The following is a 70,963-nucleotide window of genomic DNA, read 5'->3' on the forward strand; positions in this document are numbered from 1 at the left end:
CTATTCTCTACCATTTAAAGTCATTGACACGTATATAGACGTAAGGTCTTCAAGTAAAAGTAACCAATAGGTATTGGAATTATTCTTAGGGTGATGATTAGAATCTGGTACAGAAAAAGGACTTCCAATCTAAATTTCCTTTGTTGGTTATCATGACTATCACTGAAAGAGCTGGAAGAACATACGCCAAAACACACAACCACATGTTTTTTTGTCCAGTCATACATAAGAATCCAGCATAATTATTCTTGAATTAAAATAAAAAGCAAGTTTATAAGAAGAGATCTATATCCTTTTGAATACTGAGATTTCATCTAGTATTCAGTTGATAACAATCATTGTATTTACTTCACTTTTGTTTATAGTGAAATTAAAAGTTGAAAGACAAAAAACGTCCTACCCATCTCTATAAATTATGTGAAAGAAAACACTGCAAAGCACTGTATACCTTTATAAGCCTTTGGCATTTCTATTCTGAGCAAATATAGTGTTCTAATGTAGTATAACTTTTTAATTTTCCTTGTCTTATACTGTTTTATAAAATTGGAGTGACCTTTTAAAAACAAACAAAAAACAAAAGAAGCTTTACTGCTCCTAGAAGACAGAACCAAAAAAACATTGGGCAAATTTAAACACACACACACACATTAGCTTTGCTTCTCTACAATTTAGTCATTATAGTAGAATATAAGTTTCAAACACACAAAACCTCGAGTCTCCTGGTGCATCTTGTGTTACCATCTCTTATTCCACTGGCATTCCTATGTTAGAGCAGAGTGTTCTTAGGATAATTTAGCTTAAAAAAAAAAAAAAAAAGCTACAGTTCTTCCTTGTTGTCTATTCAAATATCCAGAGATGCCAAAGAGAGTTCTTGCCCCCTTTTTTTTCCCTTGAATGTTCTAGAAGAGAACAAACCATTTCAGTAATTTTTTTTTAACTTTGATGAGTGATGTTTCACTTAAATGTTCATTCTGTTTTCTGATAAGAGAATGCAGCATCTTATAAAAGTGATAATTTTGTCAGTATGGGATTATACTTTTTTTGTTTTGTTTTTACTTTATAGTCAATTATTCTTCCCAGAGTTCCGTAAGTCACTCATGTCATATAAGAAAAGTTTACCAGATGATCAAATGGTAAACCTGAAGAATAATCAACTTACATGGTTGTTTTGAGACTCACTTGAAAGAATGTGCATGTAAGGTGAAAATATGAAGCAAAATGAGGCATTTTTATTGATTGTTGGTGAAACCTCATTTGAGACTTACAGATCTTAGGCCCCAAGTCCCATGACAAGGGAGTTCTTACTAGATAACCAAGAATGTTTTATAATCATGTCATCTCTTAAAACATAAGGCATACTGGTTGTGTAGAGCTCTGGACGATTTCGGAATCAATGAGACCATCCACACTCCACCCGATATTTTCTAGGGCTAGTTACACTAACTTGTCAGCAGAAATTTAATTTTTTAAATAAAATTGGTATATAAAGTTCTAATACTTGTCACAGCTTCTTAAGTTTCGTTCCTATCATGTAGTCTTTACACTGATACCTGCACATACGGCAGCAATGTACTGACCTTTGAATATACCGAGATAAAACTTCTGATCTACCATTACGGGATTCATGCTTTATGCTTTGTTTGTCTTGTTTTTAAAGGCTGTAATGGTTTTAGGCTGATCTATCTGCACCCTTTTCAGGTCTCCTCACATCCAATGGCATGTACTTAGGAAACAGCTGGCAAGGGTTCAAGGTGCAGTCTGTGGCTAAGAATGGAGAAACATCAACTGGCTTAGGGACAGATGGACCAACAGCTCTGGCCTGATTAGCTAACTGAACAAAGACACAAAGCTAATCACGTGCTTCCTCTCTATGCAGACCATTTGTCTTTAAAATCAAGTGAAAATTTGCATACTCCCTAAGGACAGCAACCAGAGAGACTCACAGCAATGCCCCCTCTACTAGCCTGCTGTTTATATTTCCCAAACATTACCTGTGTACCCAGATGAATGAATGGTTAGTGAAGGAGTAAATCTCTACAATATCTATTATCATGCCTACCGTTTGGGGAGTAAAAAGATGAACATATAGCATCACTGCTGTGCTTAAAGGGCAATAGAGAAGGCAAGAAAAAATGGCCACAAATAAATGTAATCCAATAGCATTCTATTCTCCTAGGAGAGCTGCCAGGTTTGAAGCCCTGATTAAATAGGACTGTCTTTCTGTGATCCAATTTTTTCTCCGTGCCACTCGGAATAAGCTATGCCTCTGGCCTCCAACAGCTGGGTTCTAGTGCTGATCAACATGGAATCTTAGATGTATACCTTTAAGCAATCAGACTCACATGTATACACACACTTAGCTTATTCACCTGGAGTTGTGCCTAAGTGCCCATGCTGTTTCCCAGTTCAAAAGAGCAACTTCTCCTTACCCCTCAATTGTCCTCACAACACTTAAAAACAAATGAATCAATCTGGCATTGCTCTCCCAATCCCATCAGACTAAATGGAAGTCAGCACAAAAGTCAGAGTTTCAGAACCAAAATAGGAGATGCCTTAGATTAATGTTATTTCTTGCAGATTTTAAGAGTCAAACAGTTTATTAAATACATGAGATGAAAAATTAACAAAGCATAACAGTGTTTGTGCTACCTCTCCAGAAAGTTAACACTTTTCCAGACGATGGCTTGATTTCTAAGAGAATTTAAAAAGCATGGGAGTAAATTATGCATGGAAACATACAAAACAGTTTAAAAGCAGGCTATTTTCTAAGAATCTAATTAAAGCCTCATTGAAAATTTTAAACATTTCACTCTAGCAGATATTTTGGCCCTGGCCTCAATTACTTTTCTTACTGATGGTCTTTACTGCTCAGTATTTTACTTCTGACCTTTTTACTGTGGAGGTGAATCTGATTTGGGTTTTCAATTGCTCCTGTGTTAGCGGCGGCACTAGAACCAGAAGGATTTACTTTCCAAGTGACCTCTTTGGGATACTTGAGGGTATTTGAAGATACCTGTATCCTTTGTCCACACATCCACCAGCTGGAAAAGAGAACAGTGGTCATATGTGAGGATCAACAGTAGGCTGGCAAACCTGAGTTCACAATATTGTAAATTTGAAAGGCAACAGTTCTGTATGCTCTCCAGCTGTTTTCCGGACCACGGGGAAGTAGAGAGGAAGGAAAACATCTGAGATCATTAGTATATCTGTCTCTCTTTTTACTTCCATCATTACCAAGAAAGGGCCAAGACCAAGGGAAAGATGAGTTTTGAAACATTTCATAAATTGTAGCTAATGATGATTTTTGCAAGTCTTCAATTGACCTTATAGCAATACTTCATAAATCTCAGTGTTCTCACATACAACAGCACTTACCGTATAGTATTGTTTGTGTGTCTGTCTCAGACTATCAACTGTATATTCATGAAAAAAGGGGATGCGGCAGTCTTTTTGTTTCTTATCTCCAATAACCAGGCATACAAAGCAGCTAATATTGCCATTAGGTTAGGAAATCAGAGAATAAGAAATGCATGATTTTGTTCAAGACCACCTGATAATAACAGAATGAAATTAGGGTTTTGGGATAGGTACATTTATATATTTTTCTTCAAGTCAACTTTTTTTCCTGTTATACCATTCCGAACAGGATTCATTCATTCATTCGTTCCATTTATTCAATAATTCATCAAGGGCCTAATATGAGCCAGGCATTAGGGATTCAGTAATGAATAAGTTATCATCCATAAACAAATGAAAATGACAGTCTATTAATCAACGAATTATAAAATTAATAAGGTAATAAGTGCAATTACACGTGGAGTAAATAAAACAAGACTATATCTAGACTAGTCTAGGGGTAAGAAAAACTTTCCTACAGAGAGGAAATGTCAACTTTTCCTTGATATTTGAGTTATGTTCTGGAGGATAAATAAAATACAAACTAGAAGTACATGTGTGCATGGGAAGTAGGGGTTGGAGGGAGAGAATGTTCATTTCTGGGCAGAGGGAACAACACTGCAAAAATCAAGGCATAGGAAGGATTGCTGCTCTTTAGAGCAGTATTTTTCAAATGTGGATACCAACTGGGGGATTATGAAATCAATTTATGGGACATAATAACTATTACATAGAATAATAAAAAAATTAGATATCACATTTACTAAGGGTAGGTATTGTTTTATAAAACTTCCATCAGTCAAATATATGTATCTTTTTAGCATTGGGTCATGATGTAAAATATTTTTCTTACTCTGTAGCAGTCAAAATAGTTTGAAGCTACTGTTTTAAGGGACTGAGAAAAGGCCAGTGGGGCTCGAGGGTGACATAAAATGAGGCTGATACAGCAAGAAGATAGCAGATAATGAGAGCCATATTAAGGATTCAGTCTTTAGGCTAGAAACAATAGGGAGCCACTGAAGGATTTTTTTTAATCAGGGGAGAAAAGTGATCAGATTTAAACTTGAAAAGATTATTCTAACTCTATAATATGGAAAACAGGTGGGAATAGGGGGCCAGGGATAGTTATAGGGAGAGTAAGTCAGAAAATATTGTATTCTGGGGTGCCTGGGTGGCTCAGTTGTTAAGCATCTGCCTTCTGCTCAGGTCATGATCCCGGGGTCCTGGGATTGAGCCCCGCATCAGGCTCCCTGCTCGGCGGGAAGCCTGCTTCTCCCTCTCCCACTCCCCCTGCTTGTGTTCCCTCTCTTGCTGTGTCTCTCTCTGTCAAATAAATAAATAAAATCTTAAAAAAAAAAAAAAAGAAAATATTGTATTCATTAAGGGATGGATGCTAGCCTGGGTAAGAATGGTGGCACAGAAGTAGATGGATTCAAAACACAGAATATAAGATAAATTCAAAGAATATAAGTTGGCATTGAAAAATAGTAAAAGAATAAGAAACTTCCAAAGATGAAATAAACCACTGAAATAAGAAATTCCATGGAAGCTTAAGAGCAAATTAGATACAGTTGACGAGATCATTAACAAACTAGAAGAAAGAACTGAAGAAATTATGCAAAATGTAATGCAGCACAGGTGACAGAGATACAAAGTATGAAAGAGAGGGAGGTTTTGGGGGGGGGGGGGACTCAAAAACAAACAAAAACCTGATGAACCAGGAAGAATTATCCAAAGAGATAACTTTCCAGAACTAATGCAAGACAAAAGCCATTTTCAGAATCAGAAGACCAATGAATCCCAATCAGTATAAGTAAAATTCACACTTAGACACATCATAGTGAAACTTCAGAACACTAATGAAAAGGAGATCCTAAAAACAACCTGAGGAAAGTCTCATTACAAGAGGAATGAATAAGAAAAAAGGCATTATTGTATAAAATAATGTCTAACTTATGAAGTTACAATTAAAAGAAGAGAATGGACACAAATAACTGGGGAGCAAGATCACTGCAGTAAAAGTTTTCCTTATATTGTTAGAGAGGGGCAGAGATATTAATTTTAGGACATTAAGTTAAAAAAACACGTTAAGATTTCTAGGATGATCACTAAATAGAAATAGAACATTTAGTTGCTCAACCAGAAGAGAGTAAAATCAAACCATAAGAAGGCAAGAAATAGGGAGGGGGTGGGGTAAAAAAAAGCCAAAGTGGGACAAACAGAAAGCTTGTAATGAGATGGTAGAAATAAACCCATATAGGTTAGTAATCATAATAAAAGGAAATGGATTTAACTCACCAGTTAATAAACACAATTGTGAGACTGGTTCCAAAAACTCTAGATAAACGAGAACGTGGAAACACCATGTGTTCACCAATATTTGGTTGAATTACATATGGTATATTCAGACAACAAAATACCACAAAGCAGTGAAAAAGAATCTACAGCTGAATACACCAACAGGAATATATCAACGTCGATGAATCTCAGTGCTGGGAAAAGCAAGCAATAGATTACTAAGTATGATTTCAATTAAATACACGTCAAAAACATGTTAAGTATACATGTGTCCGTAAAACTAGACAGAAAAGCAAAGGAATTATTAACACAAAAGTCATGGTAGTGGTTGCTTCTCAAGGGCAAAGAGGAAAATGCAGTATGAAGGCCCACAAGCTTGTTAAAGTTACTAGGACCGTTCTATTTCTTAAGGTGAGTAGCAACTAGGAATATTGGGTAAATGATCATTGGTTTTTCTTTCAACTTTTTTGTATTTTTTTATATTTTGTATTTTAAAAAGCATAAAGACATGCCTGTGAATGCATAGAAACTTTTTTAAAAATACACAAGAAACTATTTACTTACTGTAAGCCTTGTGAACTCTTGTACTTCACTGTGTTCCCAGTGCCTGTAAATGCTGCTGACACATAGGGGGGTCTATTTATTGAATGGAAACAAAAGAGCACAAAAAAGAAAATTAATCACTACATAATTTGTGCTCAACATCTTACTGGGACAGTTTACCTGTTATCAAAAGTTATGATTAAATCCAGAACCAGGTAATTTGTTTTTATGCAAATTTCAAAAATGCACTTTAACAACGACCAAGTGTAGATAATGTGTAAAAATAGCCATTATAGTTTTTTTTTTTTCTGATTGATACTAGTAATCTATAGTGGCATCATCTTTCAAAGTTCAAAGGGCAGCAATATGTGAAAAGTAAAAAGTGGTAGGAAAAGTGAACATTAATTATTCATATAATGGATAACCTTGAAGGAGCAAACCGTAAATAGAAAAAAATCAAAGAGATGTTCATCAAAGTTTTGTCTGTTCCAAATAGATTTTTTTTTTGGTGGGGTCACTAGTATCCAATGATTATACTCGTAGAAAAAAATAGAGAATCTTTTACTCTAATTTGAAGATAATGGTGCCAAGAGACTTGAATAGTTTTGTGGATCAAGATCCTCCTTTACAACCTACTAACCATATACCACTTAACCCTTTGTAAATTTAAGGCAATAATGTTGTAAGAAGGAGCAGTGTGATGTAATTGAAAAAGCCTGTTTTCAATTCATTGCTTTAACGTTTAGCAGGTAGGACCTAGAGTAACCATCTGTTTCTTCATCAATAATATGCAAATATTAACACCCAAATTTCAGTGTTTCCAGGCAAAATGAGGCACTCAAATGTTAGCTTTCCTTCTTAAAATTCTCTAGATACATAAATGTGAAAATGCCTGACACATAGTAAATGCATAATATTAGCTTCCTATCTTTCCTCCTTGGGTTTTTTTTACTGGTCCACTAAAGCACATTAAATAACTGTTAGACTTGCTTTTAACTGCCATGTAATCACCTAGAAATCCTTGCCATTAATGTGGTTTGGTTGAACAATAGTCTTAAGATAAAAAGTCATTAATGATGCCTCTAAGAACTTTTTGCCTTTGGATCACTGGTGGGGAGGGAAACAGGCAGCTTAACATCCCATTTCTGTATAGCTTGAGTAACAGGTAATTTTATCTAGTTTTGTGTAACTATTTCTTATAGATCTGTACTTCTGATTCATGGAATTAGCTCTTGCACTCAAGGTAAGATGGACCTGTTCTGATCTAGTTACTGATATGCCCCTTTTTGGTACTTCCTCTATGAACCTTGACCCTTTTGTACTACAGATGAGCCTTTAAAGTTGGCATTTTCACAACACTGGCTAGAGAGGAATAAAAAATTAGCATTTGGCTTACCCTAAACCAGCAACCCTCCCTTTACTTCAGCACCTCTGGGCTAGTTTAGAAGAACCAATACCATAATCCAGGGATCTGAAACCACAGTACATGGACCAAATCTGGCTTATATTCTCTAAACTTAACTGCAGGTTGAAGGTGACCTGATCAGATGCCAAATAAAAACCCAATATGCATGTATCTCCTATCCTTGCACCAGTCTTTGAGTGCAGAAACAGAAATGTCTGTTGTCTGACTAGGTTTTAGTTCAACAACCAAAGCGAAAATCAAACCACTTCTGTGTAAAGGAGACCCAACCAGAGCTTTATATATTTAAAGATCTTGGGTATCCAGTAAACCGTGTGCGTGTGTGCATGCGTGTGTGCAATATTCAAGAAGTCATTTATAAAATTCAGCTTATACTCCTTTTTAGTCTCTGTACCTGCCCAGTGAGTGACAAGGAGCCACTTTAATAGTTAAGAAACAGCAGCTTTATTTGTAATAGCCCCAAACTGGAAACAACCATAATTCCTTAAAGGTACATGGTTAAACAGTGTGGTACATCAATACCATGGAATAAGACTTAGCAATAAATGGGAAAAAACTACTGATATATATAAGAACTTGGATAGATCTCAAGGGCTTTATAATGAGTAGAAAAAGTTAAACTCAAAAAGTCATGTTGTAGAATTCCATTTCTAGAATACTCTACTGATGACAAATTATAGAGATGGGAGGACAGATTAGTGGTTGCCAGGGTTTAAAGCTGGTAGAGGTAGGTATGACCACAGGGGGAGGAGCACAGGGAGAAGTTCATAATGATGATAGTTATCTTTTTTTTTTTCTGAACAAAAGGTCTCACATATTTACTACTGAACCAACCTACTAGTGCAGAAGTATAGTAACAGAAAGAATCATTTCCCCCATAAAAATGTCTATTGTTCAGGTAGTAGTGATGTTCACAGAGTGACAGGATATGAGCACATGACCTTCATGTAGCATAAGGAAGAAAAGATAGTTCCTTATCTTGACTGTACTGAAGACTACACAAATCTACACAAGTGATAAAATGACACAGAGGTATTTGCACACATTGTCCCTATGTCTATATCCTGGTTGTGATAATGTATTATAGCAACACAGATGAAAAAACTAGGGTAAACTAGTTCATGACACCTCTCTCTACTATTTTTGCAACTTCCTGTGAATCTACTATTCCAAAATGAAAAGTTAAAAAAAACACACACTTGGATATATAAGGAAATTCACAACAAGATAAAATGAAACAGCCAATTTTATTTAAATTCCCTAAAATTTATACTCAATATGTTAATTGTTCCTAAAATGTAGGTCACCCTTTATATAATGGTTTTATTATTTCATCTTTATTTTATAGATTTTTATCTTGTCTTTATACAGTTCTTCAGTAGAAGCCAGAGTCCTGAGTTGCCCAGTTAGGAGCCTAAAACATACAAAGAGAGATGGACAAGGTGAGAAGAAAGTACTTTCTGAAAAAGTTAACTTAGAAAAAAGTGATACTAGCATTTCCTTTTAGTACTCCAGCCCAAACCACTCTCGAAGATTTTAACAACCTCCATATTTCTGTCAATTGTGCCACTTAGAACAAAAAAACACACATCAAAATACCATCTAAACCAGTTTTTGACCAATTATAAAGTGTAACAATGACAGCATCACCAGTACTGTAACAAAAGTCAATACAAATTGATCCTCAAGCATACAGAAAAGAACATTATATAAAAGTTGTTTTAGGTTGAGTTATTCTGACTTGGTTGGAAAAGGCATAAACATAATTTCCCAATTCTTCCTCTCTTTTAAAATTGAAGAACTATTCAAAGGACACAAACCTTTTGCTAAAACTTCAATCACATAAGGTCTCTGAATGTCCATCTATTTCAGGAAGCAGCTGTGCTTCCTAAAAATAAAAACTTCCTATCCTCCAGTTACACATAATCATAATGGCTAAAAAGCATTAAAGCTCATGTGGGATTCCAAAATTACAAGGCCATTCAAGTTCCTTTAATATCTAATATGCATAATCTCTACCAAAAGGGGGGGATATATTTTTTTGACATAGTTAAATATGAGTATCAGATAAAATCAAGTTTTTAAAGATCAACACTAATAGATAATAAGACGAACATTTTTATAGAAGTATTTCTTCAGATTTAAAAAGAACACAATTTTTTCAGTTTCCTTAACTAACATATATATCTAAGAAAAATTCTTGTCAGTTTAGTAATGTATCTTTAAAAAAAATGTTCGCACCCCCAGTTAGAAATACAAAATCAGATATAACCAATATATCAGTATGTTCTCAAATGAAGTCCAGTAATAATTATGTTACATTATTGCTAAATTCCAGACAAAATAGAAAATGTGTGGTTCTTACCTCTGACCTACTATTCTGATTAAGTTTCTTCTCAATATTCATGGCCAACATCTGGCTTCTAAACGAAAGGCTTTTGGTCTTTTCAATCACTTGCTGATAGGGTGAAACTGCATTGTTACCCATAACCACATGACCCTAAAATGAGACCAAGGGAAATTGATCCTGTAATATTACAACTGGGTTCCCCAGGGAGGTCATGAGCATGACATCACAACACTACATGACTGCTGCACACATTGTCATGCACTGTACAGAGATGACAATATTCATCCAGCAACAACAACAACAAAAGGTGACTGCTGTAGCTTTAACGCAAAGCAAGAATTCTTAACAGAACAGAATAAAATGTCCTAGTGAAAAGTTCTCAAAAAAGTATTAAAGTAGTCAGCAATTTACAGATATAGCATAACTAATTTAATACTCACTAATTTGGAATCAATCTTGGCATCCAGCCTTGCATTTCTAATCAAATTTACAATCCACCTTTCAGCTTCTTCTGGAGTCATGTTCAGTTTGTCTGCCAACATGCTAATGAAAAAAGTAAAAACAATGTTAATGGAGTCTAAACACTTAATTTCATACACACAATCTTTGAACCACACTCTGCACAGAGACTTTCAGATATTTATGGATATGGTATTTATGGATAAAAAATATCTTCTTTTAAATACTATGACTCAGTAACTGCACTATTCATATTTGTGCTATTATCTTGTACTGTGCATGACCTATCCCATTTCACCAACCAGTAACAGAGGAGAGGGGACCACATTTCACATTTACAGACACTCTGGCCTCTAGAATAGTACCTTACACTTAGCAGGTGCTCAATAAATAACAATCTAAGGGAGAAAAAGGTTTTATGATGCATAATGATTACACAAATTAAATCTACTACAAGGAACATCAGTGGTAAGTATAATATAATGAAATAACCAAACCTTAGCATTAGTGTGCATGTTTGTGTTGTAAACTGAGGGCACTCTGGGAATTGCACATTATATAACCTAAGTGGCCACTGGATTTCAGAGGAAAGAGAAAGACACACATATATACAGAATGAGAGAGAGGGAGAGAGGGAAAGGAGCAAGGGAGATGACTGGGTTGAAAAAGAGGCATTACAGGGCTTAATTAATCGGAACTAACAAAAGCACCCCTTGGTAGTAGGTAAATACATCACCCAGCTGATGGTAGAGTATGCACGTATAATATTTAAGAGTATACAGTATACATGTAATGCATATATGGGTGTTTAAACATTAACTGTTCTCTTTTCACCTCTCTTCATTGAAGACATTATACACTTGCCAGGCCCTCTAATGTTATCACTCGTTTGATGAAGAGAACTAGAATACCAATAATAGAATCTTTCCTTAGAATATTATAAACTAAAATTCCTGATCTGATAGCTTTCCTGGTTTTAAAATATAGTCAAGACACTGGCAATAACATAATTATGTAATTTCTTATGAGAATAATATCTGTGCTATTCCTATTTTATATATTTACTGAAAAAGAGTTAATAGAATTTCATTCAAAATGTAAAAATTAAGTTAGGTCATCAATAAAATAGTTACAAACTAAATCTACAAAAACATAATCATTTAAAATTTATCCTTAAAATATGCCTGGAGTTAAAAACATCTTGATGATGAATATGAACCAACTCAACCATAAAACTCCCTGGACTTATGTGTCACAATTTTGTTCTCTGTGTTTTTGCAATCTGTTTTGTTCTAAGCACACTTTCTCAGCTAAAATAAAGAACAATTAATCCATGACTATTATTTCAGTTTCATGGATTTCATTTTATTCTCTTTATCACTGTTCTCTACTAACCCTCCTTTTATTTAAGCTACTAAAAATAGGGAATTGTGTCAATTGACTTAAACAAGAAGGCATTTTTTTTTGACTGGTAAAAATTCCCACAGCTGGTGTTTCCTGCTGGTGCCTGACTTATTTTAGAAATGTGTAAATTTCATTGTCTCTGCACTGCTATAGTTAGCAAATATCTGATACTCTTACCTAAAGCTCAACTCTAAAAGTAAATAACAGATTTTCCAAAATATACTCATTATTTTATCACGTCCTATAGCAATTTATCTTTTGTGTGTCTCCTGCATCCCCCAAAACACAACTCTTTAAAGTGAGGCCAAAAGCATTTTACTCTGAAAAGCACACAAGAAACTGTACTAAATATATTAAAACTCCAATGTTTAAGATCACTTATATTTTGTTTTAAAGAGCAGAAAAATTATTCCCAGTAAGCTACAAATTATATGGAGTTGGTATTATAAACATGTTTTTTAATTATAATATAAAACCCACTTATGAGGCTGTTTAACTAAAATTTTAATGAAACATTCAGTCTTAAAGCCTAGGTTATCTGTTGGATTCCTCTTCTTGCTGCCATATACAACTGAAAAGACCTAGAATTCTCTTTAACCACTGCCTCTTATCTAACCATTCTACTCTTACATGGAAGACTCCTCTCCACCAGCCCTACTAAACCTCTCTGTTCATTAAACATGCCAGGTTTTTAATCACTTCAGGGCCTTTGCATATACTGTGTCTTCTGCTTAAAAGGCTCATCCACCTTCTTCTTCATTTAGCTAGCTGTTACATGAGTCTCAGCTAAATCAGTACCCTCATAAGCCTTCCAAGACACCTCTGCAAACTGTAACATATCTGTCTGATACTTTCATAGCCCCTCTATTTTCTTTGGAGCAGTCATAATAGCTGTAGTTTTTTCTGTTGAATATTTGCTTTCATAATACACTGTATATATAACCAAAGAGCATGCACCATGGCTTCTTTGTTCACTGCTATCTATCCAGCAATTAGCACAATGCCCAGTTTACAGAAGGCAATTAATAAATACTTACTGTATGATTTCTTAATTGGTCAACTCCCCTAGTCCAGGCTCCATTACTATTTCCCAGTTTTTTAACTAATCTACCTCTCTAGTCTCTCCTTAATCTATTTTACATAATTGCCAACTAACCAGTTTATGCCCAAATTCCTTTCAAAACTTTAACAAAGCCCTTCTACCAAAACAATAAAATCCAAACTTCTAAATTTCTCATTCATGGTTCTCTACAATTTAGCTACAACCTCACTTTCCAAACTCTCATTATTCTCCCCCATGAGTACCACATGCCAGCCAAACCAAACCAATTATCTTCTTTCCTTGCCATTCATTCAACAAAATATGAACTGTTAGATGCTAATGACAAAATACAGTCTATTCCCCACTTTTATAAAGTTTAAGCGGGGGGTGGGGAGTAGAGGACAATCACTTCATCCCCAAAATATATAAACTATTCTAAGTATAAAGATGAAAAAGAAGTTATGTGAGATGCAAAAGAGTTTACTAGTTCTAGTCTGGAGGCTTGGGGACATATTATTTAAGGAAACATTTAAGGTCAGATTTTAGCATAAAAGAGAGAAAAGTCTATTCTGCATAATAACTCCACATAGAATTCTTCATCCTTTCTTTCTTTACATCCATATTCTGTCTCATTTTCCTACATGGCTGGGGCAATACGGCAACATGCATCAAGACCCATAAATATCTGCAAGCTCTGACCCATAATCCTACTTGGGGGATTTACTGCTTTGCATTGTACTTGTTGATTCTTTATGTATTAAATCAGGTCAAAGCAAAACCGGAAATAAGGTCCAAGAAGTATTAGTAAATTACTGATGGCATCTCAGGTTATCTAGGCTACCAATCATTCTGAGAGTGAATTAAAGAATGTGGCAACAGTCCAGTTCTTTTAAATAACAGGAAAATATACAGAATAAAAGAAATTAAATGATAGAAATGATAATTCTCTTACAGTCTACTGATTTTATGCAAAAACAGTAAAGATTTAAAAATAAAAATATAAATCCTATTAAAGCTTAAAAAAACAAAAAGTTGGCTTAAGCTATCCTATACAATGCTTGTCTTATTTAAAATAATTCAGTTGATCAATAAACTAAAAGACAAAATGTATCAAAATGCAGAATTTCTGAGAAAAATATCTAATCTGATCAAGATCTTAAACACAAAAATAATTTCCTGATTATTCAGACTGTATAGAAAATCTCAACCTTGTCTACAGGCAGCTTAAAGCAGACATTTAACTATTTTGTGTAAATATCCCTTATACATATCTTTAAGTTGACGAGCACTCCTTTCTCAAGTGATGCAACAACATATTGAGTATGTTAAGTAAGAAATATATATGGAACCACAAAAGACCCTAAACAACCAAACAATCTTGAGCAAGAAGAACAAAGGTGAAGGTATTACACATCCTGATTTTAAATTATATTACAAAGCTATACTAATCAAAACAGTATAGTATTGATAAAAATAGACAAATGGAACACAATAGAAAGCCCAGAAATAAACCCACGCATAGATGTTGAATTCATTTACAACAAAGGAGCCAAGAATATACAATGGGGAATTGTATATTCTTTGATTATATATTCTTCAATAAATGGTGTTGGCGAAACTGGACAGCCACATGCAAATGACTGAAATTGGACCAATATCTTATACCATAAATTAACTCAAAATGGATTAAAGACTGATTAAAGACTTGAACATAAGACTTGAAACCATAAACACCTATAAGAACACACAGGTGGTAAGCTCCCTGACATGAATTTTGGCAATGATTTTTTGGATCTGACACCAAAAGTAAAGATGACAAAAGCAAAAATAAACAAGTGGGACTATATCAAACTAAAAAGTCTGCATAGCAAAAGAACCCATCTACAAAATGAAAGGGCAAGCTATCACCAAATGGGAGAAGATACTGCAAATGATTAGAGCTAAGAGGTTAATACCCAAAATATATAAGGAACTCTTTCAACTGAATAGCAAAAAAACCCTAAATAATTCAACTAAAAAATGGGCAAAGGATCGCAATAGACATTTTTCTAAAGAAGACATATGGACAGCTAACAGGTACATGAAAAGATGCTCAACATCACTAATCATTAGGGAAATGCAAATCAAAACTACAGTGAGATACCATCTCACAAATACTAGAATGGCTATTATCAAAAAGACAAGAAATAGGGACACCTGGGTGGCTCAGTGGGTTAAGCGTCTACCGTTGGCTCAGGTCATGATCCCAGGGTCCTGGGATGGAGTCCTGCATCGGGCTCCCTGCTCAGCAGAGAGCCCACTTCTCCTTCTGTCTGCCACTCCTCCTGCTTGTGCTCTCTCTCTGACAAATAAATAAAATCTTAAAAAGAAATAAAATAAAATGTGATATGGGTAACATTTCAAATTAATGGGGGAAAAGATAATTTTTCAAGTGAATACATGAATGATAAGAAGCCAACATTGCCTTACTGCTGATAAGGAGAAATTTTCAGTGGTCTGGAAAAAAGATCAAAATAGGCACAACATTCCCTAAAGCCAAAACCTAATCCAAAGCAAGGTCCTAACTCTTGTCAATTCTATGAAGGCTCAGAGAGGTAAGAAAGCTACAGAAGAAAAGTCTGAAGCTAGTAGAGGTTAATGAAGTTTAAGGAAGGAAGTTATTTCTATAACATAAAAGTACCCAAGATGAAGCTGCTAATGTAGAAGCTGCAATGAGTTATCCAGAATATCTAGCTAAGATAATTAATGAAGGTGATTACACCAAACAACAGATTTTCAAGGCAGAGCAAACAGCCTTATATTGGAAGAAGATGCCACCTAGACTTTCATAGCTAGAAAGAAGTCAATCCCTGGATTCAAAGCCTCAAAGGACAGACTGACTCTCTTATTAGGGGCTAATGCAGCTGGTGACTTTAAATTGAAACCAATGTTCATTTACCATTCCAAAAATCCTAGGGCCCTTAATTTTTTTTTTTTTTAAGATTTTATTTATTTTTTGTCAGAGAGATAGACAGCGAGAGAGGGAACACAAGCAGGGGGAGTGGAAGAGGGAGAAGCAGGCTTCCCGCCGGGCAGGGAGCCCGATGCGGGGCTTGATCCCAGGAGGTCCTGGGATCATGACCTGAGCCAAAGGCAGACGCTTAATGACTGAGCCACCCAGGCACCACCCTAGGGCCCTTAAGAATTATGCCAAATCTCCTCTGCTTGTGCTCTATAAATGGAACAACAAAGCCTGTATGATAGCACATCTGTTTATAAAACAGTTTACTGAATATTTTAAGTTGAGATCTGCTAAGGAAAAAAAAAGATTCCTTTCAAAATATTACTGCTCGTTGACAATACACCTGGTCACCCAAGACCTCTGATGGAGATATACAATGAGATTAATGTTGGTTTTGTCTCTGCTAACACATCATCCATTCTGCAGTCCATGGATCAAGGAGTAATTTCAAGTCTTATTACTTAAGAAATACATTTCCTAGGGCTATAGCTGCCATAGATAGTGATTCTTCTGATGGATCTGGGCAAAGTAAATTGAAAATCTTCGAGGAAGGATTCTCCACTAAGATGCCATTAAGAACACTTGTGATTCTAGGGGGCGCCTGGATGGCTCAACTGGTTAAGCGACTGCCTTTGGCTTGGGTCATGATCCCGGAGTCCTGGGATCGAGTTCCGCATCCAGCTCCCAGCTCAGTGGGGAGTCTGCTTCTCCCTCTGACCCTACTCCCTCTTGCGCTCTAATAAAATGAAACTTAAAAAAAAGAACATTTGTGATTTATGGGAAGAGGTCAAAAGAGCAATATTAACAGGAGTTTGGAAGAAGTTAATTCCAAGCCTTATAGATGACTTTAAAAGGTTCAAGACTTCAGTGGAGGAAGTAACTGCAGATGTGGTGGAAACAGGAAGAGACTAGAATGAGAAGTGGAGACTGAAGATGGGACTGAATAGCTGCAATCTCGTGATAAAACTTTAACAAATGAGGAGTTACTTCTTATGGATAAGCAAAGAAAGTGGTTTCTTGAGATGGAATCTACTCTTGGTAAAGATTACTGGAAATGACAACAAAGGATTTAGAATATTCCATAAACTTAGTTGATAAAGTAGTGGCCGGTGTGAGAGAATGGACTCCCAATTTTTAAAGAAGTTCTACTGTGTAAAATAAAAAAAAATAAACAGCATCATATGCTACAGAGAAATCATTTGTGAAAGGAGGAGCCAATGGATGTGGAAAACTTCACTGCTGTCCTAAGAAACTGTCACAGCAACCCCAATCTTCAGCAGCCCCCACCCTATCAGTCAGTAGCCATTAAAATCGAAGCAAGACCCTCCCACCAGCAAAAAGATTATGACTCACTGAAAGCTCAGATAATGGTTAGCATTTTTTAGTAATGAAGTATTTTTTAATTAAGGTATGTACATTGGGTTTTTTTTAGACATAATGCTATATTGCACACTTAAAAGACTACAGTATAAACACAACTTTTATATGCACTAGGAAACCAAAAAATTCGTTTGACTAATTTTATTGTGATGTTCACTTTATTGCAGTTGCCTGGAATCAAACCCGCAACATGTCTGAGGTGTGCCACATATTACTTTATAGTTAGCACAGAAATACAAAAAGGCTTTTGAAACTATCTTATCTCCATCTGGAAATGCACCTTTCTATATTTCTCTTTAATATCAGGAAGTATAATTATGAACATAAATTGCCTTGTAGTAATAAGAACTTTAAGAAAAATATTAAGATCTAAAATGTTACTTAATAAAATAAGCAAAGTAGAATGACTTCATAACTTAAAGAAATGCAAGAGTAGTTGGCAAATACCTTCTTTTGTGAAAAGCCAAACTAACTAAAGGAAAATTATATAAATGTATGCTCCAACATGTTTATCACACACATTCAAAATATTACTTCCATACTTTGTTTTATCTACAACTGAAAACTGGTCCAAGAATTATTCTAGAACAGCTTTTAAATTTCAGACACACACCATATCTGATTAACTATTCAGCGATAACTAAATTAAATCCCACCATAGTAATCTTTTTTGACAGATGTCGCATACTTTATGGTACACAGATTGGTAACTTATCCTACAAATCTATAAGGCTGTATATAAACTGATAAAAACATTCTTAATATGCAGTTTTATAAACATATGACTATCATAAGTGCTTACAGCCATTAGTCAAGAAACCTATCAACTGAGAATGTTCCAAATCACAAACGGAAAGAGTTGGTTTAATAAACAACAATTGGTTTTATAATACGTACTATTCTCTTCAGCATTTAAAATGTGTCCACTGTTGGACAGAAGGGGAGAGACAAATCCTTCCCCCCTTTACCCCCCCAAAAATAGAATATCAAATAATTTTAAATTAGAGGCAAAGACAGATCAGCGCAAACTAGTGAATGGAGTAATTTGTCATAATTAGCATACAGTGGAAAAGAGTCTACTTTGCAGCTTAAAAATATTCCATTTAGTGAGTTATCAGGGTTCACTGAAGCTTCAATCTAAATTACTTCTCTGATTTTCCAACACACAAATTATGTCCATGTCATTCTAATTACTCTATATTTTTCTTCAAAATACCTATCATAATTTGTAATTTTGTCTTTATTTAGTATGTTTCTTCCTCTGGACTTAAAGCTCTGAGGGTGTGCTTCCTACCTTCTAACCAGCGCTTGGTCAGAAGAGCCACTCATTCACATTTGTAGTATTTCCTTCTTTGAACACCTGTACTAATTATACTGCTATTACTAATTACATCATAATCATGATACATAGTGTATTTATCCTCTCCGGAAAGTTGAACATTACCTTCTAAAAAAGTTTCTGCATATTCTTTTTTTTTTTTAAAGATTTTATTTATTTTTCAACAGAGGGAGAGACAGCGGAGAGGCAATAAGCAGGGGGAGTGGGAGAGGGAGAAGCAGGCTTCCCGCTGAGCAGGGAGCCCGATGCGGGGCTCGATCCCAGGACCCTGGGATCATGACCTGAGCTGAAGGCAGACGCTTAATGACTGAGCCACCCATGCACCCTCTGCATATTCTTAAAATGACAAAATTATAGAAATGGTTAACAGATGAGAATGTATCAATGTCAACATGTTGGTTGTGCTATTTTACTACAGTTTGCAAGATGTTATTCCAAGATGTTATATTGGAAATGTGAACTGTGTAAATGGGAAACTGTGAAGAACAAAGGGGATCTCTTTATTATTTCTTACAACTGCATGTGAATCTGTAACCACCTCAAAATAAAAGACGTAATTAAGAAAAGAGGTTTTATATCAGAATTATTTAGAGGAACTCTAAAAAAAATATAGATGCCAAGAGCTCCTCCCAGGGAGATTTTTAGGGGTTGGGCTCAGTCATCACGTGTGTATGTATGTATGTATATATGTATGTATTTTTAAGATTTTATTTATTTGAGAAGGGCACATAGCACTCGGGGAGGGAGAGAAAATCTGAAGCAGACTGCACTCAGCGCAGAGCCTGACACAGGGCTCAAACCCATGACCACAAGATCATGACCTGAGCTGAGACCAAGAGTCTGACACTTAACTGACTGAGCCATTCAGGCACCCCTCAGTCATCCCTTATTTTTGTTTATTTCTTTTTAAAAGCTTCCCATTGATGCTAATGTGCTGTGAGGACTACAAATCGTTAATTTAGAGCAATGTTTCTACCCAAGGCTGACTATACCTGGGAAGCTTTAAACTCAGATTCTCAAGCCTTGATTCCAGAGATTCTGATTCAGAAGGTCTGCAGTGAGGCCAGAAACTCTATTGTTTTTAAGTTGCTATTGTTTTAAGTTCTGTACAGCTAGCTTAAAAACCTGGTTTATAGAACAATGATTTTTTTCTATGTATTGTTTAAAGGTAAACATTAAACTTGATTGGTCATTATCACAGATTTCAAATCCTTGGAGTCTGAATGAAGATGTTTTCTGTATTTATAAAAACCCAACCTAAATACCTAACATTATTTTAAGCCATATTCCTAACCCATTAAAACAGCTTTAAAAAATGAAAAACTGGGGCACCTGGTTGGCATAGGTTGGTCATCCAACTCTTGGTTTCAGCTCAGGTCATGATATCGAGTCCCGTGTTGGAGGACTCCGTGCTCAGCACACAGTCTGCTTAAGATTGTTTCTCTCTCCCCACCCACCCCCTCCACTTGGAAGGGCTCTCTCTCTCTCTCAAAAAAAAACAAAACAAAACAACAACAAAACAAAGAAAACAACAACAACAAAATCCTAAACCCTGGACTAAGTCCTACTGGAAACAACCTCCCCCCTGCCAATGAACCTTACAGAGATCTCATTGTTGCTCTAAGATGAGTATTTCTTTTTTCACCTGAAGCTATATATTCTGCTTTGCCCCATCTTCTTAATTCTTTATATACTAAAAATATTAAATCACTGATTTTTCTTTCCATTACTTTAACAGGCTGTAAATGTGTGCCTAAAAATTGGCAACCTGATGGAGGTTCTTAATCCTGGATGTGCTTTGGAATAACCACTCTGAAGGTATAGTATAGTAGCTCTGTTACACATCATAGCAGAGCATACTCAGAAAATCTGACCCAAAAAGTCTGAGGTGGCTTCAGGGAATCTGTATTTGTATAACAAAACAAACAAAACTCTACAATGATTCTGAGACACAATGTTAAACAATGACTTATGGTTTCCATCTTTATCCTCTGGCTTTTAGTGAAAAGACTAATGACAAATTAGTCTAAATCTGGTATTTCTAAAAATATCAATTGTGCACAATGAAAATGAGAGAATTTATAGTGAGGTACAATACAATGAATGTCAGAAACCTATTAGTCCAGGCTCTGTCATTAAATAAGACCTAAGCAGCTTAATGTCTCTGAGTCTTTAAGTTTCCCAGCTATAAATAAGGAGCTACAAAACCACTAGAAAACAAAGGAGTTGTACTGGATCTTTTTTTTTTTTTTTTTGAAGACGGTGTTTCCAGAAGTTTTAGGGTTCCACAGAAGTGTTTCAGCTGTCAGGAGGAAAGCCGAATAGAGATAGGCTAAACAGCATGAAGGGGCTCTGATTTGACTTACACAGACACACAAACATATATATATATATAATGCCACATCTGAAAATAAGCTATTAACATACACACACAATTTAAAAACCATGGTTCTAGAATTTGAAACCTGAGCCACATTTAAAGTGCTCAAAAGCCACAAATGACTATTGGCCACTACACTGAACGATGTAGATATAAAAACATCTCCACCACTGCAGAAAAAAGTCCTACTGTTGATGATTTAGTAACTGTTCACTGTTGGATCAGAAACTCTCAAAGATTTCTTCCAACTCTAAAAATCTTTCTTAATATTTGAAGAAAATGCATTAATGTATGTATTCAAAATCTCCTTAGTTAGAACACATTCCACAGGAAGCCAAAAACATTTAAACAATTAAAACAAAAGGGAAACACTATCACTGGAAAAGAGAAAAGATTTCTGGACTTTAGTTAGTCTGAAAATGCTTTAGACTTTGTCCAAAACTTTCAAAAAACTACAGGTATCAAAGAACTACAGCAATCAAAGAAAAACATAAAACGACACTGATATCAGCTTTAAAAAATTCTTAGATAATGATAAAAGTCACATATAAGCTTCTGGAAGCATTATCCACTCTATTACCTCCTTTGAGCTATACTTCTTTCTTGAGTACACAGGACAAATAGTTTATTTTACTGTTAAACATGGTAAACTGAATCTCATAAACATAAAATAATGAATACAAGGTCTCAGAATTTATAAAGGGAACAAGTCAGAAGTGGAACAAACCTTCTTACTCATAGTACCTCTGAAGCAAACACCAAAGTGAAAAACCATTATCACGGACGAAAATACAAATTCACTAATACAAAGAAAAGAAATTTATTCATTTAGCAAATATTTATTGAACACCTATACTGTACAGAGTCAGTATACTAAGTACTAAAGATATAAAAAGGAGAATTTGCTTTCAAAAGGGTCATAACAGGGTTAATTAAATAAGGTCTAGACAAAACACCCAAGTGACCATATTATAATGAGAAATGGGGGAAAGTCCACAAGGAAAAACCAAAATACTAGCAACCGTTTTTCACAAGGCTGAATTATAAATCTTTAAAAAAAAAAAAAAAAAAAAAGGCAAGAATTCAGTTATCTATTGTCCACTAGCATCCCACATATAATTCATCTCTTTATTTCATAACCAATGACATATTAGGAATCTGCATGTTTCTATAAGAGAATCAGATTTTTTAAATTATATGTTTGCTAGCTGTAATAAAGTACTAATAAAACTGGTCAAGGCTTTAAATTCCCATAGCAAAAGCCCCATGATTACACTATACTTCTAACTCTGAAAAACCACTTCAATAACAACCCAGTAAAATTAGGCAAACAAGTGCGGATGCCTCAGAAAAAACAAATGGCACTAAAGAAAAATTCTGGTCTACACACAATTCCAAAGAGGCAAACATTAAAGTAATTTTTTAAACATTTATGGAGCGTATTTACTGTTTGACCTCATCTGTGGCCAAAAGGGCGCTAGTTATTTTTCACATTCTAGTATGTAAAATTAGTTTCTAATAAGTTATGTAAGTTTCACAATTCTTCTGCCAATAATTTTCTCACACAACAAAGAAAATTTCAATTGAAATTCCCCATACTTTCCATGTTTCAACATTTTAGGCTGTCACAGTTTACTATATGAGAATTCAAATATATAATTAAATAAAACAAACTCAATTAACTGAAATGATTACCAAATGTGGTCTTTCAACAGTATTTCCGATTCACTAATGGCTAACTTCTTCCTTATTTGAACTCCTGTTGAAACCATTCTAAAACTGGCTATTTCTCTTTTCTCCCTACATAGGGCATAACAGTACTCTTTAAAAGGTTAACTGACAATCATAATACTGCCTTGAAGTTACCATTTTCAAAAATCATGCTATGCCACACACATAGAACTAAAGAAGGTATTTCTGAGTCTGTAGCATCCCCAAATAAAAACAAAAGTTAGGATTTTTATAAATCACTATCAGATTTTTTTTTTCTTCTAAAGCAAAGGGAAATAAAATAAAAATCCAATTAACTGGAATCCTATTAAGTATAATTTCACAGTCAACAGAAATTTCCAGGAATTTAAAAGTAGAAAAATACAAATCAAATCAGAGTGTTCTTACTTAATGCTGATACACTGGTGGATGCGACAAAAAGTCTCAAATATGAAGAGACGAGCATTTTCAATGAAATCCTCAAGACAAGCCACCAAGAAGAAGTCATTCACAAGTACCTATGTATGTAAAATATAACAAAAAAATTAATAGCACTGACAAGCAATTTTCAAAAATGTAACCCAAAATACTTCCTGTGTGCTTTACTTGTTGTTCCAGTTACAATCCTCTTACTTAATATCACACAAGTTCTACACACAGCACTTTCTAGAACACTATGTTCAAGTCCCTAACAATTTAAAGAAGTAAATGAATGCTACGAGAAAAAACCGTAAGCACTGCCATGTTTTCTTGTTCTATTGAGGACTTAAGCAACCTTGTGACAAAGTAGCTTTGTCCTATCCATTACCCTACATAAATGCTTTGTAGATAACGTAACTTTTCTAGCTTCTTAAAATAGTTATAACAGACTAAAAATATGCGTATTTCTGTGAAGTAGACTTGGAAATAAGCAAAGGAAAAAAAAATTCAAGGGGTGGCTCCTACTCCACAGATGGTATCATAATTAAAAGAGAATTATTTTAACTTCATTAGTGTATATTTAACAAATATACACCAAAACATAAATAAAACTATATGAACACAAATTATCACATTGGAATCTATTTTATATTTTGTCCAATGTGTGAAAATCACCTCTGAAGTTATACTTACATGATAATTTTCTCCTTAGAGAAGTAAAATCTTAGTCCTTCAACAAACTCTTTATATTTTGTGTTAACATTTGGGTTCAAAAATGAAACTGACAACTAGTAACATGGATATGGTAAATGTATTTAAAAGGTAAGTTTTTAGTTTAATTTCTTAAAACTCTGCAAACTAACATGAAAAAAAACCCCAGAAATCTAAACTCTTTCAGTTGCTCCAAGGTGCTTTAGTTTCTACCAATCAACAAGACATTACTGTTAAAAAATTCATGCCCTTATAGCTTTACTGGTTTATAGCAAATGTGAAGTACAATCACGTGAAAAATTCTGAAGATAGGCCCATTTATGAAACAAATCGAGAATCAGTTAGTATGTGCAATTCTATACAATCTTATACATACATATGAAGTACTTCACATATTTACTCATATAGGATAAGACACAGAATTATGGGCATATGTGTGAATTTATAATGTCGCCAATGTTTTAACAAACTACTAACAAAAGGGATACACATATGGCAATAACATTAAAAATGTCTTTACCCTAGCACATTTCTAAACAATCATTTTAAGATTGTTTCTGATACAATTACTTTAATAAAACACTACAAGTTAACTCTCACAATATCCAAACCTTAAAGAATGTTATTAATTTATAAGTAAAAATCCATACTTACTGATTCACATTCCCTCAGCTTTTTCTGAGCCCCATCAAAGTCAAAGTTAACATATAAGCATTCAACAAATTCTGTAATTGGGTCTTTATATGTGTAAGACTCCTGTAGAATTAAGTCAAAGGTGAAGTTGGATCAGATTCAACACTGTTTGGTAGACTGCCCCTAGAATATCCCAATCTTCCTGTTTTCTCCTCCCTTACCATGAATTTCTAGCAAATTACCTAGTGTCATCTTTTCGAAGCAACTGCTTATATCCTGATTCCAGGCCATACCTTAAGCTTATAATGCCTTCCAGACTGAGTTCTCTAAATTCTCATCCTAGAATTATTCCAAAGGCTTTCAAGTTCCTCTACTGACAAAAGTCTCCCATAGTCAATAAACAGTGATGAACATCCCCAAGTATAAGGGTATTCATACACTGCGGAATTTGTCTTTTTATATTTAATTTACTCTTAGGTCAAATAAGTTAAGTTATTTTTCTAACCCATAGTTATTGCTGAGAAGCTCACTAAAAAAAAAAAATCAATCAGTAGGGCTGCAGCTTTTGTACAACTTGGGGACTATTAATATTGTATCCTACATAAAGATCACTTCTCTGGAATTATGCAGGTAAGCCATCTCCCAACAAACAGTGCCAGGCTCCAAATCTCCTTCACTCTTTGCAATAAAGGCAACACTAATATACAATGTATATTAAGTATCCACCCAGCAGAGAGCAGTATTCATTCATACCACATCTAACATAAGTATATCTTGGAATTAGAGTAAATGCCCATGAGTATCCTGGGCTCCTCTTTCTCTATGTATACTGCATATATCCTTTCTCCTATTTTTAAAGCATTTTTACCTTAAGAATTAAGAGTCCTACTCTAGAAACAGATGTTAGATCTACTTTAGACACATTTTAAAACACAATAAAGATTTTAGTTTTTACCTGTTGAATAACTTTAACAAGATCTTTTAGCACCTGTCGGCGTTTCCGAACATCTTTGTTTGTTATGACGGCTGTAGTCAAATAGCGCAGAATATGTGGACACATTGTCTGAATTGCATTAAGATACCTGAGGTAAAAATATAAATAACTTTAATATTTTTAAAATTTAATATTAATAACTTACCCAGTTTCTATAAATCTGTAATTAACCACATGTGATTTAAAGAAACACTTGAACAGTCCATTACACTGTGCTGCTTCAGTAACGTAAGACTGCAAACACTTAAGAATTATTATTATAAGGACCATCTCCTCCAAAGAAATGAAAAAACAGAAGTCTGCAGAGAATGCCAGCTTATATTGCCCACTTTGAAGTGAATTGGAAGACTCAGTTCAGAGGTAAATAATCCTACTATTATTGTTGAGTAAAAGGATTTTGGAAGGCCCCTATACATGCTGTCAGTCTGTTCCAAAAGACCGCTAAGCTATGGCGTTCAGTCATTCACCTTTTGGAAAAAGTGTGTGAAAACCCTCTATGTGCAAATCAGTCATCATAATCATAAATGAGGCACTTAAGTAAAGATTCAGAGGATGAAAGACTTAAAACTACAGGGAGAAGGAAACTGTTACAGTATTATAAGGCTTTGGTTAAATTGGTAGCACTGGGAATTAGAAAGGAAGGATTATATGTCAGACAAACATCAACAGGGGCGTTGCTAATATTTAACAAATCCTGCTATTCTGATGATCAGCAGCTGGCCACCCTCTGTCATTTCGTGTTTATCCTGTATTCCTCCTGCTCAACTCCTTAAATAGCTCCCTAATTTTTATCCAAGAAGTACCTCTGAGTGTCAGGCACTATGACAATCTTGGAAATATATGTCAATAAAGTCCATTCCTCTTGGCTGAATATATAAACCCCAAAGTACCATCCAGCTTCATCTCCCACCAGACCATCATTGACTGCTTCCTGTTTTTCTCACTTAAAGCTCACTCCACATGGACTGCTCTCCCAAACACATCCTTCTGAAAGCCTAAACTCTAGCCATCCTTCAAGATCCAGCTCAGATACCTTATCTTCCAAATTCTTCTAAACTATGATATTAATAAATCTTTATATTTCATCACATTGTAGATTCTCCGTAAAATGTTGTTTGAACTCCTTAGAGGACACTAGAATCTGATAGTAATCTAACAATTAATAATATTTAGTCCCCCCTTAAATTCCCTCTAAACAAGGCAGGGAATAAAAAGAATCAACACTCAAGAATAAACCAATTTCTAGGAAAAAAATAACTAAATAGATAGCTAAAAGTTTCATTATCTGAAATATTAAGCCTGATTTTCAGGCAGAAATTTTTAAACTGCAATCTTCATTCAGAGTACTTCTTTGTCTCAATACTCTCTTGCCAGAGATCTCATGTACAAGCACAAGAAAGGATGACTGTTTTTCAATACTGATTCTGAAGTAAGTAATTTTAGTAAGCATTTCTGGAACTCAAACTTATCCATATGATTTAAAAAACTAAGTTTATTGTATAAGATGTTAAACATATTTTACTTACCCTAGCTTTATATCACTGCATGACATGTATCTTCATTGTTTTTAATGGAGGATAACTTCTTGGGAAATCATATCCCACTCTTTTTGAGAATATATGGTAGGTGTTAGCAAAACTTTTGTAAAAGGCCAGATAATAAATATTTTAGGTTTTGCAGGCCAGGAGGCACAATTGAGAATATCGTACAGGTACTTGTATGAAAAGAAAACAAATTTCCAAAATATTTTATTGATAAAACTCAAAATATTAATAGTGAAGTATGATTTTTTTTATAATTATCTACTAATGAGAAGAACAGCATTTATCTATTGGGGATAATTTTGCTTAATTGCATTCTAAGTTAGAGATCCTAACATTAAAATTTATTGCAAATATTTATCTGTTAATGCTGTTCTGTAATGAAAATTTACATACTCAGTCTTTGTAAATGTTTTTCATGAACCTAGTATTACCAAAAACTGATATCAATTGATAGAAATATGATTTTAATTTATCATATTTATCACCTGGAAGGCATTACAGAACTCTGTTAAATTCTTCTTTTGATACTGTCCTTTAGGGTATCATTACACTGCATATAAATCACTTCCAATTCAATAGCACAGTTAAGTGAATTTAGGAATATGGAAATTTCTGGGTGCCTGGGTTGCTCAGTCGTTAAGCATCTGCCTTTGGGTCAGGTCATGATTCCAGGGTCCTGGGATCGAGCCCCGCATCGGGCTCCCTGTTCAGCGGGAAGCCTGCTTCTCCCTCTCCCACTCCCGCTGCCTGTGTTCCCTCTTTCCCTGTCTCTCTCTCTCTCTCTGTCAAATAAATAAATAAAATCTTAAAAAAAAAAAAAAAAGAAATATGGAAATTTCCTTTGTATTTACAATGAGGTCTAAAACTCTGGAATTATAATTTGAGCTTGAAAAAATATATCTGCTACAAATCTGTGTGGGAATGAAGGTCTCCCTTCTTGTTTTACCACGTGAAAGAACAGAAAACATATAAAGCAGCTGGACATTATTTGTTATTCATGCTATGTTAGTTGTCATCAAAGTGACTACTGCAATATAGTTTTTCCATATGAACACTATTTTGTTTTGTTAATTTTAGGGTGAATTAAGAAACATTAACAAGGTACAGCAAAAGTTAATTTCCAGAGCCACCCAAGGCTTGATAATAATGTTTGAGGGCAATTTTTCTTATTCAGAAAAAATTCAATCTTGCCCCAGGCTCAAAAAAAGTCACACTGGAACTGCCATTGCTAAGCCACCCAACTGTTGTTAAGTAGAGAAAGCCAAGACATTCTATTTCTGACAAAAATTCATGGACTGATAACAGTTAAGTCCACAGGAGCAAGAGAAGTTCACTGCTGACAAAAATGGTTCAAAAATATACCACACGGGGTACCTGGGTGGCTCAGGCAGTTAAGCGTCCAACTCTTGATTTTGGCTCAGGGCACGATCTCAGGGTGGTGATATCAAGACATGCATTGGGCTCTATGCTGGGTGTGGGGCCTGCTTAAGATTCTCTTTCTTCCTTTCCCTCTGCCCCTCCCCCCTGCTTGCTCACTCTCGCTGAAAGAAAGAAAGAAAGGAAAGAAGGAAAGAAAGAGAGAATACACCACAGATTCAAGTATTTTCCACAAAGTATCTGGTGATGAATAATGTAACAAATAACCATAGGCTTTGAAAAACCTCTTTTTTTCCCCTCCATACATATTTGCCACCAAGTTTTAACACATCTTAGCAGATTCCACTTCAGGTTGTATTAAATTAGTGTTTTATCAACTTTGAAAATATTTTCACCTGTAGCTGTTCCACAGAGACTACTTATTCATAAAGTCATATTCTTTAGTCACTTCAAATCCAACAATGATTCCTCAAATCAACAACTAAGCCACATTGGTAACATCTGCTGACTCCTCAAGAGCCAAGGAAAATCACTAAAAATCATGTGCCTTGTTTTTTAACCGATTGATGTTGCTCCAGATAACTTCAACTCTAACTGTTCTCACCAAAAAGCTGGTATTTTTAAACAAGTTTATCTTTTCTGGACATTATTTCTTTGGCTGCTGCAACTGAACATGATTTAGAATCACCACTGGTAAATGGCTTTCCCTATCTGGCTAAATAAGAGCCACTCAGAAACTTGCCTGCTTGAGCCTCATTTTCATTAATTTTTGTGAGGAAATTCTGATATGATGAGATATTCTGTTTTAAATTTCTAATTTTTCTGATTGTTGCTTTGCTGTCAGTTGGAGTATTATAATGAGTGATTACAATCTTGCAATGTGAATTAAACTGCATTCTTTTAGCATACCTACGGTGTCAATTCAATGCTTTGCTTTCTAATTCAAACAAAATAATCCCCACTCCACTGTGCCTTAAAAGCACATTTGAAGTCTACTTGTCTTGTTTTGACATGATGAGTACATACTGGTAATAAAGTGTTGCAGTATGGCAATACACAGGTCCCTTGAAACATTGGCCAGGTGTAACTGCAGCATGGCATCACTGGGATTCATAGTGCACTGAGTAGCAGTGTGAGTCAACGAGAGTGCAACATTGTATGATCTCTGTCACAACTCAACTCTGCCTTTACAGCTTAAAAGCAGCCAAAGACACTATATAGATCAATGAAGCTGGCTGTGTTCCAATAAAAATTTATGGACACTGAAACTGTAGTCTCATATTTCACATGTCACAAAATATTTTTCTTTTAATTTCTTCAACCATTTTTTTTAAAAGATTTTATTTATTTGACAGAGCAAGAGAGAGAGAAAGCACACAAGTGGGGCAGGGGGAGAGGAAGGAGAAGCAGGCTCTCCCCACTGAGCAGGGCCTGAGCCCAAGGCAGACACTCAACCAACTAAGTGACCCAGGCGCCCCTTTTTCAACCATTTAAAATGTAAAAGCCATTCTTAGATCACAGGCCTTAAGAAAAAAGGCAGTGAGCCAGATTCAGCCCACAGTCCAGATCCCTAATATATAACATTACCATGGCTCCTGACTTCCCTACCTTCTAGAACAGAAGTGATCCTTCCTATGTATGTATATCTACATAGATCACTACATAAGGAAGGGGAGTGGGGATTAAAAGTGACTTGAAGTTATCTTAGTTCACAATCTTGTAGGATCAGTGATGATATATTTTATTTTAGTTCAAATAGAAGCAAAACTACAGATGTGGTTTAACAGTCTACACGTCTGTTGTGCTCTTTTGTTCTATTTCTTTCTTACCATCTCCTTTCCTGTCAACCGAAATTTAAGGGTCAATTTTCATCTTTACTGGACTCTTCTAACTTTTCCAGATCTTACTGGTTGCTGTTATACCTACTGTGTATTTATAATGCACAATACATCAGTCCTTAGTTAAATATGTTCTTAGGCTACTTCTTGTATTACTTGTTTGGATTATAAACTATTTAAGAACAGAGGCTGTAACTCTCCTATTTTGGAAGCTAACTTTATTATTTTTCTTTTTTTTTTAAAGTAGGCTCCACACCCGGTGTGGAGCCCAACATGGGGCTTGAACTCATGACCCTGAGATCAAGACCTAAGCTGAGATCAAGAGTTAGACACTTAACCAACTGAGCCACCCAGGCATCCCTATTATTTTTTCTTTTAAATAAGAGCATTGATATTTACTGTGTTCTGAGGTATAATTTCATGATAGGTAATTAAAAATGTTTTAGTATATTTTTTCTCTAGTACAACCCCACTTCAATTGTACAGTTTTATGGAACTTTTTTACAGTGTTTTCTAATTGCAAGTCAGATCATACAGTAATCAAAAGATAACACAGAATATCCCAAAATAAAAAAATATTTAAGTATCTATCATGTGCCAGATACTACAAGAACAGAGAGAATAAAAATTCTGCCCTCAAATATGCTTATACTCTAGTAGGAAAAATAAAGCAATTATAAATTATTTTAAAGACATTAAATAATTAAATATCAAATATAAAGTAGGCACAATATACAGGACTTCATGAACGATAAAGTAAACCTGAACTGGATCTTCAAAAACAGGCAGGCTTAGACGGAGGTTCAAAAAAAAGAGAAGGGCATTTCTGGAAAGACAGGCTAAAAAAAAACAAAAACAAAAAACAATGCAGGACACTTAGCAGAACATCAGAGGACAAATTTTTATTTTTATTTTAGATGGAAACCTTAAAGGTCATCATCCTGAGCTAGAATAGGTAAGATACCTGCATGAAAAAGAGTTTTCTTATCAGGAACAATTAGAAAATAGGAAAAATAAAGATGGAAAGGTCAGTCAGGACAACTTCTGAATACCACCCAGCTGACTATTAATGGTAAAACGTGAAATTTCTTAGGGTGTTTATGTTATTTTTATTTAGAAAACACTCAAAGGAGTGTTTAATTCAAACTGAACTTTCAATCTTTTTACAATGGAGAGTAATAACTAGGGCATTGTATTACAAATGCATTCTTTTCTCTAATAGCATCAACATTTGGTGACAAAGCCTCATTTCTTACTAGTCTATGAACACTTCTCTTACACCTGATACCTTATCTTCTATATAATGTTACATTTAAAAGTTCAACATTTTTCAAATGTATAAATCATCTCCATTTTAGATTCAGAATAAATTATGGCAGAAATGGTAATATATATGATGTTAAGACTTTATTTAACCTGCACTGGCATCTGAACTTTCACCTCAAGGACAAAAGTATAAATTATCAACAAAGTACTTTTTTATTTTACAAAAATCCTAAAGTCCACAATCCACATGAACTGTCAATTTAACACAATTTTATCAATTAATATACTCAATGAACTACATTTAACTGTATTACTGTGCTATTAGAAATTGAAAGCAGGAAGAATAAAACTTCACCAATTTTTACATTTATCAAAGACAACTGAAAAGCACATACTGATTGTAGACATACAAATGCAAATTACTACTTTCTAGTAGCTACTCCGCTTGAAGAATATACAATCTAGAAAAATGGCTGAAACAATGATCTGTCAAGCCAACTGGGTATATTCTCATATGAAAAAAGTTAGAATCAAGCAAAACTCAAAACAAGCCATGAAGGGATTACTATTGAGGGAGACTACTGATGGTAACCTAACCTTACAGAGAGAAGGGTAAGCACAATATTTTAGTGAAAAATGAAAGCTGTAATCCTACTGGAGTAGTTTATTTTCCACATTGTGCTAAAAGGCTGTTTCTGTTTAAAAAGTTCCACGGCTATGAAGATTCTTAGTAGCCAGTTGAAAATGTTCAAAAACTGATTTATGGTGATGGTGCCAACACCTGGTAAAGTTACTAAAATTCACTGAATTGTAAACAAACAAATAAATGAAATTTTGAGTACCTTAGAACAAATCAGGACAGTGGCATCATTCTATACTAGTAGTAGTCACTGTTTTTTTTCACTACCACACTCTTGCAGTTAAAAAAAATAAATAAAGCAAGTTTCAACTGCCCTTGATTAGCAGTACAGATTGTTAATTAAAAAAAAATTTCAACTCCTGCATACTAATCTTTTTAATATTCTGTGACTTAATGGTATAATGCTCTTCTGCTATATACTTCAGTATCACAGTTATCTTAAGGAAAAGCACTTGTACAACTGAGTTGTAAGCTTAACTGTTTTTCTCACAGAACACTATTTTTACTTGAAACAATGAGTGACAGATACACCAAAGCTATTCAGAATTGGGTATTTGGCAGACACTTTCTAGAAAATAAAGTGAGCCTAAACTTCAAGAAAAAAAAATGATAAAATTAGACCTTTCCCATGAAAAGTAGAATTTTGGAAAATATCTGTCACCAAGAGCTTGACTACTTTCCAATACGTTAAGCCTTTTCTAATGGGTTTAGTGGTGATACAGATAGGTGATTTTTTGGGTATTTTATGTATGTCAACATATTTGGAATACCTGAATAACCCACGGATCCAAGATTTCCCAAACAACCAATGCATGATAATTATAAGGGCATGGGTACAAGATCCACTAAGGTGCAAGACTGACCACTATAGTTTAGAATACCAGTATAGTTTAGATCCAAAAAACTGAATAAAGTTTCAGATTCCACTTAATAATAACCTTTAAAGTACTACTACTTGTTTTGTTGGATTACCAAAAAAGAATATTCACAACTATCTAAAAAGGCTAGTAAAACAGCTCTTTTGTAACTACATGTATGTGTAACGCTAGGTTTTCTTCATATCCTTCAGACAAAATAACATCAGGTATGAAAATCTAGTTTATGCCAGAAATTGAAAAGTCTGCAAAAATGTAAAACGTCACTGCTCTCACTAAATTTTTGTTTTTAAGTTATTAAAAAAAAAAAAGTCAACTATAATCAATTTACTACTTGTCAATTATCAAATATATTTTTATTTTCCCAGTTTTAATTTCTAATACAGTATAGATAATATATTTAGCCAACACAAACAAAATTACACTCAACAATTCTTCATAGTATGAAAGGGTTCTAAGACCAAAAAGTTTAAGGACCATTCACTTCTAACAATTACATTCCAAAGATAATTTTAATGTCTACTTTCTTTTTTAATAAACATGCAATAGCTTCTCTGTATTTATATTAATTTGGGTCTTGGAGGGAGTGCAAAGCTCTTTTTGGATACTCCAATATCCTATTTGCCTTACAAAGATAAATGAAGACAATCTCTCTCTATACACATACGTTCTCTAATGCACCAAAATGAGCAATAAATCGATCAGAACCCAGAGTCCTTTTAGTGGAATCACTGAAAAACAAAACAAAACAAAAACATCTCAAAATTCCTTCCTCACTTCACTGATCTGATAAGGTTAACAACTTGTGTCACCTAGGGCATTTCAGGTTTTGGAGAATATGGTGCAAGTATACATAGAATTCCTTGTAATTTTATTATATCACTTGTCATATAAAGCCATTTTCATTTCTCTCTCTTCATTCTTGAAATGAAATTAACAGTTTTAATGTTAGTAATTTCAACATTTTATATTGCTAATTTTCACTGCCTTTGTTGTTTTTTTCTGTACTTTCAATCAAGGTTTTAAAAGCTGAATAAGTACTCAAGGCTATGAATTAATCTGAGTGTTGCTTTCACAAAATTTTGTTTATTAACACTCTCTTCTTCGATTCAGTTCTTTTTAAGACTTCGAATAATTTCTAGGTTTAATGTATTCTGTCCAGAAACTACAATCTATAAAATTTATATATTTTTAAACTTATTAGATTTTAAATGGCAAAAGGTATTGTCTTTTTTGTGTATGAACCATGGAATTACAAATGAATTGTATCTATTAATCTAGAATAGCTTCATAATAGTCTTAATTCTAAGTTGTTACTTTAATTATATTTCTATGACCATGAACCTCTATCTTACCTTAAAATTTTTTTAAAAATCTATCTTTTTTTAGGAGGAGTTCTGGGGAAGACAGCAGAGTAGGAAGATCCTAAGCTCACCTCATCCTATGGATACAACTAAGTAACACCCACGACAGTGTAAATAACCCACAGAACAACCTGAGGACTGGCAGAACAGACTCTCCACGGCCCAATGTAAAAAAGAGGCCGCAATGAAGTGAGTAGAAAGGGCAGAGATGTGGGTGGGAGCTAAAAAGACCAAAGGGACTGTTCATAAAACAGGGATGCCTTGGGCTTGAAGTGGGAAGAGAAAAGGAACCTCATGCCAAGCACCCCAGGCACAGAAGCGCAAACAGGGAAGACAAATACTTATAACATTGGGCTTTGAAAACCAGAAGCATGGAATTTCATCAGTTGTTACATCAGTGCTTAACACCTGGAACTTTAAAATCAGTGTGTGGCTCTGGGAGAGCCAAAAGGGAGGGAAACTGAGTCGTCACCCTTAAAGAGCACAAAAAACAGCCTCTAGAAGATAAAGCCATAAAAGCAGCAGTTTGAAAAAATACCTGGGGTATGCAGGAGGGAGATCTGTTTACTAATCTCAAAGCCTATGCTGGAGGGGCAGGGACTGTTGGAAGACTTCTCCCAGAACAAAAGAGGTGGCAGGCGCCATTTCCTTCCCTTGCCTTTCAGATACCTGGGTACCTGCAAGGAACCAGTGCAGCGAACACTCTCCACCTAGCTTGCTAACAAGGCACCACACCCCCACATTCTCCTGTGGACACACCCTCTCCAGCCAAGAGTTGGCACCAGGTCTCCTCCCACAGTAGACAATGCACAAACCTTCCTGACACTACTCATCCTCACTGGCCACCCCCTGACCTTCTGAAAACCCACCCCTTCCAACCCCTCTCAGCTTCCCTCCCAAGAGGCTGCAGATCTCCTCCCACGACAGACCAGCTAGGACCAAGCTGGCACCATATACCCATCCCCTCCAGCCCTGCAGCAGGAGTTTTCTCAAGTGGCTCCAGGCTCCCATCACAAGAGACCCATGCAAATCTTACCAACTACGAACGTTGAAATTCAATCAGTAATCAAAAGACTCCCAGCAAACAAAAGTCCAGCACTAGAAAGCTGCACAGGTGAATTCTACCAAAATTTAAACCTATTTTTCTCAAATTATTCATAAAAAATATAAGAGGAAGGGAAGCATCCAAATATGTCCTATGTGGCCAGCATTACCCTGATACCAACATCAGATAAAGGCACTACTAACAAAGAGAACTACAAGTCAACCTCTCTGAGGAAAATAGATGCAAAAATCCTCAACAAAATATTAGCAAACCAAATTTAACAATACAAAAAAATCATTCAGCACAATCAAGTGGGATTGATTCCTAGGATGCAAGAATGGTTCAATATTTACAAATCAATCAACATGATACATCACATCAATATGAGAAAGGATAAAAACCATATGATCCACTTAAATAGATGCCAGAAAAGCATTTGATGTTAAAAGCATTCAACAAAATAGGTCTAGAGGAAACACACCTCAACACAATAAAGACAATATATGAAAAACTCACAAGTAACATCCCACTCAATGGTGAAAAACTTAAGAGCTTTCCCCCTAAGGAACAAGATAAGGATGTGGACTCAACATTTTTATTCAACATTGTCCTGGAAGTCCTAGTTAGAGCAATCAGACAAGAAAGAGAAATAAAAAGCATCCAAATTGGTAAGGAAGAAGCAAAACTTTCACTATTTGCAGATGACATGACACTAAATATAGAAAGCCCGAAAGATTCCACTCCAAAACTACTAGAACTGATAAATGAATTCAGTAAGGTCACAGGATAAAAAAGTAATTTACAGAAATCCGCTGCATTTCTATACACTATTAATAAACTAGTAGAAATAAAATAATACCAGTTATGATTGCACCAAAAATAGTAAAATACCTAGGAATAAACTTAACCGAAGAGGCAAAAGATCTGTACTCTGCAAACTATAAAACACTAATGAAAGAAACTGAAGACAACACAAATGAAAGATATTCTATGCTCACGGACTGGGAGAACAAATACTGTTAAAATGTGCAATCTGCAGATTTAACACAATCCCTATCAAAATACCAATAGCCTTTTTCATAGAATTAGAACAAATAATCCTAAAATTTGTATGGAACCACAAAAGACCCCAAATAGCCAAGGCAATTTTGAAAAAGAAGGCATAACTGAAGGTATCAGAATCCAGATATCAAGATACGCTGCAAAGCTGTAGTAATCAAAACAGACACAGAGATCAATGGAACAGAACAGACAGCCCAGAAATAAAAACACATATATAAGGTTAATTAATCTTTGACTAAGCAGGCAAGGATATGCAATGGGAAAAAGATGATCTCTTCAATAAATGGAATTGGGAAAACTGGAGAGCCACATGTAAAATAAAAACTGAACCACTTTCTTATACCATATACAAAATAAACTCAAAGTGCATTAAGGACCTAAATATGAGACTTGAAACTATAAAAATCCTAGAAAAGAGCACAGATAGTAATTTCTCTGACATCGTCCATAGCAAAGTTTTTCTAGATATGTCTCCTGAGGCAAGGAAAAAAAAACAAAAGCAAAGTACTACATCAAAATAAAAAGTTTCTGCACAGCAAAGAAAGCAATCAGCAAAACTAAAAGACAACCTAGTGAATGGGAGAAGACATCTGCAAAGGACATATCTGATAAAAGGTTAGTATCCAAAATATATAAGGAATTTATACAACTCAACACCAAAAAAATCCAACAAAAAACCCAACAACAACAAATAATATAAAACTGGCCAGAGACATGAAGAGACATTTCTCCAAAGACATACATATGACCAACAGAACATAAAATGTTCAACATCATTCATCAGAGAAATGCAAATCAAAATCAAAATGAGGTATCACCTCACACCTGTCAGAATGGCGAAAATCAAAAACAGAGGAGACAACAATTGTTGGCAAAGATGTGGAGAAAAAAGAACCCCCATGCACTGTTGGTGGGAATGCAAACTGGTGTAGCCACTCTGGAAAACAGTATAATGATTCCTCAAAAACTTAAAAATAGAATTACCATATTATCCAATAATTCCACTACTGGGTATTTACCCAAAGAATACGAAAAAACTAATTTGAAAAGATAAACACACTCCTTGTTTATTGCAGCATTATTAACAATACCCAAATTATGGAAGCAGCCCAAGTTGTCCATTGACAGATGAAGATAAAAATATATATATATATATATATATAAATATATAATGGAATATTGCTCAGCCATAAAAAAGAATGACATCTTGCCATTTGCAACAACATAGATGGATCTAAAGAATATAATGCTAAGTGAAGTCATTCAGAGAAAGAAAATACCATGATTTCACTCATATGTGGAATTTAAGAAACGAAACAAAGGAAAAAAAGAGATAAACCAAAAAACACTCTTAACTATAGAGAACTGATGGTCACCAGAGGAGAGGTGGGTGGGGGCATGTTTGAAACAGGTGAAGAGGATTAAGAGTACACTTACTGTGATGGGCACTGAGAAATGTACAGAATTGCTGAAATCAATATATTGTACACCTGAAACTAATATAACCCTGTACGTTAACTATACTGGAATTAAGTTTTTTAAAATAACCTACTTTTTTGCATTTTTTACCTTTTGCAAAGTTTATCTTTTTTTAAAGATTTTATTTATTTCAGAGAGAGAGAGAGAGCACGAGCGAGAGCATGAGTGGGGGAAGGGGCAAAGGGAGAGGGAGAAGCAGACTCCTGATGAGCAGGGCCCTGGGATCCTGACCTGAGCCAAAGGCAGACGCTTAACCCACTGAGCCACCCAGGCACCCCAGTTTGATTTTTATCTTAACACTTTCTGCAATCTGAACAGAACTACCTTTGTATTTCTAGTATCCATAACAAATGGTTCTACTAATTAATAAACATATTCTATATGCCTTTAAAATTTCATATAAGCCAGGGCGCCTGGGTGGCTCAGTCGTTAAGCGTCTGCCTTTGGCTCGGGTCATGATCCCAGGGTCCTGGGATCGAGCCCCGCATCGGGCTCCCTGCTCCGCGGGAAGCCTGCTTCTCCCTCTCCCTCTCCCCCTGCTTGTGTTCCTTCTCTCGCTGTGTCTCTCTCTGTCAAATAAATAAATAAAATCTTTAAAAAAAAAAAAAAACTTCATATAAGCCATAAGGTTGTCAGGAATTGATGCATCTTGTTCCCCTCTTGTATTGTATTACAGAATTTTCACAGTGGGTTTGAATACTTTTATTTTTCTTGTTTGCATGCTTCTTTTCATTACTTGAAAATATTCAAAGAGCCTGTTAAATTTAATATTCCTTTCTAAATACATATGTAACTGCAAAAAACACAGACGAGTGGGCCTACTAGTAAGTAGTACCATGGAAAGCCAATTCCTAATGGTTCCTATGGCTTACTTCAGGAGGAGCTGTTCTTATCCTTAACCCATCCCCTAAGTGTCAGGATCACAGCCAGGTGTTAACAGGCCAATGCCTGGGTCCAATCTGCACATTCCGAATAGGCTCTTCCTCCCACACCTGATTTTGGGGCATTAATCAACTCTTAAGAAATCTTACAGAATTTATTAATCAGGACACAGACAAAATACTAACGTTAGTGTTATTTTTAATCTCTTTTCATTTGAATGAATGTTTGGTTAATGTCCATAAATACTGAGAAATATATCCTTATTCTTTTTTAAAATTCTCAGAAAACACCTTTTCTATAAGAGGCATAGATAGTTTAACATAAAAGACAGGTATGTAGCTATTTTACTAACCAACATTCCCAAATTTCTCGCAGTGATTTATTAGTCATTTTCCTGGATACTCCAGATTCATCCAATATTGATGTGTCTCAACTATTGCATGAGATTGTAATTGTCAATATCACAAATAAAAAAGCCTCTTCTAAAATGTAATGGTTGCATAAAAGTACTTCTCAAAGGATACCTCTCAAGAATCACTGCCCTGAGAAGATTAAATAAAAAGTGTACCACAGCAGAAAGAGATTAATCAATTTACTCTCTGATAAGAGAAAGCTCCCAGATCAGGAAGACTTGAGAACTTGATAAAAGACATTAACATATTTAAATCAGAATGGGGGATGGGAGTAGGAACACAGTGAGAAGTACTGATCTGAAATGGAATTATGAAAAGAGAAATAAAAAAGCAAATCTCAGAAATGCCCATCCAAATGTTTAGGGTGACAAATCAAAAAATGTTCATCATCTGGTCCTAGTGCAAGAACAGTCCTACTGTGAAGATACATATGTTAGGCCAGCTTAACCTGATGGTGCCATTAACAGTCCAGTCACAAATTAACTTTCCATTCTGATTCCAAGTACTCTTCAAGGAATCTTCTCTTTATTATATGGCTTCCTATGTGTGAAACTTACAGACTCCTCCTCAAGAAGCTAACATTGCCCCTGTAATCTGAATCAGAAACTCACTCCTACCACTTACACTCCTCATTATGAATTACTGATGGCATTCTGGTTTTATAAATCAGTTTTTCGGAAGCTGGTTCAGCTTTGTTCTTCATAAATCTACCTTTAAGATACTGCCAAATAAAGTTGCTGAGTTTACCATGCTAAAGCCCAGAACCAAGTATGACACCCTTGTAGGATCTCATTTTAGTGTACAATTGTTTTTGGTTTTTTAAATCCTTCCCACTAGCCTTTTACTTAATTCAACATACAGACAATGATTTATGTAACTTTTCAGATTATAAACAATTTATCATGGCATTCAGCAAACAGTAAAATATATACCAAATACAATTTAAAAACTGTATATATACAATTTTAACAGTGAATTTCCCACAAACAGGTTGTGCTTAAGGAATAACAGCTTAGAATGAGGCTATTATGTATATATTAGTGAATAATGTGAATCTAGAAGGCATACTTAAGTACTATAAAATATCTCTAATAAAAAAAGAAATACAATGCTATGTAAATTATAAAATTTCACCTCTTATCATTTATATTTAAAATGGGATGCAAAGACCATATTGTCTTTTATCTTACCTAATGCCATGTAGTTGTTTTTTTCTTTTTTCAAGGAAAGAAAAACAATCCTGTTACAAAAACTCCTCTGCCTATGTTTGATTTTAACATACTAGGTCACCATGTCATTAAAATACTGACTAAATACATTAATATTGAACTTACATTGCAATGTTAATATTTCTGTTAAGACTGCTTCTTTTTACCAGATTCAGGGGAATATTTAGCATTTAATGCAGAAAACAGAATATACACCATTTAAAAATGGTTCCCTGATTCTCCATAAAAAAAGTTACTGGCATTTCTCAGTTGGCTGGATATTTTTGATCTGTATTACCACTAATAACTTAATTTCTTTTAAATTCCAAGTGCTGTTATGTTAACAACTTCACTGAAGAGGTCAAATATTTTAGAGTCTTAAAAAATCTTACTAAAATGAGCATTTAAAGTACATTTATTAAAGTACACTTATTAAAGTCACATTTATTTATGTGACTCAGTTTAGAATATCCTATCAACTTATCCAAAAATATTGCCATAGATACTATTTTCAAGACTTTGGAAATTACAAAACAACTTAAAAACAGGTTATTCAATCTTCACTGATGTTTTAATTCAGAAAAGTATTACACCATCTATTTCTAAGCTATACCTTTATAAATTAAAATATATATGCATTTTAGAGAAAAATATGAAAATCATAATTTGACAGAAAATAATAAGCAGAAATCAAGTGAAATGTAACAACTATATCTTCATTTAGGTTAACATATAACAAAAGTATGGCCCAAGGATGTTTATATGAAGTTTAGCTAACAATATAGTCAATATAAGCCACACCATGTAGGAAATGCGAATGTTACTCCAATCTTGAACTATGTTTATATAAGCACACATACAGGTCAAGAAGCTAACATTGCCCCTGTAATCCATAAAACTCAAGTAACAATCCTAGAATTTTAAAGATCCGTATTTTGAGAAGACTGTGGATAAACTGGCAGTTATCTAACGAGGGCAACCAAAATACTAAAAAGTCTGAAAAATTACACACTTGATAAAACCATAGATATTCAGCCTGAAGGAAGAGATACAGAAAAATTATCTTCAAATATCTAAGTGTTTCCACCAAGCAGTTTTGTTTTCTGTTGTTCTAACCAAATAAGAAATAAGATTCAAAGGCACTTAAGCTCAAACAGAAAAATAAATTTTTAAAAATGATTTGTAGCTAACAATAGAATAGTCTAGTTCATAGTGAATTTCTCAGCACCAAAAGTTGGATAACTGAGCAATGATATAAAGGATTCTGGGATGTATTTATTTCTTCCGTGTAATTTGGCCTGGAGCCCTAATTCTAAAGCTTTAGTTAATATATTAATTACCTGGGATCTTGTTAAGATGGAAATTCTGATTTAGTTCTTCTAGGGTAAGGTAGAACCATGCGATTCTACATGATGCCTATTCTGCTGCCACAGGAAACACACTAAATAGCACTTCAACAGGCTTAAAGTATGCTTTTTTCAAATAATTTACTAGAGTTACGTGTAAGCTTTTTCTTTTCTTTTCTTTTTTTTTTTTAAGATTTTGTTTATTTGAGAGAGAGAGGGAGCACAGGCAGGGGGAGCGGCAGAGGGAGAAGCAGGCTCCCTGCTGAGCAGGGAGCCCCATGTGGGGCTGCTCATCCCTGGGCCCTGGTATCATGACCTGAGCCAAAGGCAGACGCTTAACCAACTGAGCCAGCCAGGCGCCCCACGGAAGCTTTTTCAATTAATAAGCTAATCTACCACGTGCAGGGGGAAAAAAAAAGGTTGACAACAAATTCAAATGTTAGAGAGAAGTGCATTTTTAAGTTTAAAAAAAAAAATCCATGTAATTTCATATAACGAAAGCCAGAATTATACAGTGAAATAACTTACTGTGGCTGGTAAAGGAAGAGATCAATTATGTTATCACGCCCTTTGGGGTGGTTGAAGAAAACGAACAGAGACCAGTGGATGAGCCATGTTCGCTGCTGAAGAGACTGAAGTGGAGAACTCACAGACTACAGGGTTAAAAAATACATACATAGGAAATCTTAATATATGAGAAAGAGGCAAGAGAATAAACATAGCTGATCTCCGAATTTTAGTTAAAAATGAGAACCTTCTGAGGCATGATCTATGGCCATTAGGATCTAAGTCCTATCCCCTAGACCCTCTGCACTAACCTCAACATTAGAAATTACCTCCCTGCTCTGAGAAATAGATTCAATAATGTCTGCTAAGCCATTTTTATAGAAGCCGTAAACTATACTCATACCAGAAAACATTTTAAAAGGACTGAACTAAATACTCCATAAGTTGTTTTATTAGACATAATTATAAGTGAAAACTGTCATCTTCTACATAGGACTTTATTGAGGACCTATCACTGAGGTGGCACTAATAGTATTATGCCATTTTCACTGTACAAATAAAAAAGGTGCAATAGTTATAAGAGAGATGAAAACTTGAGTTCTTTTCTCTAAGAGCCAAAAAAAATTTGACAGTTTCTTTCAGGGAGATTCAGTGAAACTAGTCACCCCACTAATTCACTGTGATTTTTACGTCAACAAAAGCTAATCTGAACATTTTTGTTTCCCTTCTTCCCTCCCTCCATCCCTCACTCCTTCCTTCCTTCCATTCCACCCTCCCCCAGCCCCACCTTTTTTTAAAAAGTACACAGTGTTTTCCTTATCAGAAAGTATGAAGGATACACAAAAATTTCAGAAAATCACCCTGGAAAAATGTAACTCACATTATTATCTATGGTCTCTTTTAACCGTGTAAGGTCTTCCATAGCTGCATCCCAATTCTGCATTAAGATTTCAGAGGCCAATTTCCCCCAGAGTGAACTCAAAGCATTTCTATCTGTTGCTGGAACCTGTTTAAGCAATCATAATTAATTATATTCTGAATATTCTAGGAAAAAAAGATACTGTATATTTTATACCTTACATATCCACCTAACCTACTAAAAGACCTGTAGCTTTCTAATCCAAACAGTAATTATCTAAGTCCTTATTGGATCACACTGCTAAACTGATTCAGTTTCCATTTAACTTAATTTACTAAAAATATTAGCTCGGAGCACCTGGGTGGCTCAGTCAGTTAAGCATCTGCCTTCTGCTCAGATCATGATCCCAGGGTCCTGGGACTGAGCCCCACATCAGGCTCTTTGCTCGCTCTCTCTCGCTATCTCTCTGTCAAATATATAAATAAAATCTTTAAAAAAATAAAAACACACAGCTTTTTGATATTCAAGTCTAAATCAGAAAGAGTAACTTAAAACTAGAATACAGCACTAGTGTTAAAAGTATTATTTTCAGAACAAAAAATACCCAGGGTGCCTGGGTGGCTCAGTCGGTTAAGCATCTGCCTTTGGCTCAGGTCATGATCTCAGGGTCCTGGGATCGAGTCCCATCTCGGGCTCCCTGCTCAGCAGGGAGTCTGCTTCTCCCTCTACCCCTCCCCACTGCTCATGATCTCTCTCTCTCTCACGTTCTCTCAAATATATACATAAAATCTTTAAAAAAATCCAAAAATGAAAGCAGTTAGAGAGAAAAAAGCAGGTATACTAGTTAATAACAATTAATAATTATCAAAGGAATAACGTACTGAGGAATAAATGTTCATTTTTCACATAATCCTAATAGAAACATTATAAAAGGTAAGTATTTTTTAACCCCATTTTAATTAAAGAGGGGAAACTCATGCATGGAGAGTGTAATCTGCCCAAAACTACACTTCTAATTATGAAAGCTATAAATTTTTTTAAAGATCTATTTATTTTTAGAGACCAAGGAGTGGAGGAGGGGCAAAAGGAGAATCTTTCAAGCAGATTCCCAACTGAGCACAGAGCCCAATGGGGGGAGGAGTGGGTCAATCCCCACAACCCATGAGATCATGACCTGAGTCAAAACCAAGAGTCCAATGCTTAACGAATGAGCCACTCAGGTGCCCCAAGATCTATAAATTTTATACCACAATCTAAACCATAAAATAGGAGGACTAAGGGCATCTACCTCTTTTTGCCACTGATGGAAAAGGGTCACAAACCCAAAACACCTATTAAGGACTTTGACGGTAGTAATTAACTCTCATGTACTCAATAACATTAAGCAAACTCTAACAAACACTAAATTCGTAAACTAAATTTTGAAACATATCCATGAAACCACTGGTTCTTATTGTTACAATATATGTCCACAAAAAAAGAGTTGTATTTGAATATTCGTGGCAATTTTTTTTGTAACAGACAAAAACTAGACTTTTTTTTAAGATTTTATTTATTTATTTAACAACACAAGTAGGCAGAGCAGCAGGCAGAGGAAATGGGAGAAGCAGGCTCCCCGCCGAGCAGAGAACCAGATGCGGGGCTTGATCCCAGGACCCTGGGATCATGACCTAAGCCGAAGGCAGACACTTAACCAACTGAGCCACCCAGGCATCCCTAGAAGTTTTTTTATTCATGTTTCTAAAACCACAACCAATTCAAGACACATCCCAGTTTGATATTAAAATGTGATAAATTATGCATCTGAAAATCAATATGAGACATCTTTTACATAACCAACATTACCAAACAGGGCACATCAGACCCAAAACTTCAGCCAAGTTCCCAAAGCTTCCAAAAGTCATCATTACTTAAGCTTTCTTGAGTCAAGGAGAAGTACCTTTAAATCAAATGGCATGTACTTACAGGCGATCAATTTTAAATTCTGAATGAAAACAACAACAAAAATCACGGTACTAAAATATGATCACCAACAGTTCTAGCATCTTAAAATCACTTTTATTTCAAGTAGCTGCTGGATAAGGGGAGGGGTTATATTTTCAAGTCAGACCAAAGGGACAGAGAATGCAAATTTTAACAAACTAATTAAAATACAGTGTTAATTCCTTTTATTTATTTTTGTAACTTTTAAAACAAAAATTTTCAAAAATTCCTGCCAATTCTCGAGAACTCCACCATTTCATTCCAAATTAATGCATTTCTTAGAACACAACCAAATAGGATGCATGTAAATATTCCTTGATGTATTCTAAAAAGCCATCACATTTTTTAAAAATAAAGGTAGATTCTGGGGTCACACAGCTTTAATTTACACAAAACTGACCTACAATAGGTCACCTGGAGAGTCAAATTCTAATCTCAGATCATAGTTACAATGGTTCTTTCATAGCTTATGTTTCCCTAACTATAGATTTAGAAGAATAACCAACCACCAGACAAGAATTTAGAAATGAAAAAAAGGCTATTACAAAAAAATAAAAGTAAATAACTAATATGTAAAACACTGATATTTTTCATCCCAAATCCAATCCAGGATTTTTAATCTTTGCTATTAACAAGATTTTGAACAAATACATAGATTTTATAGTAGTGCCTATCTAAACAAAAGAAAGAGCTAAGTAAAATTATCCGTTGTTTTAAACTTAGCTTGGTTAGCTCCTATCAATATGCCAACTCCCAGCTACTCAAATGTTTTGTCACACAGGTGGGACATAAATTTAAAATAAATTTCACATAATTTCTAAGCACTATCCCATCACTATATTTTGACTACTCTTAAGGTAAAACCTTGATTTTTGTGCTCAAATCATGGTAATCAATCACCTAACCAAATGCCATTTGAATTCCAACACAAGACCTGTTAGGCCATGCAAAAGCTTAAAACTGAGATTTTTTTTTTTTTTTTTAAGTTAGGGAACAAACTAGGATCTTCATATTTAAAAAAAAAAAAAAAGGAAACACAAAAACTTCACAAACCTTTAAGTATATATACCTATCATTTGTAGAAATTTTCAGACTAATTATAAAACCACACTACATAAATGTAATATGCTGTTAAAACAAGGATATGTTATATTTGTTAGGATAAAAGCTTTTTGTAGCAGCAGAGCAAGTTTTTTAATCCCCCAAAGGTTCATGCGTACTACTCTGGCTCAAGTCCATGTCATTACAGTTGGCTCTTCATACCAACCTGCTTTCAAGGGTGGATATGCTAGAAGAGTTTCAGTATCTGGATTTCCAGCAGTTACCTTAAGTTTCCATGTCTTAGCAAAATGGCACATTCACTCACTGACCAGCAACAATAAATTTACTGTGCTAGAACTCTAACATGACACTAAATCTTCATTCTCAAAATTCACTCCCAGCATTAACAAATGATATGAATAACCAACTCTTTTCATGTACCTGTAATCATATCAGGCTTCTGATTTTACAATCCTGGTTTAAGCTGTTTACATTTCCAAAGTAATCAACTTTTGCTCTCCTAAATCCTTCGTAATATTCAAAGTAAAACTGATGGAATTTTATGATAAGCACTACAAGTTTAGAATCACTGATTACCTTCAATGCACTTGCAAGCTAACCAAGCTAATCTATAAATTAAGAATATTCACAAATGGGAATAAGAGAAAAATAAATTTTTTTCAAATCAAACTTTGAAATAAACTGAAAATCTTTATTTCCTTTTGAAGGAAGGATGGTAGCTTTAAAAAACGAAGCTCTCTAAGTACTTTTTAAGTGTAGAAATTAGCTTTATTAATAAAACACCAATCTCTTCCCCTTCCTTGCTCCCCCAAAAAGAAAAATTTAATTTCCTATAAAACAACCAAAGATAGCAGCCATAAGTCTTTTCTTTGTGGCAGGCATATGGAGCTAAAAGAATAAAGGCACCAGAAAGTAGAGACAGAAGAAATAGACTCTTCCAAGGTTAGAAAACAAGAAGTCCCTGTCTTAAGAGGTCATTTCCCAACATCTAGGATTAACTAGAGAAATCAGAGACTTAGGTACTTGCTTACTAACCCAAAGTGAGTAACAAATTATAATTTCTCAAATGAGAAGTTAGTTAAAATAAGGGCATTTTGATAACTCTAGAAGGCATTAATACAATTACCTACACAGAAGACAGAATGAGAAAAAAAATCTTTTCATTTGAAAGCCTTATTTTTTTCTTTGGCTTCATGCAATTTTCCTTTTTCCCAGAAAAAGCACTGAATCTAGAAACTTGTCAATAGGCAAATGAAAATAACAACAGGGCTCTTTATGGTTAGAAATTTGCTCTAATAGTACAATTTAAATTCACCTTCCTCCTACATTATTAAAAAAAAATCATTGAGTTTTATTTTCTAATAGCTAAGGGTAGAAGTAAATGGAAAAAAATTACTATTAAGGCGTAATTTTTTTTTTTCAAATATCATTAGAACTCCATAATTGTTTGAAACAAACTCAAGGGATATATATAGCATAAGATATTTAATTAAAATTAGGAATAATGGATTTATTCAATAAATATTTAAGCATCCACAATGTCCTGCTCACTGTGCTACACAGTAATATAACAAATTGATTACATGATAGAATTCTGCTAATGCTAATCATTTAATTATACATAAAATAACAAATTAGCGGGTCCTACTTTTGGATTTCAAGGAAAGTTAAATCTCCCTCCAAATTTTGAGGTCCTGATATAAGCTTTCCTATTTCTATTTGTTCTTTGTTGAGAAAGTTTTTCTCCTTTCACCAAGGATTCTTGAAAATTTATGTACAGAATCAAATCTATAGATATGTTTTGACAAACCAAGGGAATCCCACAAAGTCTGAGAGAAGAAAAAAAATTTACTCACCAACACTCTAAAGAAGTAAAGATATTCTGCGGCTCCAGAGTAATTCCCACATTCATACTGAAATTTCGCATACCTGTAGAGTGTATCTAAATATTCCTGCCTAAACTAAAAAAAAAAAAAAAAAAAGTGTCAGTTCTGTTTTTAACTTTGAGTTTTAAAATTCAAACCATTTACTCCTTTAAATGTCCCCAGACGCGTCAATTCTCTCAGTGTACCCCAAGTGTCACAAAAAAAACAAAATAAAACAAAAACCATGATCAGAAACACATGACTCTTAAAACATACATTAGCAATTGGTAGATTTTTCATTCATAATTCTGGTCTCAAAGAGTTATGAATTGTAACAATACCTAATTTGTTGCAGTGAGAATTTGAATTGCAGGGAAAGGTCTGAGGTGTGAGTCTCTCAGTTAGTGACTGAGCTTAGACAACTACCAAACGCATGAATTCCTATAACGTTTGTGATTCTGTACAAATAACATGTACAGTAAATTTCAGTTCTCTGTGAAAACTGGCCCCCAAGTTACAGCAACTTTTAAAGTTAGCAATGCAAGGAAAGTGAAAGTAAAGAAATATAAGAGAAGGGCTACGAACTAGAACATTATTAAATACACCAAACATTCTATTTGGAAACCAGAAAGAATAATCGGCACAGTGGTCAGCATACCTCTTGTTACAATTGTTAAATGAGAGAAGAAACTTGAATGCAAGTAAAGAATTATATGCAAATCCTCACACTTTAAGTTAACACAAGGGAAAATGAGACTGGGAGACGACTAGGGAAGTCTACGATAAAATTCCTTTATGAGGGATTTATGAAGACCTTGATAATGTCAAGAACTACTATATTCCACAAGGCAGCCGAAGTATTACTTAATTCTACTGCTCAAAACATTTCTAATTCAAATTTAGTTCTATCTTTGTTAATCCATCAGAAATATAAAATGGTACCCATTACTTGATTATTCTAAAAAAATAAAAAGTTTTGAAAATTTCTATGATCTAAAGTATAAGCACCTCATTTTCCCATCAGCATCAATTTTTAAAAACTGAAGTTTCAAAAACGTACTAGGTCTTATATTTAATAAATTAATCTAGAAATTATAATCTTGCCAAGCCTCAAACCTATCTATGCAGCACTATTCTTTAATTAGCCTTATTAAAACAGGACAACTAAAGAAAATTTTTAAAATACCACTTACACCATGCTTGTCTGCCAGGTAGTCAAACAGCATCCGACCATCTCTTAATTAGAAACAAAAATTATTGTATTTTATAGGTCACAGAAAACAAAATAAGCATAACCAATGTTCATCCTATTACCCACATAAAGCCATTTAAATATCTTAATACTTAAACAGTAGAAACAGGACTTCCAGAATAAACAGAACAATACAAAATTAATCAATTATGCTTAACTTACATTTCTATGCCACACACCCTATATAATTATTACCCATATCAGTGTCAACCCAACTGAACTTTTCTTAAATTGGCTTTGTGTAACTAAGATGTTGCCAGGCTGGTAAAAGACAAAATGATAACAAAGACACCAAGGAACAAGTGATAGATGGGCACAGTGGCCCACTTACTGGGCATTTTCAAAAAAGAAAACATTTTCTTATGCTTATCACAGAGGGAATGCTGTGGCATGTTTTTCCAGAGCATAATGTTACTTGAAGATTTAATGGAGAGGGAATATATCATCACCAACATTAACATGGGTATATTATAATAGTGAATATGAAATATGCATGAAATTTTAACAAGATTTCAAAAAAAAAAACAAGTGTGGATCACAGTGAATAACTTTGTGTTACACTCCTTGTATCTTTCAGGTACATAATCACTATCCTTTGGTTGACTGGGTATTTCTGGGAAAGTATGAGAAGTAAAATGTTATATATTCAATGAAATTTAAAAACAGGAATTGGCAGGAAGAGGTTATTCCTTTGCAAATTTTTAAAACACAATTCCATCCTTTCATTTATCTCAATGCTATGCCTATTAAACCGCAAGGAGCCTTCTCTTTCTAATAATTGGTGAATAAATCTATATTCATCTTGATTCATACCCTAATCACATTAATTTCTAGTATTTAAGTAACTAGACTAAATTTAGAATTTAAATTCTAAATTTTCTGTTGTACCCTAACAGCCAGATTATTTCAGCTGTTCCTTTGGGTGCACTTACATGTGACCTGCAGGTCTAAGTCATTATATTCTATTCTGTGTAATAAGTAGTATAGTGCGTGTGCACGTACACACATAGCTATATATGACTGCTTTATAAGATATAGCTATCTGTGCATATATGTATATATCTATCTGTATGTACACAGATATAACATGGTGTAGTTAGTAATGTAGCAGGTTACATTATAATGGTATAGTAATCGTGTAGTATTTGCTGTTTTGCTTAAAATTATCTGGTTAACACTTCCCCAAATCACAAATGAAAATTTGGAGCTAATCTCTCTAAAAATTTGTTCTGGTCACATATTGTATGAACTAAAGACACAACACGGCAAAATCTTCAGCAATTTCTCTAGTAAATACATTGGCAGCTAAGATCTACCACAATGGCAATAATTCAATTTTAGTAGATTTTGTCTTAAAGAATTTCTAATAACCCAAAGGGCTTCAATTAATGATATACATTAAGTCAGAATGAGGCAACATGCATTCTTTGGAAACCAAGCAATAAGTTTATTTCTAGTTAAGAGGAAATTAAGAATTAAATAACCTTATCAGCTCTACACTACCCTCCCTTTTTGGGCTGGGCAATGAGGTTAGAAGGATACAAGAGAATGCAGCCAAGTGATAAAGTGAGCTCAGGTTTCCCTCTTGGTACTGCCCAGGCACAGGTACGTCAACCTCAGTACTACTGACACTTTTGGGTTGGATATTCTTTGTGGAGGGGGTAGGGTACTGTCTGATGCATTGCGGGACGGTTAGCAGCATCCCTGGCCTCTCCTTGCTAGGTGCTAGTCGTACCCCTTCAATTGTGATAACTAAAAATGTCACCAGACATTGCCAATGTCCACTGGGAAGAGAGGAAGAAGGCAAAACTGCTCCAGCATAATCAGATTTGGATAACTGATAAAGAAGTTAAAAATAAAATTAGGATTAATATTTATTTAGGAATTCCTGGTCCCTACACCATAAGGACAAATGAAAATAAATAGGTAAAGTAATCAATTAAGCCATGAACTTTTATGATGGGATATTAGATAAAATTTGAATTAACATTAGTCTTAATCCAGAAAAGAGAATTTTCAGAATTCAAATTAAGGGAGGTTACCTGGTTGACTGCATCTGCCTTGTAGTTTCTGGATCTTCAAACATCTTCACAATTGGTTCTGTTTCTGCCTGAAGCTGTTTCAGTTGTGCAACAACTGTGGTTCTTTTTTCTCTCAAAGCTAATTAAAAATGCAAAGGAGTACTCTAATGTTAAACTATACTGCTCACCATGAGGATGTCTCTGGAAATTTTTCAATTTATTTAAATTATTCATAAATTTATTTACCCCCAATATATTCATATGCCAGGAACCACCAATTCAATGTCTCACAGATCCATTTTTTACTTTCTAGTAGTGCAAAGGCACATAAAGAGGGAATCTTCTTACTCTTAAAGAAAACTGAGGAAAATACAGATACAGCCGGAGGGAGGGATGGCTGCTGAGAAACAATTACCTAATTCCACATTTCAGAGACTTAGCTCCTATTGTTTTTATATTTGTTCTCATTGAATTTTCTCAGGTGAATATTATCCCAGAGTTTCTGAACAGAGACTCAGAGGGTTTACATATTACTATAGATTTTCAATTAGGTTAAATGGAATTTAAATCCAGTCAGTAATCTCTCTTTTCACTATAAATCTAATTCTGTAATCACTCAAACCCAGTTCTAGTTTCCTTTTACTGCATTATGAAGAGTCAGAGAAAACTTGCAGATAACCTACACTGCAGGCATGTTTTAAACTTTCACTAAGAAACAGTTAACTTTTTCATCACAAACTAAAATTTAAAGAGCTACTGTCATTTACTATAATTTAAAAAGGTGATTATGTTTAGTGTAATAATGTGTTATACATTAAAAAGTATTACTACAACAATGTTTCTCAAACATAAAAGGGTATCTGTGATCAAATTTTAGAAAATGTCAATTTAAACAAAGTAAATTATACTTCTCTACTGAAAGCATTCTTAGAATTTTTTAAAATACCAGGTTCATAAGAGAAATATTTTTCAAACTTATGGGAAAACCTTTTTTTTTTTTTTTTTAAAGGAACATCAATTACCACAGAAAACAAGAATGTGGAAAACACCATACCACAGTAGTTCTCCAATTTAAGTGCTGGGCCTCAGCCAACACTTTCTGATTAAGTAGATCTGGGGTATGACCCCAAAATTTGCATTTCTAACAAGCTCTCCCAGGTGAACTGATGATGCTGGTACTGGGGACAATACTTTTGAGAACCCTGGCTATTCCCAGATGCTTCAAGATGAAAAGAAGTCTCTAAGGCACACAGATGCTAACTCAAAAAGTTAGCAGACCAAAAACAGCAACATTCTCAGATCATTCTAAGGAGACAATCTGATTCATAAGCACAATTTTGATGAAACATACTATGAACTGAACATATTTGAAAATCATGTTTTAAAGTAGTATCACACCTTTTGTGATGAGAAAATATACTTTAGATGACATGTAACCTTCATATTACCTTTCATCCAGAAAACTTTTAAACCATTCAAATAGTTATTAAAGACTTTTGACTAAAGCTCTTTTATAAATCACAAAACTTTAACACACGCACATACTCAGTTCATGAGAGAAGCTGACAAAACTTACCATGTGGAATATCATCAGAATAAAGATTTTTGTATACATCCATAGCAAAGTCTACCATGTTGGTATCACTAAGTAGATCCAATTTCCCTTGTAATAATTCTTTTTCATTATATATCTGCAAGAGAAAATTACTTTCTAATGAATATGTTGAAGTTCCCCCAAATAAAATGATAAACAGCCACACCAACTCTACTGACAAGCACATACAGTTGTTTCCTTACCACACCAGGTGATTAGAAATCAACTCAAAATTTTTATCTTCTCACTATCTCACATCCACATGATACCTACTCATCTCTCCTTGAGGTAGCCTTTTATCTACCCCTACATATTTTTTCACTAAATCATTTGAATCCTTTCTTTATAATCCTTCCCCATCCACACCATTAAAACAGAACTAGCACCTATTCTCTAAGTCAACCATGTCATAGGTTTTTGCAAGGACTTAAGAAACAATTTAACCCACAGGACAAGGACCAAAGAGATACACCAGCAAACTCACATAAACGTGAAGTTTAGGGCAATGAGCAGTATGTAAGGATCCTACACAACAGTATTCAAGGAGACAGAAACCAAAATTTAAAAAAATTTTTTAAATAAGCAGTCATCAAGATAAAGTTTCAGCAAAAGATTTGCGTACTGAATTTTATTTTGTCAAGGAAAGAGAAATGCAGGAAGATTCCACATTTAAATGCCTGAGAAAAGATGAAGGTGATGAAATGGTACAGCCATGATCAAAACTGAATCTTCCAAACTCCTACAAAAAAGTAAGAAAATAGAGGACTGAAAATGGCTAAAAAATTTTAATAGCCACTTTACCAGAGTATAACCAAATGGCCAACAAACACCAAATATCTCAACTTCATTAATCATACAGAAAATGAAAATTAAAGCCACATTAAAAAAACAAAAACAAAAAAATGGCAATACCAGTACTGGTGTAGATTTAGAGTAACTGAACACTTAACTCTTCTGGCAGAAGTACAACTGCTTTGGAAAACTGTTTTTATCTCCTAAAATCAAAAATACTTTTAGACCTAGTAATTCTGCTCCTTGATACCCAAGAGAACCCGGTGCATATATTCAAAGGACATTTCTAAGAATGTTCATAGTAGTACTACTTTAATAGTCAAGTTTATCAACATTAGAATGGATAAACTGTAATATATAACAGATTAACATTCAGCATTCGAATCAAAGAACTATAGTTATCCTACCAACTTGGATGACTGTCACAATGTTGAATAAAAGAAGTCATAAAAACAGTACAATGCTTAATTTCATATACGCAAAATCAAAACCAGGCAAAACTATTCTAGATCAGACTAGTGCTTACCTTTGGGAGGTGTGAGTAGTGACTAAAGGGTCAGAGGGAGGTTTTTAGGATATTTGTAATGTTTTATGGTGGCCACACAAGTGGTTTCACTTTGAAAAATGGTGCTTATATTTGGCACTTTTCTGTATGAATGGTATATCTGATAAAAAGTTTACTTAAAAAAAATCAAAGCTTCCTTTCAGTGTACCCTATAGAAACCTAATCTTGTGAAAACATCTTTTCCTAACATGCCAACTTCTTCTTGCCACCCCATTAATAAGCTTTTAATTTGTATTTTCTCTATCTATTGTAGATTCAAAGCACTGCTCCTCAGCCATCAGATCTTACTGGCCTCTTAAATCTGTATCTGCTTATATCACCTTCCCTAAATTCTGCCTTATAACCACACTTACTCTGTAAAGGACAAACAGTAAATATTCTAGACTTTTGCGCCAACAAGCAAAAATCTAGGAAACTAGGGGCGCCCGGGTGGTCCGTTGAGCATCTGACTCATGGTTTCAGCTCAGGTCATTATCTCAGGGTCCTGGGATAGAGCCCCAAATGGGGTTCTGCACTCAGCAGGGAGTCCATTTGAGATTCTCTCTCTCTCCCTCTGTCTCTGCCCCCCTCACCAAGTGTGCTCTCTTGCAAGCTCTCTCTCTCTCTCTAAAATAAATCTTAAAAAAAAAAAATCTAGGATAATATTTATAAGTACTATAAGAGTTTCCACAATTTCTTTCCTTTTTGAAGCAAAAAATAATGGAGTAAACTTTTTTGTAAAAGAGATCTACTAATGAGAAGAATGAAATTTTTTGGGGGTAGGAACTATTAAGGTACAAAGTTAGTGTTCCATAATTGAAAATGTTTGCAAATGTTCATCTGTTAAAAATTATTTTTAGGGGCCCCCGGGTGGCTCAGTTGGTTAAGTGTCTGCCTTCGGATCCCAGGGCTCTAGGACAGAACCCCGCATAGACTCCCTGCTCAGCGGGGAGCCTCTTCTCCCTCTCCCTCTGATGCTCCCCCTACTTGAGCTGTCTTGCTCTGTCAAATAAATAACATCTTTAAAAATTAAAAAAAAAAAAAAAGAAAACATTCCTTTGACATCTGTTCCTGCTGTCATCATCCACAAATCCAACATCCATACTGATGATTCTGAAGAAACTCGAATCTTAAAATTTCCCACAACTTTCCACAACTTTCATTTAGTACCTCATCTCTAAGATTTCAACTTAAATTCATCTCTTTCACCATTACCATTAAAATGCTTCATTATACCCTCCGTTCTTTTTAATTTTTATGACATCCTTTTTTGGTTGTCACTTTCCACATTAGTTTAGATGCCATTTTTAGCTATTTCTAAGATTTTCTCATTAGTAGTATCATTGATTCCAACCATTTTCTCCAACCAAACACAATTCAGTGTCAGTATTTCTGGAAAAAGTCATCTGTCTTCTATGTTCTGGCTAAGGATGACTATAAAATGTTTCAAAAGCAGGCAATAATGCTATTCAGTCACATCTGTGCTTTTCTCTGCTGATCAGCAATCCATCTCTAACTGATGTATATCTACAAGCATACCTCCAAACATTTCTACACTACTTAAATAACTTTCCACTGCTGCTCTCACTTCGAGAGTTACGTCATCAGCTCTTACAAATGTATGATTTTCAATCTCAGTTGGGCCATCCACACTTACCAACCCTTATACTTTGGTCAGTTTTCTCAGTCCCCATTTCCATTCCTTACCTCGCTCCTCAAAACCCCAATTGGCTGCCTCACTCCTCTCTCACACAGGATGGCCTAGCCTCCTAATGGAAAATATTCAGGAATACTCACTTTGTCCCAGAAGGTTAAGGTGCCTTCCAAGATTGGTGGCAGTATCAACACTTTACGCATGAGACAGGCTTACTTAAGATGAGAAAGAAACATCTCTGAAGTGCAGAGATATTAAATAATCATTAAAAGACTTTATGCCAGACTCTCTTTTACATGCTAAGGACACAGCAGAGAACAAAACAAAGTCCCTGCTCTCATAGAGCTTACATTATCCAACATATTACAAATATATCAAATTGTTACTCTTATGAATCATGATCATTGCCTCTATCCTAACCATCTAAAACTCAACTTAAAACCTATCCTCAAAGTCCTTTTTGCCCACTCAATAGAATCTCTTCAATTTTGACAGCACTCTGCCAGTACTTCTCTGACATGTGTTCCTTTTTGCCTCATATGTAATTATAGATCTTTATCTCCTCTAAAGGATAGGTAAGTTTTTCAGCGGTGAAATGTCTGGGTTTTATCCTGGATTTAACACAATTCCATGATAGCCCTATTTAGTAACTGCTAAGTAAATACTCCAGCATCTGTCTTCCTCTTGGTGTATTCCAGCCATCTTACCAACATTCTCTACAAAGAGGCAAGTACCGAGCAGTTATTTTCCATGGATTCTCAGCTGCCCTTCATGGTTTTGGTCTTACCCTATGAAAAACTAATTTACACTCACATATCCCTTCCTTTTATCTATCTGCCTTGTAAAACAAAAGCGTAAAGAACACATTACAAGAATATGAACTTTGGCTGATTTAGAAGCATTTCTACAAGTAGCTGATAAAGGATTTCAAATATGGCATTTTTCTATTCTTTGATCTTTGGTGAATTATCCTCACACATCCAGAAAGGGAAAAAAAAAAAAGAATGTACTATTTTAGGCAAGCTCTAAAATATAGGTGTAAGTACATCCTACGTAAGGAAAAATAAAGAAAAAACATATCCTCTCATGATAAAGCTTTATATTGCTTTATTTTTACATTCCTGAAATTTACTGAAAATAAACTTTGCTGTTCCCTAACATCACAACTTTTAGAGTCCTTAGAAAAGGATCAGATAAATTTGAGGATTATACCTGTCTAATGAACAGTAACTACCAGGAAGATCTGAAAAGTTATCAGAACAATTTAATGTTTATTTGCAGAGCTTTTCTGTTTTATTGTTGTTGAGCCACACAAATCTACTCTCCAAATCTAGAGTTCCCTAAGGTAGACTTACGTTGTAATCGGCTTTCAGATATAGAATTCATTTACTTTTCTGGCCAATAATCGAATCCCTTCATCATAGTAACATTACTTTATAATTACTACAATGTATCAATCTCCCAACAAACTCAAGGTATAACTAAGCCCAATATTTCAAAACTTTCAGGATTGAGACGTTTTGAAATGAGGTACCAGAACCACAGGCTAATTCAAGGTATCGTGAGTAGCTAAATGAATGTTAACGTTCAAATTTACTCGAAGTCTGTATACACCGGAAAACCACTTTTAAGTAAAAAAAATTGTCCAGGTTTTTTTTTGGGGGGGGGGGAAGCCGTCCCCATCCGACAAAATATGCCACGCTTCTACGAAGTGGCTACTTACCGAAAAACCAGGAAAACTCTTTGCGAAGAATTCACAACTTCATGTAAATTAAAGTACTAGGTATTTAAGTGTAAATTATTCCAAAGGTCCGGCAAACAAAAACACAAAGCCAAGCACACCCCTCCCACAGTTCCCGAAAGAAAAACCAAAATCTGTAACACTCCCATTTGCTTTTAGAAGCAAGCGTTCCTACAGGGAAGCTGGCGAGTGGTCGGTCAACTTCCGAGAGGAACTGACGCGGAAGTCCCTTCGGCACTGTCACCTCCAGTAGTGAAGCAGAGACCTCTTTCTCCCCTGAGTTGCCTGCTGTCACCTCACTTCTCGTCACAACCAAATTCTGCGGTGCTAATTAACTGGGACGACGCTAAATTACCAGCAGATCCTTACTGCCCAACTCAGGACCAAACTCGCGGCCGCCTCACACGTGTGTCAGGCCTAGGGCTATGGCCACCGCCTCTCAGCCTTGCCCCGCGCCTCACGCGCTCCCACGCCTTCCTCGCGGTCAAAGCCCCCCTCACCTCTTTTACGGAGAGAAACTCAAGCAACGGAAAGACTAGATGCCGATCCAAAAAGTGCGCGATGCGAGTAGTCAAGTCGTACTCCGCCATCTTGCCAAGTAAAAAGAGAGTCTGTACTCGCTAAAACTTTATTGATAACGCCGACAAACGAACAGACAGGTCCACGTTGCGCATGCGCAGTGGCGAAACACGCCAGGGCAAAGGGGTGGGGTTCAGCCCGAAGCGCTCAGAGAACAATGGCGCATGCGTGCGGGTCCTCCCTTCTTTTAGGCCGCTCTGGGACTGGGCGGAGCAACGGGCGTAATTTCTTCTGTTTTCAAGTTTGCGGGTATCGTACCCTCCGTTCCGCTAATAAATTTTGAAAAACAGATTTGACTGATGAGGGATTGTCGACTACATTGGGATACGGCAGAGGACAAGATAATGAGGCCCTTGCTCTCCGGGAAGTTGCGTAGGAGAAGGAATACCTGAGGTTTTTGGCATAGTGATCGTTTTGTAATCGTTTGTTAATTTAAGGTGGGACGGGTTTCTAGACGGGAAACAAGTGAAATAATTTTAGATTATAGTAAGAGCCATAATTTGGTGGGGGTGGTCGGGCTGGGTTTATTTAATTAGGGGGGTTAGAGAAAAAACTCAGAGTACCGGTTTAACTGAGAGTTGTAGTGACAGAAGGAAGCGACTAAAATTGGAGCCAGGGTAAAACCATGCCTGGTGGATGGCTTAGCAAACGAAAAGCCCACGAGACAGGAAAGGACTTGGCATATTCCAAAAGCTAAATATCCTGTGTGACTAGACAGCGAGGTGAAAGCGTTGAGAAGGGCCAGGTCATGATTAAGGTAAGGAATGTGGATTTTATTCTAAGTGCTCTGAAGTTCCTTTGCTAGACCGTTTTCATCTTTCAGGCCTCTTCATTTTGGAGTGCCTCAGGGTCTTGGATCTCTTCCCTATGTAAGCCAATACCCTAGTTGATATCGTTCAACCTAAGGGCTTTAAATGCAGTCTATACATTGACAACTCCCAAATTATAGCACCAACACAGACTATTAGTTAACCGCAGACTCACAAAAAATCTATCTAGCCACTCAATATCTCAATATTAACATGTCCAAAACTAAACTCCCCCATGTAGCTCATCAAAACCTGCTCTTTTTGTGCTCTTCTCCATCTCTGTGAATGCTAGTTCCATCTGTCCAGTTGCTCAGACTCAAAACCTTGGAGTCATCTTTGACTTTTCTCTTTCTGTTACACTGTGCACTGAATTCACCAACGAACCCTTTGGTTTTAACATTTGAAGCATATCCGGATCCAATCAGTTCACACACCACCTCCAAAGTCACATCCTTAGTCCAAACCACCACCATGTCTTGCTTTGATTTTTTGGAGTAGCTTCTTCACTAATTACCTTGCTTCCCCTCTTTTCCACCTGTGATTTATTCTCACACAGCAGCCAGAGTGACTTTTAAATATGCTTAAAACTATCCAAGCCTTGTTATCTTGCACTGACTTCATCTTCATCTCCTCTTCTTGTTCACTCTACCCCAGCCCTAAGCAACACTATTTTCTGTCTGTATAGATTTCCCTATTCAGGACTTTCATATGAATGGAATTATATAATATGTGGCGTTTTGTGTCTTGACTTTTTTCACTTTGCATAATATTTTCAAAATTTATCCAAGTTGTAGCATGACCAGTACTTCATTTCTTTTCATGGCCAAATAATATTCTATTATATGGCTATACCACATACAGTTTACCCATTCATCCACTGATGGACATTTGGGTTGTTTTCTACCTTTTGGCTACTATGAATAATGCTGCTGTAAACATCTGTTACAAATGTTTGTGTGGACATATGTTTTCAGTTTTCTTGGTTATATACCAGAGATGGAATTGGTGGCATATATAGTAACTATGTTTAATCACTTGAGGGACTGCCAGACTGTACTATAATTTTGCAGGATGTTAACACTGGGGGAAATTGAGTAAAGGATACATGGGATCTTACAAGTGCCTGTGAATCTACTATCCCAGAATAAAGTTTCAATTAAAAAAAAAAATGATTCCTAGAGTTGGGGCATAAGAAACTGGGTTCCCACTGGTGACTAGTAGATGGGGGGGGGGGGGAGAATGGTAAAGGAATAGGTATGAGTGCTAAAATCAGGAACTCTGTTTCAGACAGAATAAGATCCCTATCAGATATCCAAGTGGTGATGTGTAGTATGCAAATTGAGATACTCTTCTTGATCAGTTGATATAGTTGTTACCACTTACCATGCATGTAACCTTGTACCATAGACCCCCCCCCCCCCCCCCCCCCCCCCCCCCCCCCCGCCGCCCTTATCCACAGCAGGTACATTCCAAGACCCCTAGTGGATGCCTGAAACCATGGACAGTACTGAACCTTATATATACTATGCTTTTGCCCATATATATACCTATGATAAAATTTAAATTATAAATTAGGTACAAAGTTTCCTGGAAGCCCAAAGACTAAAGTTGTCATAGAATATAGACAGAAAAAGAGGAAGTTAAAGAAATAGCAGCCAAGGCTTCCAGCAGAAGTGACCTGGGGCAGAGGAAGAAAGCAAGCAGGTAGCAGTATGGAAACTTGCCAAAAAAGGAACAGAGGGCATTTTTGAGAAGCAGAGAGAAATAAGATGCAATTCAGTTTTATTAACATTTTGAACTTTTACCATATGGAAGGTACTAAGCTAGGTGTTAATGGGAATATATAATCAGTAAAGGCTATATAGGAAGGCTATATAGGAGCTTTCAATCTAATAGGTGGCAATTATTTATTCATTCTGTATAAATCAAATATTTACAATGTTCTAGGTCCTGGGAATATAAAACAGACCACCTTCTCTAGAGAAGTTTATATTCGAGGGGAAGGAGATGGATAAAAACATAAATATTACTTTGTCCAGTGGTGGTGAATGCTATGAAGAACAATATGCAAGGTAGAAGTTAGAGAATGGCGGGGAAAGACTTCTGATTTATATAATGTGATTAGGGAAGGGCTCTCTGGTAAAGTAGAATGTGAAAAGAGACCTGAAGAAAGTAGGGAACCTGTGGCTCTCCAGAGGAGGAAAATTCCAGGTAAAGGAACATTAAGTATAAAGGTACTAAGCAAAATGGCACTTGGTATCAATGAGAAATAGCAAAGAGACTAGAAATTCAAGATCTGACTGAAAAAAGGAAGTATGATAGAAGATGAGTTCAGAGAAGGAGTTGTGGGACAGATGACATAATGTTTTGGAAGCCACAGTCAAGACTTTGGGTTGTATTCTGAATGAGGTGGGAAACTATTGGAGAGTTTTGAACAGAGAAGTCACATAATCATAGTTATGCTTTAAAAAGACCACTTCAGGGGCCCCTGGGTGGCTCAGACGGTTAAGCGTCTGCCTTCAGCTCAAGTCATGATCTTGGGGTCCCAAGATCAAACTCCACATCAGGCTCCCTGCTCCATGGGGAGTCTTCTTCTCCCTCTTCTTCTCCCCCCCACCCCTGCTCATGTGCTCTCTCTTTCTTGCTCAAATAAATAAATAAAATCTTTTTAAAAAATTAAAAAGACCACTTCAAAGGTTGAGGGGTAGGGGTGTCAAGCATATACATAGAGAAATCAGTTAAGAGACTATTGAAATAATTCAAGCAAGAGATGAGGGTGGCTTAGACAAGAGTAATAGCATTGAAAAAGTTGTGCACAGTAACAAAATTCTGAATATATTTTAAATGCAGAGCTATCAAAATTTGCTAATGGATTAGATGAGAAAAAGAAAGGGTCAAAGATGACTCCAAGGTCTAGAACTGAGAGGCCATTTACTAAAATGAGGAAGGGTATGATAGATGCATGCTTTAGAGGAGAGAAGTCAAGAGTTTAGTTTTGGACATACTTTGTTTTGGATGCCTATTAGACATCTAATTACAACTGATTAGGTAGTGGTGTATATGAATTTGGAATTCAGGAGACAGGTAAAAGCTGGAGACAGAAAACTAGATCTTGTCAACTTATTGATGAAATTTACAAACATATGACTGAATGAGATCAGAGTACGAGTGTGTTTGAAAAAGATACAAGGAAGGCTAAATCTTAGGCACTTCAACTTGTAGAGGTTGGGACAACTTAGATCAAGTGAAAAAGCTAGAGAAGGACGGGCCAGTAGGTGGTGGAGAGAAGAAGAGAAGAAAGAGAAAGTGTCCCAGGCACCAAAGGAAGAGAGTGGTCCAAGCAACAAAGAGCAATGAACTATGTCAATTGGTGCTGTTAGTTCAAGAAGACAACTGACTATTGCCCTTTGGCTTGGTTATTGATGACCTTGATAAAAGCAGTTTCAGTGAATAGTGGATGAAAGTCTATTTTGTGCGAGCTTAAAAGATGGGAGAAGAAGTGAAACAACATATATAAACATATCTTTTGAGGAATTTTACTAGAAAGGGAAGCAGTGAAATAGGGCTATGGATGTGCAGTCTAGGGAGGGTGTTTTAAAAGATGTGTATATACTGATTGACATTCAATACTTATGTATATAACTGTAATGGAAGGATAGAGTATTAGCAGAAACTGTAGGGAATATGAGAAGAGCATGCGTCCCAGTCAGGCTGATCCCAGAGATTGATTCTCAATGGGAGTAGAGAAAATGGAGAAATCTTGGTGGTTGGATGTCTTTTGTATTGGGACTACTGACTTTACAACAGCTATGGAAGAGAGCATGGTAGGGGTTCAGGAACAATTTGAACATTGTAGAGATACAAAAACAGGAAAATAGAAGAAATATTTGAGAAAGACAGCTTGGGAAGTTAGCTGAAGTTTGAAGACTAGGGAGGATATGCCAGAAAAGAAAAGATGGGGGCCAAATAGTAGAAAGCTTATGTGAGGAATTTAAAATTTATCTGAGATGATGAGGAACCTTAAAATATTTTTAAATATGAGAGTGAATAATTCTCTGTGTTTCAGGAAGATAATTCTGACAGTTGTGTGGACAGTGGATTAGATAGGTGAAATGCAGCCAGACTGTGGAACGTCTTCAAAACCAGACTGGGAAACTTGGATTTGATCAGATAGGCAATGGGAGCCACTCATTAAGTTCTTAAATAAAAAAAGACATGAAGACAGTGGTGTTTTGTCCTTTAAAATTAAACTAGAAGTGATTTACAAGTTGGATTAAAGTGGTGACAGATTGGAAACTCTGCTGATTTGCCTGGCTTTTCCCCTGGAATTTTCCTTGCTGGTTTATGAAAATATCTTGTTTCTTTTTATAAGAGATTTAGCCCCAAATATGGAAAATCTGACTTTCTTGCTTTAGTCTCTTCCTAGTGTTTTAGTTAAAAAGAGATATTACAGAAGAAGGACAGGCAAGGCCTCACGTGGTACTCAGTGGTATTTGATTCTCATTCATTTATTAGATATTGATTAAATATTTTCCATTGTCTATCACCAAGTCAGACTCTAGGGAAACAAAGAAAGGAAACCAATCTCAGCCCACAGGGAGCTTATAGTTTATCAGTGGTAGCAGGCGTGTAAAATGTAAAATAATCATAGCACAGTGTGAGAGAGTTCATGCACAGAGTGCTCCTGAGAGTCCAAGGGAAAGAATGATTTGCTGCCAGAGGAAGTTGGAGCTTCATGGGGAAGGTAACATTTGACTACCTGGACCTGAATAGATGTTCTGCTAGCTAAGAAAAGGGGGAAAGAATGTTTCAGACAGAGGGATGAGCAGGCACACAGGCTTGGCCTTGAGAAAAAGCCTAGTGTGATCAAAGACATTGAGAAGGTCTTTATGCCTAGAGGGTGCCATGTGTGATGTTGAATGGCAGAATATGAGTGTGCATTGAGGGATCATGGCTAAAATGTCAAGGGCACTGAGGACTTTGCTTATAAGTTTGAATTCTAGCTTGCAGGCCAGTCTTCCTGATAACTCTTTTAACATCTCCCTTCAACACATCCTCTTCCTCTGTCTTTCTAGTTCAGGCTCTGATCATCTCTCATATAGACTACTGGTATAGTCTTTCAAAGGTTCTCACTGTCCCCGGTCCTGTATTCATCTAACCTAAGCTCCCCTCTGCTGTCTGAATGACCTAAATATACATCTAACTTTGCTATGAACTGAATTGTGCCCCCAACTCCCAAAATTCATATGTTGAAGTCCTAACCCATTGTAGCTTAAAATGTAACTGTATTTGGAGATAGGGTCTTTAAAGGGGATAATTAGGGTGCCCGTGTGGCTCAGCCGGTTAAGCATCTGCCTTCGGCTCAGGTCGTGATCCCAGGGTCCTGGAATCGAGTCACACATTGGGCTCCCTGCTCAGCAGGGTGTCTGCTTCTCCCTCTGACCCTCCCCCCGGCTCATGTTCTCTCTCTCTCTAAAATAAATAAATAATTTTTAAAATAATTTAAAAAATAAAAAAAAGAAAGGGGATAATTAAGTTAAAATGAGGTCATTAGCTGAGCCCTGATCAAATATGACTGGTATCCACATAAGACAAGGAGATTAAGACGCACACATGTACAGAGGAAAGACCATGTGAAGACATGGGGAGAAGAGGGCCATCTACAAGCCAAGGAGAGAGGCCTTTAGAGGAAAGAACTCTGCCAACACCTTGATCTTGGACTTCTAGCCTGTTATTAAGCCACTTAATCTGTGGTACTTTGTTATGGCAGCCCTAGCACACTAATACACTTTGCACTTCCTATTTCATATAGTAAAAGTCAAAACTTCTTAGCACACTATATCAAGTTCTTTAGAAATTTATCTCTCCAGAACCTTATACCTTTCCATGCTAAGCTCTGCTCAAACAAACCACCAGGTTTCTTGTTTTTCTACATTAAGAAGCAAGAAAGATCCCAAATAAACAACCTAACACCTTAAAGAACTAGAAAAAGAACAACAAGCCCAAAGTTAGTAGAGGAAAGAAAATAATAAAGAGTAGAGCAGAAATAAATGAAATCGAGAACAAACAGTAAAGAAGATTAACCAAACTAAGAGTTGTTTCTTTGAAAAGATAAAATTGATAAATCTTTAGCTAGCCTAACCAAGGAACAAAAACAGAGGATGCAGATCAACAAGATTATAAATGAAAAGACATTACAACTGATACATCAGAAATACTAAGGATTATAAGAAGCTCCTAGAACAACTATACACCAACAAACTGGACAACCTACAAGAAATGGAAAACAAATTCTTAGAAACATACAAGTTATCAAGACTGAATCAGAAAGAAACAGAAAATCTGAATAGAACAATTACTAGTAAGGAGATTGAATCAGTAATAAAAAATCTCCCAGTGAAGAGAAGCCAAGGACCAAATGGCTTCACTGGTAGATTTTACTATTTAAGATTTAACACCAACTCTTCCAAAATATCAAAGAGGAAGGAACACTCCCAAACTCATTTTATGAGGCCAGCATTATCCTGATAATAAAAGTAGAAAAGGATACTACTAGAAAAGAAAACTATAGGCCAATATCCCGGTAAATACAGGTGCAAAAACTCTCAATAAAATACCAGCAAACAAAATTCAGCAGCACATTAAAAGGATCATTCACTATGATCAGTGGGATTAATCCTGGGATACAAGGATGGTCCAACATATGCAAATCAATCAATGTGATACATCACACTAATAGAATGAAAGAAGAATCATATGATCATCTCAATAGACAAAATGTGTCTATTACCCATCTACATCTAGGTGTTGTTTAAGTTTTTTTTTTTTTTTCTGAAATAATTATTTAACAAAATTCAACAACCATTTATGATAAAAGCTCTTAAAAAGTTAGGTATAGAAGGAGCACATCTCAACATAATAAAGGTCATGTATGACAAGCTGAGAACTAACATCATACTCAGTGGTGAAAGGCTAAAAGCTTTTCCTCTAAGATTAGGAGCAAGACATGTGTGTCCACTCTCACTACTCCTATTCAATATAGTCTTGCAAGTCCTACCTAGAGCAGTCAAGCAAGAAAAAGAAATAAAAGGTGTCAGAATTGGAAAGGAAGAAGTAAAATTGTCTCTATTTGCAGATGACATGATTTTATATAGAGAAAATCCCAAAGACTCAACCCAAAACTGTTAGGTCTAGTCAATGAATTCAGTAAAGTTGCAGGATACAAAATTAACATATAAAAATAAGTAGTGTTTCTATACACTAACAACAAATTTTCCGGAAAAGAAAGAAATCAGTCCCATTTACAATAACATCAAAAATAAAATACTCAGGAATAAATTTAAACAAGAAGGTGAAAAATCACTACTCTGAAAACTACAAGACATTGATGAAAGAAATCAACGAAGACACAAATAAATGGAAATGTGCCTCATGTTGATAGAATAAAAGAATTAATATTGGGGTGTCTAGGTGGCTCAGTCAATTAAGCTTCTGACTCGATTTCGACTCAGGTCATGATCTCAGGGGCGTGAGATCAAGCCCCATGTTGGGCTCGCACAGAGTGTGGAGCCTGCATAAGATTCTCCTTTGGCCTTCTCCCCGCCCAGAAAGAATTAATATTGTTAAAATATCAATACTGCCAAAGCCATCTATAGATTCAATGCAATCCCAATCAAGAATCCAATGGAATCTTCTACTTTCTACAGAAGTGGATAAAAACCTAAAATGTATGTGGAACCAAGCATTTTACTGTTTCATCACTTGCTCTCCAGCAGGTCATTCAAATTAAAATGCCCTCCTGCCCCATCCCACCCCATTGACAACCTTTTCACTTTATAAGACTCAAATGAAGCATCCTCTTTCCCATTCTGTATCTGAAGTAATCAGTCTCTTTCTACGCCCTCTCTACTGGCAACAAACTTTTATCTCAGCCTGTAACAATCTAGCTCACTTTTTCTTTTTTTAACATGTTTTTTTCCTCCTACTATACTAAAGGTTATGTGTGTATAAGGACTAGAGTATAAGGACTATGAATATCTGTCTTTATAGTCCCCATTCCTGCCTTAGTACCTGGCACATCACAAGTACTCAATAGATGCTATGGAAATGAATAAATGTGTATAGAGACTGGATATCCAAACCTACATGTTCTTGAAAGAAATTCAACCATATTTTGAAATAGTTTAATGAATACCTATCACTACTATAGGGGGCACATTTTTTAAAATGCTCGTGTCTCCTGATTTAATAGCTCTCTTAGATATTTATAAATAACATTATTTGTAATCCAATTACCCCCTTTATATACTGCATGCAGATGCCTATTGCATTTTTTAAAAGATTTTAGCTCTCTTAGATATTTATAAATAACATTAAATAACATTATTTGTAATCCAATTACCCCCTTTATATACTGCATGCAGATGCCTATTGCATTTTTTAAAAGATTTTATTTATTTGAGAGAGTGAGCGAGAGATTGAGAGAGAGAGAACGAGCAGTGGGGAGGGGAAGAGGGAGAGAGAGAAAAAAGTAGACTCCCTGCTAAGCAGGAAGCCCGATGCAGGGCTCCATCCCAGGACCCGGAGATCATGACCTGAGCCCAAAGCAGATGCTTAACCCACTGAGCCACCCAGGCGCCCTGCCTATTGCATTTTACTGTCTGCCTTCTTTAGTTATATTTCCAGTTCATTTATTCAAAACACATTTGTTCCTATTTTGTGCCAGACACAGTGCTAGATTCTGCGGGTAAAAAAATGACTAAAACACTGTTTCTATCTAAAGGAACTCATAGTGGGGCGCCTGGGTGGCTCAGTTGGTTAAGCGACTGCCTTCGGCTCGGGTCACGATCCTGGAGTCCCACATCGGGTTTCCTGCTCTGCGGGGAGTCTGCTTCTCCCTCTGACCCTCCCCTCTTTCATGCTCTCTCTCTCTCTCATTCTCTCTCTCTCTCTCTCAAATAAATAAATAAAAATCTTAAAAAAAAATAAAGGAACTCATAGTTAGGTAGAAGGGACAGATACATAAAACCAGTAGTTATACTTTAGTGTGGTAAGTGCAATGATAGGAATGTACAGGAGGTATTAATGGAGTAGTTTAATTAGATTGAAAACATAGACATATCTTACATCTAGGTGTTAAGTCTTTTTTTTTCCCCAAAATAATTATAGCTTCTTGGAGTGTGTATCTTCAGAAGATGACTTTTTCCTGACCTTATTCTCTTGCACTGGAGGAACTTTCTTGTAACTCCTTATGTACTGATTCCACCCAATGCCTGTGTGAGAATTTCCAGAAGCCTCTGTCCTGCTGTCATCCTCATTAAAGTATCACAGAGAGAGCAGGCGCCTTTGGAGGACTTGAATCCCCTTCTTTCTTCACTTACCACCTCATATAAAGCTAGGATTGACAGCTAATTCTATTCGACTCTGAGACCTTGTAGTAAGTGCAGTGAAGGATAGTGGGCAAAGGGAACCATCACTGCTCTTACCTGTCTCCAATACCAGGACCTGGAATGTGGCTACCCCATTCTTGAGGGAAAGTAGCAATTATCAGTAGTTAGGAGTATCTCAGAGGAATCTGAAAGAATTGTGATGAATCGAAAAGAGTTGACAAGCTAATATAAACCACTAGCCACTTCAAAACATAATTAAAATACCTGTGTATCTGTTCAAATACTTCCAATTCTGTGTGTCTTTTATAGAATATTCTGTGTTGGTATTATCTGTCTTTAAAAATTCCTGCAGTCCAAATAAACGCTTCCTGCCTGATTACCAGACCGATGTGGTTGGTTAACATACTAAACGATAGAAGTATGTACTGAAATGCAGTACAAGCTTCTGATAATGACATTTGTCATTTGAATACATTCTCTTATGTGATACCAACCAGCTCCAATTATCTGGCTAAAAATCCTATTTAGCATTTATTTGGAAATTTTGATGTAAAAAATGTGGGCTCTTTAAAAAAGTAATTGTTTGATGAAGTTTCCATGTTACTTTAAGTTATATATCTCAAGCCAATGCTAGGATCTACTGGCTACGAAGGAATTAAGCTAGTATTGCATGCAAGTCCAGTTACTGCTGATCTAGCCAAAAAATAAAAAGTAAATATTGAGATGATATAGGGAGCCAGGCAGAATTTTCAGCCTGGAACCCAAACAAGAAAACACAGTTTTCTAGGGACTCCAGCGCCCCAAGCAGAATAGTTAAGTAGGAGAACAGTAACACTGTTCATACTTGTGGTATACCCTTTGTCATATTGTATTTACTTGATCTGTTTACATGTCTGTCCCTTCCACTGAACTATGAGTTCTACAAGATCAGGAATGAGGCATATTTATGTCTATACCCATGTACCTTTTGGAGGAAATAAAGAAAAGGGAGGGGGGAGCCCTGTAGGTAGCCCCAAAGGAGAATAACAAGTGGGATTTATTGGAAGGCATTTAAATATTTTAATATTATCAAACTAATGGTAAGAGACTACGGATATGGTTAGTGAAGTCTTCCCTGACTTTCTCATTTAGAATAGCTTCCTCCAACATTTCAACACCTTGTTTATTTCCCTACCAGTGCTTATCACCATCTGTAATGACCTTGTTTGTTTACTGGTTAAATCTTTCTCACCTCAAGGTAATTTCATGAAGGCAGGAACCTAATCTGTGGTCCTGTTTGTTACTGCCTGATAACTATTTGTTGCTTAGTAACTATTTGCTGAGTGAATCTTTGAATGAATTAATATGTGTTATTTAGGTGGAATGTGTTTGCGTCCTGAAAATTTCTTACCTGATACAAAAGGCTTATACACCAGGATACACAAGGAGAGGTAGAACTATTGAAAAAGGAAAGAATGTAAAAATTCCTTAATTCCTGGTGTTTGATCTCTGAGAGAGAGATCTCCCCTTTTTACTCTCCTACGTGACAGTGGAAAATGAACTCAATGCCATGGAGGAAGGGAGCTGGGTTAGTGTTACTCTTATCTTTGAAGGCTTCTCTGAGTCCTAGAGATCAAGAATGAGGGAGTTGTTACAGGCATTAAGCTCCATTTATTTAACAAAAGTATTCTGTACCTGTTTCGTGACAAGAACTGAGTGGGGCCACAAGATACAAAGATGGCTAAGAGAAAGATTGTAAAGCAGCAACAGGTAAAAACCAGAGTTCCCAGTCTGTAGCTGCTGGAAAAGATCTGTGTACTAGCTTGACGGTTGTTTTTTTTTTTTAAATCTCTTTCTTCATTTCTTTTTGATTTTTAAGATAATTTGTTGTTTAAAATTAGAAATTTTCCTTTTTCACTTTCTTTTTTAAGGCATTAACATAATTCTTTTTAATTTACAGATTAATCATCTAATTATTAGATTAATCATTTAATTATTTTCTAAGTTCTGTCATCTCAATGCTGAGCCTTTCTAATTCTGATTGATGATGTTCTCTCACATCTTGAATCACTTTCTTAATGTCTTTTAGGCTTGTTTTGAAATGGTGGGTTACAGTTTGGAGCTGTTTTGTGGGCACATCTTCCTGGCCTGCTTTCCTTGTTTGTAGGAATGTTAGTTTGCTCCTTATTCCTTTTTTCTTATAATATTTTTTTGTTTTGTTTTGTTTTAATTTTATTTGATTATGCTATGTTAATCACCATACATTACATCATTAGTTTTTGATGTAGTGTTCCATGATTCATTGTTTGCATATAACACCCAGTGCTCCATTCAATATGTGCCCTCTTTAATACCCATCACCAGGCTAACCCATCCCCCCACCCCCCTTCCCTCTAGAACCCTCAGTTTGTTTCTCAGAGTCCATAGTCTCTCATGGTTTGTCTCCCCCTCCAATTTTCCCCCCTTCATTTTTCCCTTCCTACTATCTTCTTTTTTTTTTTTTTTTTTAAC

The 70,963-nt window shown here is 35.5% G+C and overlaps 1 protein-coding gene across 1 annotated transcript; it reads right to left on the reverse strand.

Moving 5' to 3' along the window:
- Window positions 1-8,888: 8,888 nt before the first annotated feature.
- On the reverse strand, window positions 8,889-58,327 carry EIF3E (eukaryotic translation initiation factor 3 subunit E). The gene is made up of 13 exons (XM_032415596.1): window positions 58,197-58,327; window positions 52,948-53,062; window positions 51,393-51,510; window positions 49,292-49,334; window positions 48,090-48,194; window positions 43,210-43,335; window positions 42,351-42,475; window positions 25,445-25,571; window positions 24,511-24,612; window positions 23,134-23,243; window positions 10,451-10,553; window positions 10,026-10,160; window positions 8,889-9,074 (listed from the first exon to the last, which is right to left on the reverse strand). The coding sequence occupies exons 1-13, from the start codon at window positions 58,284-58,286 to the stop codon at window positions 9,036-9,038; spliced, it is 1,338 nt and encodes a 445-aa protein (XP_032271487.1). The 5' UTR covers window positions 58,287-58,327; the 3' UTR covers window positions 8,889-9,035.
- Window positions 58,328-70,963: the final 12,636 nt, after the last annotated feature.

The sequence above is a fragment of the Phoca vitulina genome, unplaced genomic scaffold (genome assembly GCF_004348235.1).
Source record: "Phoca vitulina isolate PV1807 unplaced genomic scaffold, GSC_HSeal_1.0 scaffold18, whole genome shotgun sequence".
NCBI classification, from domain to species: domain Eukaryota; kingdom Metazoa; phylum Chordata; class Mammalia; order Carnivora; family Phocidae; genus Phoca; species Phoca vitulina.

Excerpts from the sequence above, each read along its gene's own strand:
- EIF3E (XM_032415596.1), bottom strand. The coding sequence starts at position 58,286 with ATGGCGGAGTACGACTTGACTACTCGCATCGCGCACTTTTTGGATCGG. Across the intron at positions 25,572-42,350 it reads CTCTTCCTTTACCAGCCACA|GTATCTTAATGCAATTCAGA; the intron begins GTAAGTTATTTC and ends TTTTTACCTCAG. Across the intron at positions 10,161-10,450 it reads CCAAGATTGATTCCAAATTA|GGTCATGTGGTTATGGGTAA; the intron begins GTGAGTATTAAA and ends GTCTCATTTTAG.